The sequence below is a fragment of the Gopherus flavomarginatus genome, chromosome 11 (genome assembly GCF_025201925.1).
Source record: "Gopherus flavomarginatus isolate rGopFla2 chromosome 11, rGopFla2.mat.asm, whole genome shotgun sequence".
NCBI lineage: Eukaryota > Metazoa > Chordata > Testudines > Testudinidae > Gopherus > Gopherus flavomarginatus.
In genome coordinates this window covers 51,423,361-51,494,841 of record NC_066627.1, presented here as the reverse complement: position 1 = coordinate 51,494,841, position 71,481 = coordinate 51,423,361, and the positions used below count along the sequence as shown (strand labels likewise).

The 71,481-nt window shown below is 47.0% G+C and overlaps 2 protein-coding genes across 2 annotated transcripts; both read right to left on the bottom strand.

The window, feature by feature from the left end:
• Positions 1-35,352: 35,352 nt before the first annotated feature.
• BPIFB4 (BPI fold containing family B member 4) lies at positions 35,353-45,719 on the bottom strand. The gene is made up of 16 exons (XM_050917675.1): positions 45,590-45,719; positions 44,426-44,722; positions 44,257-44,335; positions 43,205-43,309; positions 42,432-42,575; positions 41,657-41,717; positions 40,612-40,672; positions 39,801-39,892; positions 39,177-39,362; positions 38,828-38,881; positions 38,105-38,275; positions 37,785-37,852; positions 37,578-37,620; positions 36,615-36,678; positions 36,045-36,121; positions 35,353-35,626 (listed from the first exon to the last, which is right to left on the bottom strand). Exons 1-16 carry the CDS (start codon positions 45,717-45,719, stop codon positions 35,603-35,605), a joined length of 1,656 nt encoding a protein of 551 aa, XP_050773632.1. The 3' UTR covers positions 35,353-35,602.
• Positions 45,720-52,047: 6,328 nt separating this feature from the next.
• On the bottom strand, positions 52,048-62,762 carry LOC127031027 (BPI fold-containing family B member 3-like). The gene is given in 16 exon segments (XM_050917733.1): positions 52,048-52,460; positions 53,309-53,385; positions 53,501-53,564; positions 54,658-54,700; positions 55,284-55,351; positions 55,456-55,622; positions 55,720-55,771; positions 56,639-56,821; positions 57,517-57,608; positions 58,386-58,446; positions 59,080-59,140; positions 59,574-59,714; positions 60,062-60,166; positions 60,988-61,102; positions 61,452-61,577; positions 62,686-62,762. Coding segments are annotated over 15 exon segments (1,371 nt in total). The 5' UTR covers positions 61,564-61,577; positions 62,686-62,762; the 3' UTR covers positions 52,048-52,430.
• Positions 62,763-71,481: the final 8,719 nt, after the last annotated feature.

Genomic DNA, 71,481 nt, shown 5'->3' with positions numbered 1-71,481 from the left:
GGTGCCTCTGAAAATCTGATTAGGTGCCTCCCTGCACCTGTCAGTGCCTAAATACTTTGAAAAGCCAGCATCTAGGAGCTGAATTCCCATGGAATATGAGTGAGTTTCAGGCTGCAGAGAGCTGACAACACTTTTGAAATATGGAAATGTTACTGCATTGCAAGCTGGTGCTCCATAAATTCACACTCTGGCTTGGCACACATTAACTCGCCATGTGGCCAAGCCCTTAGGTTCCTAATCAGAGCTGGGCAGAGAAAGGCCATTCAATTCAATGGAAGACTACAATGTTTTGCAGTCTGGTTTCATGCCAGTTCAGGGAGAAAAAAAAACAAAATTTTGAATCGAGCTGTGCACAGAAGTGGCCCCCTGGCCCGCGACGCCAATGCACTCTGCCAGGGTCACCTGGAAGCCCTGGCTCGCAAGGCACTGGGCATCTGGAAGCTTGGGAGCCAGGCCCCCAGCTCCCCATCAGGCAAGCTGGCAGGAAACCAGACAGTTTGAAACCCTCCCTCCATCAGAGCGTCGTCAGAATTGAACCATCTCAGCGATGCATTTTGATACTGGTGAATCTGCAAATTCTGATGAGAAAATTTTGGTTGGAATTTTTCTGAACAGCTCTGCTCCTAAGTCACCTTTGCAATGCTACCCCAGGTACCACCGCACACAGACCTTGTGTCTCTGTGGGTGTACACCACATATGCACCCATCTTGCTTCTGTGAGCACACTTGGGGAGGGCTGGAAGGCTTTGGGTCAGTGTAGATGAATGCACTGTGCTATGATGACTAACCAGCTGAGTTTTAACTTTGTTGAGCCCTTAAAGGAGGAAGAAAGAATGGAACACGGATTTCCAAGCCAGAAGGGCCCCAGCCCATCATGATCATATAGCTGATCTGCTGCATAATACGAGCTGCTGAATTTTACCCAATAATTCCTGCATCAAGCCTAGAACCTTGAATGGCTGCTGGAAAGAGACACTAAGTAGGAGACCTCTGATCGCTATGAACTCAGGAGACAGCTTACCTCCAGCCGGTCCCATGGATGGCATGTTACAGTACTAACGGAAAGGCTCGCTGAGCTAGCAGGTTTCATGTCAGGCGGGGTGGGGAACAAATGGGACATTTTCAACTCACCTTTCTTAGTAGTCTTCTCCCTGATTATCAGCTCCGGCCTGTAGCCCTGTGAGTCTCGAGGCAGGGTCAGCAGAGTGCAGAAGAGGAGAATGCTGCAGACCTTGAACATCTTCGCCCCAATGCCGGTCAGAGTGTTTCTAGTCAATGCCCCTGCATGGGACAGAGTGGGAAGAGGACAGGTACCACAGTCAGAACACAGAAAACCCAGCCGAACAGAAGATGATGTCCTGTATACATTTAAGAAAGGGAAGGAGTTAGGTGCATACTCTAGAGACAATGGGGCCTCCTATCCTCGCCCCCCACCCCAAGCACTACTTTGTGCTGCTCTAGGCTGGGGAGTCCCGACATAGTTGAATTCCCATCTCCAGACCACCCACATCCTGGCCCTGGCACAGGGGGTATGGCCTAGGTGACAGAAGCACAACTGGAGTGCTGCTGTGATCCAGCAATCTCCAGCTGTCAGCTATTGCAACCGAGGCAACTTAGAGCAACTCTGAGCTAGTTCTACAGATCATATCCAATTGCTCCTCCTTTAAAGCCTTCTGTGCAGCCCAAACTTTTATATGGCAGCTCTAATGTAGCACTCCTTAAGATTCGCAATGACATGGCGACAGTTCCCTCCCATTCCTGGAAATCCCAGCCACAAATAATGAAATGGAACAACATGACTAGGACATGAATGCTGCTGGCACAAATTTCAGTTTATATTTCTCTCCCTTTTTGAGAGGGATGCTGGCCTGGTGAAAAGGATCATTTAGGGTAAGGGAGAATGATTGGACTTGTCATATGCCAACACTACATGTCCAATTTAGGCAAATACCCAGCACACTGTGTCACGAGCTACCCTCTCCTTGGTTTAGATGCGGGGTGGGGACGTTTGCAGTGATTTATTACAGAGGATATGCTTCACCAAGAGAAGTCGGTTATTCATGGGCTATTGGAATCAGATCTATAATTCCTGAGGGCCAGAAAGGTTGCTGCACTGAAGCATCTTTAGAAGTGCGAGTTATTTTAAGCACCGTTGCACATTAACCTTTGGGTCTCGGAGGGAGAGTTAGGAGCCTCTCCTCAAACTGAGTGTTTGTCTGGGGCTGTGAGTTAGAACATGGGAGGGAAGAGGATGAAATAACAAATAGACTCTTTTCATTTAATAACCCAGGAGGTGGCCGACTAACTGGATCACCAAGAACTAAGTGAAGCATTTGAATTCTTGTTTGGAAAGATACGGCATTACGTGCCTGACTGAAACCCTCTGGGAGTCTGAGGAGAGCACTGACTTCAGTGGCTTCTGGATCAGACCCTAGTCTCCTAGTGAACCCTAAACATGTAAGTGAACAGATTGATCCTAAGTGGGACCAGGATCTCCCTCCTGTCCCCTGCTCCAGAGCCCACTCCCCCTTTCTTTGAAGAGGTTACTTTGCCTGCCTTTGCAGTAGAAGCTACATTGTCAGATCCTTCCTCTTTGATGCATTTCTCTTACCTTCTCCAGTGAGCCGTCTTTGGTAGCAATTCAGTGACTTCTTGTCCCTCTGTGGCTGCCAACATGGAGCTTGCAGCCCTTATATAACAAAACCCTGCTCAAGAATGAGGAAAATCAGAGGAGTCATAAAAGCCAAGGATTTAATGCATTTAATTGTCTCATTATGACATTTATTGTGTGCCAAAGTAAATCACTGCTAATTGTCACATCACTCGGGGACCCCGTTTTTTGCTTGCGTTAGTACAAAGTGGATCAGAAATGGGCCGAGCGTGTCGAATTAAAATGTAAAGTTCAAGTCCATGCTATTACTCAAGAATTTTGGATTTACGTAAATGAAAGTGCTGAAAACCTACAGTGGTCAAGTTGCAGAATTCCTGTTCAGACCAGTTGCTATCTGGCAGAAGGATGACTCCACTGATCTGCACTGCTGTAGTGCTTTCATGAAGACGCTCCAAGCAGAGGGGAGAGAGCGTCTCATGTTGCCTTAGTTAATCCATCATGCACGGTGGGAGAAGCCTTCCCGTCCACACAGCACTGTCTACGCTGGCACTTAGGTTGAGATAACGCCATTGCTCAAGGGTATTCACAGCGCTGAGGGACGTAGTTCTACCCAAGTAATTCTGCAGTGTAGACCAGGGCTCTGTGCTGGGTTCCTGTGTAGCCTCCACTCGGTGCTCGCTGCAAAGCATGGGCCAAGTTTTCTGAAAATATTCATAGAGCCGTAGAATTTAAGGTCAGAAGGAAACACTAGCTCATCTAGTCTGACTTCCTGCATATCTCAGCTGACAAAATTTCATCCACTTACCCCTGCAAGCCTGGCAGGGGTGGAAATTGGCATGCGCAAAACATCGTCATTTTTCACTTGTGAAGTGGGTGGTTGCAGACACAGACATGCCGTTAGACTCGTAATTACGCACATTTGCACACACAAACGCCAGCTTTTAGAGGTTTAAACAGATGCTGCTGTAAATATTTCAGAGAGCCTTTTAGAGCTCCTTTGAAAAGGGAGCCCTCTAGGTATACATGTTAATACTGGCTCCACATGTTATTGCAAAAAATCCCCACCTCTTTCAAAGAACCCCTGCTCAGTGCATTCTTCTCCGCCTACGAGGAGGGCAAAACCAGAGTTTTCCTGCCAAAGGAAATGAGCATTGAGAGCTTTCTCTTCCCACTGGCACAATGTATGGATCGAGATTCCATGTAGCTTTGGGCCCGCACTCCCCAGTCACGTCTGAGCGCTCTCTTCCACACAGCCAGGCCTCCGTGCCCCATTGTTCTCTCCCTTGCTGAAGAGGGCAGGGCCTGGCCATAGAGGCGAGCCTTTGATGAGGTGGGCCAGGCTGGGATGCTCACTGAGCTAGTCCGAGCCCAGGCAATCTACCCATTTAATGGCAAACCATCAGCCTGCTAATCTCTGAACAGTCAGCTGGGTGAGTGTGGGTATGTCTACACAGGGATAAAAAAGCTCTGGATCAGCTGAGTTGGGCTTCGGCTCTGAAAAAGCCTTGGGCTGGAGCCTGAGCTCTGGGGCCCTGCAAGGGTGGAGGCACAAAGAAGACTCAGCTGCAGCACATATGCTATCTCCCGCTAGGAGCAGGCATGATTTTTAAACAGACTAAGATGCACTGGCCTACGCAATTCCCCAAGAGCATGTGGAATCAGCAGCACCAAACATGCTGTAATGTGGCAGGGAAGCTCCACCTCCAGCATCTTTGCGGGCACTTCCAGGGGCTCTGCTGTTCTCTCTGGCAGCCCTTGACTGGGTGGAGAGTTCAGCTGAGCCCTGGTCTCCCCTTGACAGGATGCAGACAGGCACGAATGAGAAACTCAACTAAAAAGAAATTCACTCAGCAAGCGGCTGAGTTTGGAGAAGAAGCAACATTTGTGTGCGGCTCATGATACACCGAAGTGGATCAGCTGACCTAGGCCGCTCCGAAGCTCAGCTGTGTGCAGTGGGACTTGTGTGCACGCTCACTTCCAGTTAGCGTTCAGGCCATTTCACTTACAGACTGTTCAGGGAATTCCTTGATTTGGAGATGTAGCAACCACCAACGGAAAAAGGAATTGGGCTTGAAGTAAAATGACATGGAATGGAACAAAATAAGACAAAAGAAAACAGTTAATTGTACAATAATTTGTGTTCTCTGAAGAATCTGCACAGCAAGAAAAGTGTGGAGAGGGAGACGCCCTTTGGAAAGCTCACACATTTCTAGCTCACCTATGGCTACGTGCCGGAATGAGGTAGCCATCAGAACAGATTCACAGGCTATTAAAACTCAACTGCCATTGAACCTTATCTTCAGGTTGGACTGAGACAGAGAGAAAAACAAGACGTTTGAGTCGAGAGTTCATCTCCTATCCCCCAGCTCCCCTGTTTGGGATGATAACAGTCACTTCTAGGCAATGCTTTCGATGTTTTAAAGCCCATGGCTAGATGCTTAGACCTTTCCGTTTCTTTCTCCTTCTTGTGCCACACAATTCTTATCACTTCCACAGAGCATCACTCAGGAAGAAAAACAAACAAACTCCTTTAGTTCATATGAGCTCGCCATCTCCTTGGGCAAGGTGTCACCCTTTTGGTCTGGGTTTGTACAGCCCCTAGCACATTGGGGTTCTAGTGTTCAAGACCAGAGCTCCTAGGCACTATGGTAATGCAAATAGTAAATGATAATTAGAATAAAATGTAACTAAAACTTCTCTCAGTGTGACAGCGACACCCCAACGAGAACAGCCCTTCCCGAGATGACTATTTCTCTAGCATGAGGGACAACATGTGCTGCTATTCCACTCTTGAGTAGACTTCATGGTTTATGCGCTAGTTCAGTGGCCCCCAACCCTTTTTGTCCGGCAGGCGCCAGACGACGAGCCACAGAGGACTGTGGCGGCGGACAAGCATCCGCTGAAATGCCGCCAACAAGCGGCAACGTCAATAGGTGTCAACGCCAACAAGCAGCGTCATCCAGAGGCGTTGCAGCCGAAATGCTGCCAATTTTCGGTAGTATTTCTGCAGCAATGCCTCTGGATGATGATGCTTGTCGGCGGCAGTTCGGTGGATGCTTGTCCGCCGGCCAGTACATTGGCGCACTTAGATGCTCCGGCAGGAGCCATGGTGCCTGCGGGCACCGAGTTGGGGACCCCTGCACTAGTTAATGGCATCTTTTCTTCGAAAGGAAAGGGAACAGAAACAACGCAGATGGCACCAGACCTACAGAAAGGATTTGCTTTGGGGCATTCTCTCTCTTGGGATTACTGGGGAAATCTCAAAAAGAACAGGAGTATTTATGGCACCTTAGAGACTAACAAATGTATTTGAGCATAAGCTTTTGTGGGCTACAGCCCACTTCATCGGATGCATAGACTGGAACATACAGCAAGAAGATATTTATACATACAGAGAACATGAAAATGTGGAAGTAGCCATACCAACTGTAAAAGGCCAATCAATTGAGATGAGCTATCATCAGCAGGAGAGAGATAAACTTTTGAAGTGATAATCAAGATGACCCATAGAAGGTGTGAGGATACTTAACATGGGGAAATAGATTCAATTAGTGTAATGGCCCAACCATTCCCAGTTTCTGTTCAAACTTAAGTTAATTGTATCTAATTTGTATATTAATTCAAGTTCAGCAGTCTCTTTTCTGAGTCTGTTTTTGAAGTTTTTTTGTTGTAAAATTGCCACCTTCAAATCTGTCACTGAGTGGTTAGAGAGGCTGAAGTGTTCTCCCACTGGTTTTTGAATGTTATGATTCTTGATGTCAGATTTGTGTTCATTTATTCTTTTGCGTAGAGACTGTCCAGTTTGACCAATCTCTCTGAAATTATTCACAGGCTGCTAATTTGAATGAGAAGATAATTGGCAGTGTTTCTCTCATCCAGGTTACTCTGTTTTTATAGGACTTGGATACTGGACATCACTAGTGATGAGGCAGTGAGAATTAGACACCAAGCAGATTTAGGAAACAAAAAACACCTTGGCGTTTTTCACTCCGACTAATCTCCCCATCTTCTCCTTGTACCAGCCAAGTCATTAAGTTTTCTTTTTTCACCTGGATTTTGCTAAAGACTCACAAGCTGTTGACATAAAGTTCAATTTGCCAACGCCCAAGAATGTCACCATTCATTAAACGCAGAAGTCGCACTGTAGAACAAAGAACTCTTTCTGCAAGATGCCATTTCATAGTGATCTGGTTTACATCACTTTACCTCTGGTTCTAATAGTAGCAATTGTTTTGTTCTTGCTTTATGGAAGTGACTTGAGCAGAGCAGAGCATAATTATGGGAAATGTCACTTCAGTCAGTATAAATCCACAACTGAGGGCCCATCTTTCATAGCTGACTTCCAAAGGCAGTTATTTCCAGCCACACAACAGCAGCCTAGGCTACAGCTAATGACATTGACTCCAATGGGCTTTAGCAATGGCTAATCAGATGCTGTGTTAAAGCAAACATTAAACGTGATTAAGGCCATTGTACTCCTGTACTATGACATTCATTGACTGATTGTTACACCAGATAGAAAATAGCCGGTACTCACCCATTATGAGCTTTGAGGTCAAGGTGCCAGGTTTATTCTGGCCATTCTCAATGGTCAGTTTAATAGCACCAAATTTATCCTATCCTATCGGGACTCCAATGTCTATGTCCAAGTAGAGCTTCAGTCTGACAAATTCCCCAAAAGGCACTGAGTGCAGTAAGAAAATAATAATAAAGGAAATCTTGTTAAATCTCCTGTATACAGTTTCCATGATCCCTTCATCTACTCAAAACAAAGCTGTGCTTAAATCCTGGGGCCTGTTCACCCAACTGCAGAATATGAGTAAATGCTTTTGATTCAGGAGGAAAGGGCTTGTAGGCCAGTGGACAGTGACGTTCCTTGAACTGCGTTCTGTATAGCAACCATTAGAGTATGAATGGATGGTCCGTCTTCTACCATCACTAAGGAATGGAGCTGTGTGAGGAGAGCTGACCTAAAAAATAAATAGATCTGAAGTGACCAAATCCACCTATATGCTCCCCAGAAGTTAGTGCTGATGAGTGGTGCTGGCTGACAATTGTTTGCCTAAGCTTTTTATTTAAATAAACATTTTTTGTTTGTTGCTTTTAGCCAGAGAATTTGTCCTTATGCCTGCACATTTGTGGGCAGGTAAATCTGCATGTAGGAAATGCTGGACCTCCCACTGCTCACTGGGCATTCTCCGCTGGGACAAGCGAGCCCAGAGCAATTCTATAATTACAAATCAGCGTGACTGGCTGTTTTCTTTAGAAGTCACCTGTTGACTATGAAATAAAGAAAATTTTAAAAACTCCTTCACCGTGCCCTGAGACATGATGCCCAGCTCATGCTGTACAATCCCTCCTACCATGGGAAGGAACAAGGAGCAGCTGCTCACAGCAGTACTGAAAAGTACTGATAACCACAGGGCCCTGCTCACTAGCAGTAGGCATCCTTCAGACTCAAGCCCCCATGAGTACGTGCCCTGGAGAGGAAAAGAATTCACTGTGCTGGTTTTATGGCCATGGCTGAAGAGACCCACTTGAGAGAGACAATTTCTGCCACATCTGTCACATTTAAAGGTAATGTTTTGACCCTTTGGGCTCTGCCTTCAGCGAGCTCTTTCTCCTCTGCTAAGCTGGATGGCTACTTTGTAACTCCAAGGACTAAGGCACAATTTAACCTTGAGGAGCGCCTCGTTCACAAACTCTGCCAGTGGCCACAGCAACTAAGAAGAACAATCTGAATTCTCTAGGACCCCAACCCCCACTTCCTTGGTTCCTTAAAAAGCTGTTGAAAGTGAAGTACGAAGACATCTCTCTAGTGGCAGGAGTTCTGGGCATTTCAAAGAGCCTTCTTCCTTTATCCGCTGTCCCACCCAAAAGGCACACACCTACACGGAAGGGGCTCTCACAAGCTCCGCACAGAGATTCCAGGCTACCCTGGCCCACACTGAGATATTCACTTGCTCGTTTTTACCAGGCTGGGGCAGGGGGTTGGGGTGCAGGAAGGGCTCTGGGGTAGGGCCAGAAATGAGGGGTTCAGGGTGTGGGAGGGTACTCTGGGGAGGGACATGGGGTTGGCATGCAGGCTCTGGGGTGGGTTGGGGATGAGGGGTTTGCGGTGCAGGAAGGGGCTCCGGGCTGGGTTGGGTGTTGTGTTGCAGGGTAAAAGCTCCAGGAGGGCATTTGGGTGTGGGAGGGGGCTCCAGTCTGGGACAGGGGCTTGGGGCGCAGGACGGGGTGTGGGCTCCAGGCAGTGCTTATCTCGGGGGACTGCCCAGAAGCAGTGACATGTCCCTCAGCAACTAGGCATCAGGGCGGCCAGGCGCTCTGCGCAATGTGTGCTGCCCCCATGCACAGATGCCGTCCCCACAGCTCCCATTGGCTGCAGTTCCCTGCCAATGGGAGCTATGGAGCAGGCACTCAGGGTGGGGGCAGTGCGCAGAGCCCCCCCGGAGACCCCTGCACCTTAGAGCCAGAGGGACATGTCGCCGCTTCCGGGAGCCAAGCAGCTCCAGGTAGGAGCCTGCCAACCCAGCATCAACCAGAATTTTAATGGCCTGACTGGAGCTACTAGGGTCGCTTCTCAACTGGGTGTTCAATTTAGAAACCAGACACCTGGAAACTCTAGCTGCTGCCCATCTCCCCAAGGGGCCAGTCCTACAGCCAGGATAGCCAGAGTGCTGAGATGCCAGGGCCATGCCCATTATGCCGAAAACAGTGTGTGTAGGGAAGTCAACACAGAACAGCTGTACCAGCTGTACACCACCCAGGGATTCTCCCTACATGGAAAAGCCCCTGTGCAGCTGACCACGCCAGCTTTACAACCCCTTTGTGCCACCAAGAACCAGGCCCCTATTTGTTAACTTTGCTCAACAATATTACTGAACAGAACAGAATAGCTTCCTTTGGGCCTTCCCTACTCAGACTCTGCTGGGCCTGCCAACACAGAAGCCAGTTAGTGCTAGCTGTGAGGAAGACTCTGTCCATGAGGAACCAGACTCATAGACTCTAGGACTGGAAGGGACCTCGAGAGGTCATCGAGTCCAGTCCCCTGCCCTCATGGCAGGACCAAATACTGTCTAGACCATCCCTAATAGACATTTATCTAACCTACTCTTCAATATCTCCAGAGATGGAGATTCCACAACTTCCCTAGGCAATCTATTCCAGTGTTTAACTACCCTGACAGTTAGGAACTTTTTCCTAATGTCCAACCTAAATCTCCCTTGCTGCAGTTTAAGCCCATTGCTTCTTGTTCTATCATTGGAGGCTAAGGTGAACAAGTTTTCTCCCTCCTCCTGATGATACCCTTTTAGATACCTGAAAACTGCTATCATGTCCCCTCTCAGTCTTCTCTTTTCCAAACTAAACAAACCCAATTCCTTCAGCCTTCCTTCATAGGTCATGTTCTCAAGACCTTTAATCATTCTTGTTGCTCTTCTCTGGACCTTCTCCAATTTCTCCACATCTTTCTTGAAATGCGGTGCCCAGAACTGGACACAATACTCCAGTTGAGGCCTAACCAGCGCAGAGTAAAGCGGAAGAATGACTTCTCGTGTCTTGTTTACAACACACCTGTTAATGCATCCCAGAATCACGTTTGCTTTTTTTGCAACAGTATCACACTGTTGACTCATATTAAGCTTGTGGTCTACTATGACCCTTAGATCTCTTTCTGCCATACTCCTTCCTAGACAGTCTCTTCCCATTCTGTATGTGTGAATCTGATTGTTCCTTCCTAGGTGGAGCACTTTGCATTTATCTTTATTGAACTTCATCCGGTTTACCTCAGACCATTTCTCCAATTTGTCCAGATCATTTTGAATTTTGACCCTGTCCTCCAAAGCAGTTGCAATCCCTCCCAGTTTGGTATCGTCCGCAAACTTAATAAGCATACTTTCTATGCCAACATCTAAATCGTTGATGAAGATATTGAACAGAACCGGTCCCAAAACAGACCCCTGCGGAACCCCACTTGTTATACCTTTCCAGCAGGATTGGGAGCCATTAACAACTACTCTCTGAGTACGGTTATCCAGCCAGTTATGCACCCACCTTATAGTAGCCCCATCTAAATTGTACTTTCCTAGTTTATCTATAAGAATATCATGCGAGACCGTATCAAATGCCTTACTAAAGTCTAGGTATATCACATCCACTGCTTCTCCCTTATCCACAAGGCTCGTTATCCTATCAAAGAACGCTATCAGATTAGTTTGACACGATTTGTTCTTTACAAATCCATGCTGGCTATTCCCTATCACCTTACCACCTTCCAAGTGTTTGCAGATGATTTCTTTGATTACCTGCTCCATTATCTTCCCTGGCACAGAAGTTAAACTAACTGGTCTGTAGTTTCCTGGGTTGTTTTTTATTTCCCTTTTTATAGATGGGCACTATATTTGCCCCCTTCCAGTCTTCTGGAATCTCCCCCGTCTCCCATGATTTCCCAAAGATAATAGCTAGAGGCTCAGATACCTCTTCTATTAACTCCTTGAGTATTCTAGGATGCATTTCATCAGGCCCTGGTGACTTGCAGGCATCTAACTTTTCTAAGTGATTTTTTACTTGCTCTTTTCTTATTTTCTCTTCTAAACCTACCCTCTTCCCGTAAGCATTCACTATGTTAGACATTCCTTCAGACTTCTCAGTGAAGACTGAAACAAAGAAGTCATTAAGCATCTCTGCCATTTCCAAGTCTCCCGTTACTGTTTCCCCCTCCTCACTGAGCAGTGGGCCTACCCTGTCCTTAGTCTTCCTCTTGCTTCTAATGTATTGATAAAAAGTCTTCTTGTTTCCCTTTATTCCCATAGCTCGTTTGAGTTCATTTTGTGCCTTTGCTTTTCTAATCTTGCCTCTGCATTCCTGTGTTATTTGCCTATATTCATCCTTCGTGATCTGACCTAGTTTCCATTTTTTATATGACGCCTTTTTATTTTGTAGGTCACGCAAGATCTCAAGGGTAAGCCAAGGTGGTCTTTTGCCACATTTTCTATCTTTCCTAACCATCGGAATAACTTGCTTTTGGGCCCTTAATAGTGTCCCTTTGAAAAACTGCCAACTTTCCTCAGTTGTTTTTCCCCTCAGTCTTAATTCCCATGGGACCTTACCTATCAGCTCTCTGAGCTTACCAAAATCCGCCTTCCTGAAATCCATTGTCTCTATTCTGCTGTACTCCCTTCTACCCTTCCTTAGAATTGCAAATTCTATGATTTCATGATCACTTTCACCCAAGCTTCCTTCTACTTTCAAATTCTCAACAAGTTCCTCCCTATTTGTTAAAATCAAGTCTAGAACAGCTTCCCCCCTAGTAGCTTTTTCAACTTTCTGAAATAAAAGGTTGTCTGCAATGCAGTCCAGGAACTTATTGGATAGTCTGTGCCCCGCGGTGTTATTTTCCCAACATATATCTGGATAGTTGAAGTCCCCCATCACCACCAAATCTTGGGCTTTGGATGATTTTGTTAGTTGTTTGAAAAAAGCCTCTTCCACCTCTTCCACCTGATTAGGTGGCCTGTAGTAGACTCCCAGCACGACATCACCTGTGTTTTTTACCCCTTTTTGCCTAACCCAGAGACTCTCCACACTTCCGTCTCCTATGTCCATCTCCACCTCAGTCCAAGTATGTACATTTTTAATATATAAGGCAACACCTCCTCCCTTTTTCTCCTGTCTATCCTTCCTGAGCAAACTATACCCATCCACACCAACATTCCAGTCGTGTGTATTATCCCACCAAGTTTCAGTAATGCCAATAATGTCACAGTTGTATTTATTTATTAGCACTTCCAGTTCTTCCTGCTTATTACCCATACTTCTTGCATTTGTATATAGGCATCTAAGATACTGGTTTGATCTTGCCTCCCAGCTTTACCCTGACCCTCCTTCCTCTCTGCCATTATAGCCCGTGCTCCCTCCTGTTTCCAACCCATCTCCCAGGTCTTGTTCCCCACTTACCTGTGGGCTTTGCTCACCTGTCCCTGTCGAACCTAGTTTAAAGCCCTCCTTACTAGGTTAGCCAGTCTGTGCGCAAATAAGGCCTTTCCCCTCTTCGAAAGGTGAATGCCATCTGTTCCTAGCAGTCCTTCCTCAAATAGCATCCCGTGGTCAAGGAAGCCAAAGCCCTCCTGGCGACACCATCTTTGCAGCCAGGCATTCACCTCCACGATGCATCTGTCTCTGCCCGGACCCCTACCTTCAACAGGAAGAATCGAAGAGAATACCACCTGCGCTCCAAACTCCTTAACCCGTACTCCCAGAGCCCTGTAGTCACTCTTGATCTGCTCAGTGTCACACCTCGCAGTATCATTTGTGCCCACATGGATGAGTAGCATGGGGTAGTAGTCAGAAGGCCGGATAATCCTCGACAATGCCTCTGTAACATCTCGGATACGGGCCCCTGGCAGGCAGCTTACCTCCCGGGATGAACGGTCAGGGTGACAGATGGGTGTCTCCGTCCCCCTCAGCAGAGAGTTTCCAACCACCAGTACCCTACATTTCTTATCAGTGGTGGCAGCAGACCTCCCAGCCTTAGGGGTACGAGGCTTCACCTCCTTAACTGTTGGGGGTGATTCCTTCTCTCCTGTATCAAGAAGAGCATAACGGTTATCTTTTACCACAGCAGGAGGGTTCGCAGCAGCGGTGGAGCACTGCCTGCTGCTAGAAGTAACCAGCTGGCTGTGTCCACCCTGAGCCTCCTCCTCCACTGGTGTGTCAGTAGTCCTGTCAACTGGGACAGCACCGTCAGCTGTCTCCACATGGATACTGTCCAGGAATTGCTCATGGATATGGATGTTCCTCAGCCTAGCCACCTCCTCCTGTAGCTCTCCCACCTGCTGCCTGAGAGATTCCACCAGTAGGCACCTTTCACATTGGATGCCACCCCCAGCCTGGATATCAGGAAGTGGAAATTGCAAATTACAGTCTTTGCAAGCCCACACCAGAATCTGGGTAAAAGCATCCATGCTTTGGTGCTCTGTCTGGCTACAGGCGCTGGTGGAGGAGACAGAAGCAGTGCTGGCACAGGTGTTGCGGGTCCTCCTCTCCATTGTAAGCCTCCCTCTGTCAAACTCTCTCAAATTCCCGTCTACAGCTCCCTGTCCGCTCTGCTCTGCTGTAAACAGAAAGGTTTTGGATGTGGCTCAGTTTATAGGTTCAGGGGAGCAATGGGTCACAGATGAGACCGACAAGGGACCCCCACTCCCTTCCACACTCCCCTTCCACACTCCCTTGCAAAACTCCCTGTTAGCAGCTCCTGGTCGCTTGTGTGAAGCTTTATAAAGCCCTGGCCTGAGTGAATGCCCCGCCCACTGGTTAAGGCTCAGCCAATTACCAGAGGCTTCTAGCTTTCAAACCTTCCTAGTAGCTCCACCTCCAACTGCTAGCTACAGCACACGGTCCTTCAAACAAACAAACCAAACAGACTGACAAACACAAGCTCAGCACACAGCAAGTAACCCCCAAACACACACACAAACACTGCAGACAGTCACTTACAGACACCGCATGTTAACTCCACAGAGACCACTGAAGAGCCATGGGCTGGCAGAGGTATTAGTTCTTATCAGCCTGGGGCGGATGCAAAGTAGCGCCTGGGAGAAGAGAGATTCTCTACCCCAGCAGCCATCTCCTGAGCCGTCCAGATCCCTGACCCCCAGTATGGCTAATTTATTTGTAATGTCAGGATACTGATGGAATAATAATTTAGGAATCGTACAAATCCAAAGTGACAGAACCTACAATCAAGAGCAGTTAAATGTCGCTGGGGTCTGTTTGTGAGACAAAGTGGGGGAGGTAATTGCTCTAACTGGAGAAAGAGAAGCTTCCAAGCCACGCAGAGATGATCTTCTGCTCTGGGAAAGGCGCTCAGAGCCTGTTGTAATACTTGCGCCCAGACATTTACCCGAATTGTGAGCTCAGCTGTAAAAAGCAAGTAGAGGGTCATAAAATGCCACAATATCATAGAACAACAAATGTGAGGGGAAAAGTACGAAAGCGAGACAAAATCACTGACTTCATCCAAACAAAAAAGCCTCCTGATATAGCTCAAGAACTGTGCTAAAATCATGCCTGGCAATCAAGAGATATTACGAATCAAAAATGAATAAACCAGCAAAGGTATGACAAATATTTGGGCTGATTGTGAACAAAATAATGAGGCGATTGCTGTTCCACCCATCAGTCCCTTCAGAAAGGGATTGGGGGGTGGGGGGACTACCACAGCAAGCTTCACCATCATGGGGTAGCCATCTCCTGGGACCCTGGGCCTTCATCATCCTACACCTGAAAAATGTCCTGACCAGACCAGGCCAGAGAGAGAGGGAGACAAATGGGCAGAGCAGTGGCCATCTGGCAGAATGCTGGGTTAGGAAAAAATTGCATAAGCCAGCAAAGTCCTTGAAATATTAGTTCCAGGGGGGCCCTGTTCTGCAACTTTCAATCACTGGCTAGATGCCTCGTTCTGAGAGACCATGCAGCCACAGAATACGTGTGTAATCCTAATGACACTGGATGCTCGGAGAGGGGCAGCATGCTGGTTTATCTCCATTTCACAGAGCTCAGCTGCAGGGGCGCCAGCCAGGAGCAGAAGATTCTGGTTTGATTCAGGTTTGATGCCCCATGGTGGTCGGACGAAAGCAGTCGTAGTGCTGTAAAGAGTGAGTTGTGGCTGTGAAGATCCCACAAAACAGGGGTTACTCAAAGATAACCCCACCTACCCTCAGCTCCCAGCATGAGCAGCTCATGGCAAAGAGGGATAAAATGCAGCTGACAGGAGACAGCTGAGCAAGTATTGAAAACATTGGATGTATTATTTTTCTGTATACATTAAGTTAATACAATTAACTACATGGAATAGTTGAGACAATTCATTGGCTATTTTAGCAACTTTGCCATTTTGCTGGCTGTGATGCAGTAGGGACTGTCTGTGTGGGGAGTGGGAGAGCAGGGGAGGACTTTAGGAGATGGACGATGCCAGAGCCTGTAACCTGAGCTAGGTAAGGGAGGGGAAAGGTCAACACCTTTGCCCGGGAAGGGGACAAAGGAAGGGAGTGGCAGGAGGGAAGCAGTTGGAGTTTGGGGCTTGGGGCTGTGTGGGCGGAATTCAGGGTATCCTAGCTAGGATCCAAGCACCCTGAAAGCCCAGAAGGACTCGGTGGAGGGGTCCTGACTGTGCCTGCAAGCTCTGCTGTAACCTGTGTTCCTGTTGTCCAATAAACCTTCTGTTGTACTGGCTGGCCGAGAGTCACTGTGGATCCCAGGAAGAGGGGTGCAGGGCCGGACTCCCCCACACTCCGTGACAACTGGTGGCAGCGGCGGGAGATACTGCACCCTGTGGACGGCGCTTCCTGCAGTAAGTGACTGGGGAGCAGTAAAACGAAGGGGTGGTTAACCCCTGGGAGTGTGTGCCCAGTGAGAAGGACTTTGCAGTAACAGGGTCCCCCGGGGGATTGCAGCGAGCGGTCCCAGGGGCGGAGGAGTCTGCAGCTCGACCCTGGCAGAGAGGTGGTGACCTCAAGAAGGGCTGGTGCACTAGGGGTCCCCCTGGAAACCGTGGGGAGCGGCGAGCACCCCGGCCTGTGAGTGGTCAGCAGGAAGATGTATGCCAAGCGGCGCAAGTGTGACCTGGTGGAGCTGTGCAAGCAGAGGGGGCTGCACCCAGGGAGGCTCAGCAAGGACCAGCTGATTGCACAGCTGGAGCAGGGAGACCGCATGAATGAACGGAGCCCTGTCTCTGAGGGAAGCAGCCGAGCAGATGCAGCGCAGGCACCAGTGTCTGTCCCCGCTGGGAGTGGTCAGCCGGCGGACGAGGGCTTCCCGAGACCCCCCCTTCCTAGGCATAGAGGAAGGGCGGGGAGGAGCCCAGTGTATACCGAGGGCACCGTGACACCCCCGGCCAGCAGGGGATCTGCCCGGCGAAGCCCACCCCCCAGCAGGGGATCCTCCCGGCAACGCTCGGCATCCGTGGAGCGGATGCGGCTGGAATATGAAAGGGAGCTGAGACGGGAGGAGCTCGAGTTAAAGAGGCGAGAGCTGGAGGAGAAGGCGAAACAGCGTGAACATGAGGAGAACCAGCGTGAACATGAGGAGAACCAGCGTAAACATGAGGAGAACCAGCGTAAACATGAGGAGAACCAGCGCCAGCGTGAGTGGGAGGAGAAGGAGAAACAGCGTAAACATGAGCTGGACCTGGCCCGGCTGAGGAGCAGTGAGGCTCCAGCTGCGGTGAGTGAGGGGGGACCCAAGCCTACAAAGAGCTTTGATAAGCACTTGCTGCCCCGGCGTAAGGAGGGGGAGGACATAGATACCTTCCTGACGGCCTTTGAGAATGCCTGCGAGCTGCACAGGGTTGACCCTGCAGACAGGATTGCAGTTCTCACCCCCTTACTGGACTCCACAGCCGTGGAGGTGTACAGCCGACTGAAAGGGGCGGAGGCAGGGGACTATGAACTGTTCAAACAGGCCCTGCTCCGCGAGTTTGGGCTGACTCCTGAGATGTACCGGAAAAAGTTCCGGAGCCAGCGTAAAACCCGTGAGGTCACATACCTACAACTGGTCAACCGGGCGCAGGGGTATGCCCGCAAGTGGACAGCTGGGGCCCAAACTAAAGAGGACCTGCTTGACCTATTCATACTGGAGCACCTGTACGAGCAGTGCCCGTCCGACCTGAGGCTGTGGTTGATGGACCAGAAGCCGGAGAACCCGCAGCATGCAGGCCAGCTGTCCGACCAATTTGTGGACAGTCGGGCAGGGGATGGCAGGGAGGAGTCTCGAAGGAGCAGGCCTGCCTCAACGCAGAGAGAGAGTCAACATGGGACCTCCCAAAGGGGGCCTATGGAGAACCCCCCCAAAAGGGGAACATCCAGCGGCAGGTCCCTCCGACCCACTCAAGGGGACCCACGAGATATGGGCTGCTATCGCTGTGGCCAACGAGGTCACATACGGGCCCAGTGCCCCAAGCTCAGGGACAGACCAAGCAGACCCAACCCGCAGAGGGTGGACTGGGTAAAAACCCAATCGGAGGAGGGGCTACATTCCCAGGAAAGGGGGGTTGGCAACATACCACCTATGGATGCTCCCGGTTCCGGGTTTTTGGTTTACCGGGTGGGCGCGGGGCTGCCCCTCCGGAAAGAGTGCATTGTTTCCCTGGAAGTGGATGGGAGGAAGGTCACTGGGTACTGGGACACGGGCGCAGAGGTGACGCTGGCCCGGCCCGAGGTGGTGGCCTCAGATCGGATGGTACCCGACACCTACCTGACCCTGATGGGCGTGGGCGGGACCCCATTCAAGGTACCCGTGGCAAGGGTACACCTGAAATGGGGGGCCAAGGAGGGCCCCAAAGATGTGGGGGTACACCAATATTTGCCCACTGACGTGTTAATGGGAGGGGACCTTGAGGACTGGCCTAGTAACACCCAGAGTGCCCTGGTCGTGACTCGTAGTCAGAGTCGGCAAATGGCACTGCACCCCGAAAACGGGGAAGGTACTCGACCTGAGGTGCAGAACCCTAACTCAGGGAGCGGGGAACGCCCAGGGGCACGGTGCAGAGAGGCTGCGGCCTCAGACCCAGCCAGCAAGAGAGAGCCGGTCCCCATTCCTGTCCCAGCTGCTGAGTTCCAGGCCGAGTTGCAGAAAGATCCCTCCTTGCGGAAGCACAGGGACCGGGCTGACCTTAGTGCGGTACAGACCATGAGGAGAGGTTGCAAGGAGAGGTTCCTGTGGGAGAAGGGGTTCCTGTACCGAGAATGGGCTCCCCCAGGGGAAGTAGAGTCATGGGGGATCAGGAGGCAGCTGGTGGTTCCCCAGAAGTTCCATCACAAGCTGTTGTACCTGGCCCATGACATCCCTCTCGCAGGGCACCAGGGAATCCGGCGCACCAGGCAGAGGCTGCTACAGAACTTTTACTGGCCTGGGGTCTTTACCCATGTCCGACAGTACTGCCAATCCTGTGACCCCTGCCAGAGGGTGGGGAAGGCCCGGGACAAGGGGAAAGCGGCTTTGAGGCCTTTACCCATCATAGAAGAACCTTTCCAGAAGGTGGCCATGGACATAGTGGGACCTCTCAGCAAGATGACCTGGTCAGGGAAGAAATACATCCTGGTGGTGGTGGATTTTGCCACTCGCTACCCCGAGGCGGTGGCCTTGTCCTCTATCGAAGCAGACACAGTGGCAGATGCGCTGCTGACAATTTTCAGCCGGGTGGGGTTCCCCAAGGAGGTCTTAACGGACCAGGGGTCCAACTTCATGTCGGCCCTGCTCCGGTCCTTATGGCAGAAATGTGGGGTCCAGCACAACTGGGCCTCAGCGTATCACCCCCAGTCCAACGGGCTGGTAGAAAGGTTCAACGGGACGCTGAAGATGATGCTAAAAACATTTATGAACCAGCATCCGCAAGATTGGGACAAGTACTTACCTCACCTGCTGTTTGCGTACAGGGAGGTACCCCAGGAATCTACCGGGTTTTCACCTTTCGAACTGTTGTATGGAAGGCGGGTGAGGGGGCCCCTAGACCTGATATGGGACGAATGGGAGGGGAAGGCCTCTCCCGAGGGAGAGTCAGTGGTGGAGTATGTCCTGACCTTCCGGGAAAGACTGGCCGAGCTCATGGGCCTGGCCAGGGAGAATCTGGCCCGAGCCCAGAGGAGGCAGAAGGTCTGGTATGACCGCACAGCCCGAGCCCGTGCCTTCGCCACCGGGGATCAGATGATGGTTCTTATCCCCGTGAGGAGAAACAAACTCCAGGCCGCCTGGGAAGGGCCCTTCAAGGTTATCAAGCAACTGAATGAGGTAAACTATGTGGTGGAGCTGTCAAACCGGGCACATCACCGTCGGGTGTACCATGTGAACATGATGAAACCATACTATGACAGGGGGAATGTGGTGTTGGCCGTGTGTGGACATTGGGAGGGGCAGGGAGATGACCCCTTAGTGGATCTATTCCCTGGGACAAAAGCTGGTTCCCCCCTGGAGGCGATTCCCCTCTCTGAGCAACTGACCCCGGGCCAGCACGCTGAGATCAGAGGGGTGCTGCATCTGTACCGACAGCTGTTTTCCAACCAGCCTGGACGCACTAATTTGACTGTCCACCGGGTGGAGACGGGGTCACACCCCCCTATAAGATGCTCCCCTTTTCGGGTCACTGGTAAAACTGCCCAGGATCTTGAAAGAGAGGTCAGGGACATGCTGGCTTTGGGGGTGATCCAGCCGTCTTCCAGCCCTTGGGCCTCGCCAGTAGTGCTGGTTCCCAAGAAGGATGGGTCAATCCGGTTCTGTGTGGACTATCGAAAGCTCAATGCCATCACCGTATCTGATGCCTACCCTATGCCCAGGCCTGACGAGCTCCTAGACAAGCTGGGAGGTGCACGGTACCTCACCACTATGGATCTTACCAAAGGCTACTGGCAAGTGCCGCTGGACGCAGATGCCAGGCTGAAATCGGCCTTTATCACCCCTCTGGGGCTCTATGAGTTTTTGACCCTGCCCTTCGGCCTCAAGGGAGCGCCGGCCACCTTCCAGCGCCTGGTGGATCAGCTACTGAGGGGGATGGAGAGTTTTGCCGTGGCGTATATTGACGACATCTGCGTCTTCAGCCAGACCTGGGAGGACCACGTGTCCCAGGTTAAACAAGTCCTGGACCGACTCCGGAAGGCTGGGTTAACAGTAAAGGCTGAGAAGTGCAAGGTGGGGATGGCTGAAGTATCTTACCTGGGCCATCGGGTGGGGAGCGGCTGCCTGAAGCCGGAACCAGCCAAGGTGGAGGTGATCAGAGACTGGCCTGCTCCCCAAACCAAAAAGCAGGTCCAGGCCTTTATTGGGATGGCGGGGTACTATCGAAAGTTCGTGCCCCACTTCAGTGCCATAGCCGGCCCCATCACTGAACTGTGCAAAAAGGGGAAGCCAGACAAGGTGATCTGGACTGAGCAGTGCCAGGAGGCTTTCCGGGCGCTGAAGGAGGCTCTGGTTAGCGACCCAGTTCTGGCAAACCCAGATTTTGACAAACCCTTTATGGTGTTCACCGATGCCTCAGACACGGGACTGGGGGCGGTGTTAATGCAGGAGGATGAAAAGGGGGAGAGACACCCTATCGTGTACCTGAGTAAGAAGCTGCTACCCCGGGAACAAAGCTACGCGGCCATTGAGAAGGAATGCCTGGCCATGGTGTGGGCCCTTAAGAAGCTAGAGCCATATCTCTTTGGGCGACACTTCACCGTGTACACCGACCACTCTCCCCTGACCTGGCTGCACCAGATGAAAGGAGCCAACGCCAAGCTCCTGAGGTGGAGCCTGCTCCTGCAGGACTATGACATGGACGTGGTCCATGTGAAGGGAAGTGCCAACCTGACAGCGGATGCGTTGTCCCGGAGAGGGGACCCTGAACTTCCCCAGGTCACTGGGCAGAGTGACCCCGCTCAGTTCAGTCTCGAAGGGGGGAGAGATGTGATGCAGTAGGGACTGTCTGTGTGGGGAGTGGGAGAGCAGGGGAGGACTTTAGGAGATGGACGATGCCAGAGCCTGTAACCTGAGCTAGGTAAGGGAGGGGAAAGGTCAACACCTTTGCCCGGGAAGGGGACAAAGGAAGGGAGTGGCAGGAGGGAAGCAGTTGGAGTTTGGGGCTTGGGGCTGTGTGGGCGGAATTCAGGGTATCCTAGCTAGGATCCAAGCACCCTGAAAGCCCAGAAGGACTCGGTGGAGGGGTCCTGACTGTGCCTGCAAGCTCTGCTGTAACCTGTGTTCCTGTTGTCCAATAAACCTTCTGTTGTACTGGCTGGCCGAGAGTCACTGTGGGTCCCAGGAAGAGGGGTGCAGGGCCGGACTCCCCCACACTCCGTGACACTGGCACATTAATCTCAAGCCAGGTCTTGGGCCAAAGGGCTTCCACCCAGGCAGGGCTGTGTTTGCAAAGCACAAACAGTATGGCCTTAAAGCCTGTCCTTAACTTGCCCACTTGAATGCCTAGGTGCAATCCAGGGGAAATTTGCAGTCAGCACCTTACTTATATAACTGTCCTTAATACAAGGCTTATATAATTGTCTTTGGGATATTGTCAAAAACCTTCTCAGAATCTCAGAGTCTACCTGCTCCTTCTGTCCTGTCAGTCCCATCACCAGAACTTCCTCAAAGAACTTAATTAGCCTGGTATTTCTTATCCTCTCATCACAGCAGCAGGATAATATTTCTTTGCTAAACAATTCTTCTTTTGTCAATAAAAAGATAAATGGATTTGCTAAGCACCATAAAGTTTATAACACCGTCTGTCTGTCTGTCTTTGAGTAGCCCAGCTAATGCATAACCTTTTGTCATCACTGACTTAGTAAGATTAATCTCTGATACCAGAAACTTTTCTTAGTACTGGTGCAAATGTCACTAGTTTCCCAGTTCCTCCATGGATTAGTAGCGGTGGTGGAAGTGGGGGTAGCAAGTTGAGGATTGGGTTGGAGTTAGCATTTCCCCAGAATTGAAGTAATTTCTAGCTCCTCTTGCAAGACAGAAATAAAATATCCCTGCTCGGGTGAAAATTCAATTGACAAGGGATTGAAGTGCTTTCCCTTTGTGACAGTAATTAGGCTAACAGGTTGGAAGCCATTAAAATCTTGACATTCATCATCCACGTATAGAAGAATATTATCTGGGCTTGTCTACACAGTGTGTTTGAGCATACCAGGCTGGGCTGTAAATTCGAGCGTACACCAGTATGTGTCTGGCTGTGTGGACGCAGCTGGCATGCATTAAACGTTCTCCTGGGCACACTTACATACTATTGTTTGAGTGACTAGGGCAGTTCTGCAGCATCAGGGTGAGGGGAGTGAGGCACTGGGGACCCCGAGCAGCACCCCCTGCATGCCATGGAGCCCTGCAGCCCCCCACGATGGGAGCAGAGCTGGTGAATCTGTGACCCCTGAGTAAGAAAATGGGGGTTTCAAGTGACACAGAGGCTACTGCAGACTGTCATTATGGTCACAGAGCAGCCCTGCTACATACCACCCCCCCATCCCCCATCATGCACTGAGATTTGGCTACTGAGGCTTAACACAGGGGGAAGATTTGCCCAGAACGAAGAACAAGGACAGAATAAATCTGCATAAATGCAAATCAGGGAAATAGTTATTCCTCCTCATCTGCTACATTTTTCCAGCTACTTTAAATTGAGAAAAACCCTGATTCCTTCAGGGTGAGTTGGGACTTAGTCTCCAGTCTGTGTTCTCCCACCTCTCAGAGAGACTCATCTATTAAACAGTCTTGATGCAGCAGAATTATTTCAGGAGCGTCTAGGACAGATTAATAATGAAACTCTTGCAAATGCTAAAATCCTTTGGCCATTTGGAAAAGAAAGCGACACCACACACTGAATGCAGATAAAGATGAATCTTTTAGTGTAGTGAGGAAGAGAGGAAATGTGAAACAGCACTACCCACAATGCAATGTTCTTCCAAAGCCTGTTGAAATGAATAAACCAGAATAACATGTACTCTGATCATTTCAAAGCATAAATATTCGTGAACGAACTAGCTGTGTATTTGGATTGGTTTGTATGCTCTTTTTTTTTTTTAATCACCAAAAGCAGCACCATTTGCTTTGCAGATGGTCAACAAATCTAAACGCTGAAGGAAAGGGAAGACATTCAGGTTTCTTCAGTCTTGCTTCTCGCTCTCTTTCTTTAAGGGGTGGGGGGGAACTTGGCAGAGGTCTCGTCTAAGAGCGGGATTTTCTGCCACAGAAGGTCCTGTCCAAATGGAACACTTCAAAATGCTCAGCTCACCCTAGTTCCTTAGGCTGGATCCTGTAGCCCCAACTCAGCAGGAGTTTTGCATGAAGAACAGAGGACATAGGGCTGGAAAGGACCTCCTGAGCCATCGAGTCCAGCCCCCAGCTGCTGCTGGCAACGCCGCTGGATCATTCCATTCATAGACTTAGGCTGTTATCGATGAGGATGGGCTTCAGGATCAGATCCACATCCTCCCTCCAGGATGGCTGGTTTAAAAAACATCATAGCCAGGACATCACCCGGATGCAATGGGAACAAGAGAGAAATATCGTATGCACTTGATTCCTGAACTAGAGTTTAGATCAGTGGTCCCCGACCTTTTTCGTCTGGTGCCCGCCAGATGAAGGACCATGGCGGCTGTTGAGCATCCCCTGATATGCTGCCAAAATTCGGCGCCACCGCCTCTGGATGACGTCGCTTGTTGGCGGCAAGCGGCGTCATCCAGAGGTGTCGCTGCCGAAATGCTGCCTAATTTCAGCGGCATTTCAGTGGATGCTTGACCACCGGCCAGGACGCAGACACATGTAGATGCCCCGGTGGGCTCCATGGCGCCCGCGGGCCCCGCGCTGGGGACCCCTGGTTTAGATTCTTTGCTCCTGTGTGGCACTGTGAGCACTATCAACATCGACGTTTACGAGGGTAGCTGAGGGGGACACCTGATTTTTGCAGTGCTGAAATTTAAAATAAAAGAGTTATTACTTCATCTTTTCCTAGCTGATTCGGCCCTTTTCCCTTCTATTTTTATAATCTCTCCCCCCGCACACCCCACACACACACACCTCCTCGAGGGCAGTGGGAACCGCCTGTTCCATTTCCATGTAGACATTAATATTTCTACCAGTTCTAGGCCACTGCACTGGAATTTCCCTCTCGTGTTTGCAACATGCCCATTCCTGCAGTTCTGAGCATGCCCTGTGTTCACTGCTAAATGGAGCATTGTGTAGGTAGCCGGGTTGGTCCCAGGACAGGAGAGGGGCAAGTTAATACTGGACCAGCTTCTGTCGGTGAGCTGAGAAACTGCTCAGCTGCGTGAGGTGCCTGCCATCCAGACCTCCTCAGCCCCCAGAAGCCTCCAGCTAGCCTCCCTCGGCTGAGGAACTGGAAGAAGGCAGGAAAATGGATATTCTTGGGGATTTTTATGGCCCAGCCTGAGATCTGGGCAAACCAGTGAATTCCTCAGCTATTTTAATGGCTGCATAAGTGTATTGTCTATGCAGTCTGATAGTAACCCTTACTTGCTTGCTTTTGTCAAGGGCTGGAGAACGCTGGCATTGCTTAAGAGCAAAGTTTTGCTGTATGAACACCATTTGGATAAATGCCCATGACACGTGTAAACCCTACACAACAAAAGCTGTGGGCTTTGTGCCTTGTGTCTGCACAGACTTAGCAGGAACAGCCTACACATCTGATTAAATTCTTCTTTTTTTAATCCCCTGGACCATCTGTGAATATCAGCAAAAGTCTCCTGACTTTTTTATTGCACTGACAGATGAACAGCTTGTCAGCCACAGGATACGAAAACCAACAACAAATAAACTATGCCACAGGGTATTTTAAACATTGGATGTCTCTCTAAAACTATGTTCTAGCTCATTTGCAAGATGTGGGCTTAATGCAGGAATCAGAGGGTGAGATGTGGCCATTGTTACGCAGCAGGTTAGATCACGGGGGTCCCTTCTGGCCTTAAAAGTCTGTGCACCTATGGAAATGGTTTTATCAATGAGGCACATGCCAGTATCCACGGCACGCTAATGCTGAATGAATACCCCCATTGCAGGACTCATGTATGTCCATCAAGATTAACCAGAGAGAGAGAAGGGAGCTCTGAATGTTGGGCTTCAAAACTGAGCAGAGAATTAGCAAAATGCTCCAATCACCCTGACTGCTAACTGGTTGCTGGAATGTGCTGGGAAGAATGTGACTGACCAGGCCTGTCATAAACAGATAGCTAAGGGTTAATGTCTCTTACACCTGGAAAGAAGTAATCTGAAACACCTGACCAGAGGACCAATCAGGAAACAAGACTTTTTCAAATCTGGGTGGAGGGTTTTTTGTGTGTGAGTTTTTTGTTCTTGGGTCTTCTGCCTGAACTCTCTCGGCTATGAGAAGTGATTTCTGTTTCCTGCTTTCTAATCTTCTGTTTCCAAGTTGTAAGTACAATATAGTAAGGCAGTAAGGTTTCTGTTGTTTTTCTTTTTGTATTTACATGTCTATAGTTGCTGGAGTGCTTTGAATTGTATTCTTTTTGAATAAGGCTGTTTATTCAATATTCTTTTAAGCAAATGACCCTGTATTTGTCACCTTGATACAGAGAGACCATTTTTATGTATTTTTCTTTCTTTTTATATAAAGCTTTCTTTTAAGACCCGTTGGAGTTTTTTCTTTAGTGGGGAACTCCAGGGAATTGAGTCTGCAGCTCACCAGGGAATTGGTGGGAGGAAGAAGTCAGGGGAAAATCTGTGTGTGTTAGATTTACTAGCCTGACTTTGCATTCCCTCTGGGTGAAGAGGGAAGTGCTTGTGTTTCCAGGACTGGAAATAAAGAGGGTGGACTCCCTCTGTTTAGATTCACGGAGTTTGCTTCTGTGTCTCTCTCCAGGAACACCTGGAGGGGGGAAGGGAAAAGGTTTATTTCCCTTTGTGGTGAGACTCAAGGGATTTGGGTCTTGGGGTCCCCAGGGAAGGTTTTTGGGGGGACCAGAGTGCCCCAAAACACTCTAATTTTTTGGGTGGTGGCAGCTTTACCAGGTCCAAGCTGGTAACTAAGCTTGGAGGTTTTCATGCTAACCCCCATATTTTGGACGCTAAGGTCCAAATCTGGGACTAGATTATAATAAGGCCTTCCATGGCTGACACCTGCAGCTGGGAGAGAAGTGATCACGTCAGTGGGTTCTTGTGACTGAGCTGGAAAACGTCCACTCCTGCCTTCTGCTATCACCAGTTCTTCCTCAGTCCTCCTCCTCCACTACCGCAGGGCTCTCTCACGGGCTAAGGTGGCGGATTCTGTTACCTTTTGCTGGGGCTTTGCTTTATGCCATTTCATGGGCTAACTGGGATGCGATTCCTTGACCCTACATGCAGATAGAACTCGGTGCCTTCCAGTGCACTGCACTGTGCCTCCAACGGGCCTGGGGAAGCCGAGACTTCCAAATGCATCATACTCTGCATTCCTATGGGGCTGAATTCAAAGGACCCCAATCAGCGTTACAAGTATTAATGAGGCCACAGCACCCTGGGAAGCTGGTAAGTTTTATTAACACTTTTTATCCAGGTAAGTAATGAGAGTCACAGAAAGGGGAAGTGACTTTCCCAAGGTCGCATACAGAATCAGCGAAAGAGCCTGGAATAGACCCAGGAGTCCAAACTCACAAGCTGCTGTCCTACCCACGGGACCACACATCTGTCAGGTGCAGCAACCGCCGAGATAGTTGAGAAGCAGCTTTTATTTAACCAGGTTAAAGAAGGCAGGATTCAAACCTCCTTCTTTTCAAGGCTCACGTAGCATCACAGGAGTGAGTGAGGATCAGTGGGTCAAAGCCAGTGCAGTCTGGGGGGATGCTGAGGCCTGTGCTGGAAGGAAGAGAGGCAAGCTTCATAATGGACCACTGGGGCCATGTTTGTCAGGCAATTCTCATGGAGGTTTTGTCCCCTCCTGTAGGTTTTTCTTGATCTGGGAGAAGCTCGTCTAACAAATGATCATGAAACCAAGGACAGGTCACACACAAGATGTCACAGACCCAGAGATTTTATCTGGCGTTGATACCAGCATGCCCAGTACCTGTAAATCCAGTTCCACAAACTGACCTGTTGACACTGGAAAGATGGAGAGAGCAAGTTGGATTTTCCCAAACAGCCAGAAGTAGATCATGCCTACACATACAGAGAAAGCTCATTAGAACTAGAGATGGTTTATTTCATGAATCAAAGATTCACAAAGGGACAGAACTGCAAAGACAGCGAGTAGGACAGCGCAGGTGAGGCAGCTGCAGTCACATGGACAACACTGCGCTAACATCATCAGTCATCTTAGTTCAGACTTTGAATCAAGATGGAGCAATCAGCTCCCTGGACACAGTTTTCTCCATGGCAAAAAGAAATACAAATTATTCTGCCTTCTTCTCAAAATAATATAGACTCTATTTAACAGAGTAAAAGATTTTCTAACAAGTGGCATGTTTCTAAGTGGTACTGTCACTTCTGTTTACCATACTTCCTCGGTACAAAAAGGTATTTCGGAAAGCAATTGATCACAAATTAGCTGGTAACATTGCATGATGGAATTTGAATTACTTAAAAAAAAATAAATCGAGCTGCAAAAAAGCTCAAGAAAATATGTGCAATTCAATTATGGTATATAAAATACAGCATAATTAAACTGTGCATATATATCATATATTGTGCATAGATATCTACTAGACAACTTTGGAAGTTACAGTCACTTTGATTAAATTACCTCTTCAGTCCTGAGCTATGCTGAGAGAACAGAGTCAGGAGCAACTGCTTTGACATCCTTGCAGTCACCCTGGTGCGAGTGAGAGGAGCAGCAGAACCCTAATGTTGGGAGACTCAGAAGGAAAGTGGCATTTTAAACAGTGCGGGAAGGCGGGGAAAGAGCCAGAAAGACAGATCACATTGCACTGCTCGAAATGTCCTGAAATAAGAATACTGTAGTTAAAGGGGCCCCAGCCAGACAAAACATTACACCTGTTAAAATAACGCCCGTATCTACATTACAAACAACCTCAAACTGGCTTTTCACTCTTCAGGCTGCTTGTTTATTATTTGCATTTCACTCAGCTCGGACAACGAGAACAGGCCAGTTGGTCTTTTCTGTTCCTAGTCAAAAGGAGTCCCCTGTCATGTCCTCATGCTATGGCCCCATGATGCAATTTTGGGTAGCACGCACTCTCAGGGACTGTCTATTCATGTGAATAAATCTGTTTGCCTAGGAACTAAAAACGCAAGCCTGGAAACATTTCGATGTGTCTTAAGTTTTATAGAATCATTTGTTTACAAACCTAAAAGACACAGGCCAGATTGGACTGAACATTGTCTCATTAAAGAAAGACACTGTCCAATATGCATATTGCAGAGCATCAGCACTGAGAAATAACATTATTTAGGTCACACTGAACAACTTCAGCAGTTCAAGATACTTTTAAAAATCCCCTTATGACAGTCCCTGGCACAGTGAAATTACATTTTAATTCCCTAGAATACCTTATCCATTTCCCCTTTGATCAGCAGGTACTGAAGCTCAGCTCCTGTAGTGGTGATTATTGCACAGAAGAGAAAGATGGAGGCGCACGCAGTTTTGACTGAAAATTGTGTCAAGTAAAATGAGTGGGAGTCTCACTGGAAGATGTGCACAGCATTGACATGGGCTGCAGGGATAGTTTGCGGATCTTTTAAACTAGTTCTTGGAACAAATGCACAATGAAACTCTTAACTGTAGAAAGTTTCAGCAAATTTTTAGTCACTTTAAAAAACGAGGCCAGATCCTTATTTGTTGTAAATCAGTGTAGTTCCATAGACCGCAATGGAGCGACCCTGCTTTATAGCCGGTATCTTCACACAGTGGGCCAGGCCCTCAGTCGCGTAGCGCTACAGCCCTCAGTGGAGGTTCGCGGATTTACTGCTGCTGAGGATCAGGTCTGATTTACAAAGTGGTTCTGAATTTTGTATTCTCAGCACAAAGCCCCTCAAAAATCATCCTGGTTATTTCTCCTCAGCGAGTCATCAGCAGAAACGTAACAAGGAAAGTCAATGTTGTGAGTTTGACAAGCGAGACCGTTGCTACCAGCTTTAATACTTAATTGTCATAGCTGATTAAACACTGGCACAGCCGTGAAAGGAAAACATTGTTTGACACTCGGTTTTCTAATGCTGGGTTACACTTTGCCGCAGTTGTCGTGGAAGCAAGAGTCCTATGGAGACAGTGACTTTACGGCTCTTACCTAAATCCTTTGATGTTCTCGAGTGGCTGCCTAGAGCTTTCTTCTCTGACACTGATACGAAGCAGCCACCTTTCTATCCCCAGGCTAACTGCAGGAAAAACATGGTGTGAGGAGAGCAGGACTAATTCTTTCCCAAAGTCCGGGAGGTGAAATGACAGCCCCTGCACCAGCCTGGCCTCGAGCTCCCTGGCAGATAGACGCTAAGCAGAGGCAGAGAGTTATATGGGCCCATGGTGTCTGGGATCCACCAGTATTCAGGAAGGTGGACCCGGCTCCATCAATGTTTGGGCTGATGTTTTCAGAGCCGTCCCGTCCATAGGATGAACCAAGGCAACCGCCCCGGGCCTCGCACTTCAGGGGGACATGGGGTCCAGGGCAGCCTGGGGGATTAGCTGGGGGCTTGGCGCTGTCAGCAGCAAGTGACCAGGCCCCAGCCCGCCCTCCGCTCTGCCTCATCCCACCCCTGCTCCACCCCAGCCCCCAAGGCTCTGCCTCTTCCCACCCTGCCTCCCCCCACATCAGCTGGCAGAGCTGTCCCCTGAAGGGTCTTCGAGCATCCTCTGCCATTTCAAGGGCTGGCACATTGGTTCCTGCAGCTTGCGTGTGGGGCAATAGCACCATAGCTGCCCAGCATTGGTTTGCAACATCTTAAGACAAATTATGTAATGCTCCAATTTGAATATTCATATTGACCATAAACTTCTGCTTATGATCCACAAACCCAGCCCCAAGCAGGGTGGGAGCAGGCTCTGGGCTGCACGACCCCGGGCAGCTCTGACCAAGGAGGAGAGGTGAGTGCGGGAGAGAAGGGTGGGCTCTGGGGTGTCTGATGCAGATGAGTGGGGGAGGCTGAGGAGATGGTGGGTGCTGGGGGGGGTGGAACAGCCTGGAGGGGGCAGGGGACTCCTCAGGGGTGGGTGAGCTCTGGGAAGCAGGGGGTAACTGGCCCACCTGGGGGTAGGAGATACAGCAGGAGCTGGGAGCTGCTGTTGCAGGAGGTACTGGGCATTTATGAGAGGCGATAGCCTACTGCTGCTGTCTGGGTGGGGGTGAGGGAGCCCAGGGACAGCACAGGGCCTGTCACCTGGTAGCACTCCTCCATCCAGCCACTGCTGCTGTGCCTCCTGCTGGCTGCAGCTTCCTGCCTGGGATCCAGGAGGGAGCCAGCTCCTGCTCCACGCATTCCACTGCAGCCCCACAGAGCCAGCAGGAACAGCAGCAAACGCCTGCTGCCGTTCTGCGCCGTGAGAGGCTCCTGTGGTTATGGGGGAATGCGGGACAGGGCAGGTACCCGAAATGACACATGGTGGCCCTGTGCCACCAGCAGCTCACGCTGACCCAGTATGTGACTCCAGACTCCCCATCACCACACCGCAGACCGTGGCTTTGTGCCAACACTGAGCCCTGGTGCAATATGTTCCACATAGGTCTTGCTCTGTACAGTTGGCGGTGGCAAACCAAAAGGCCTGCCTTTGAAGAAGGGGGTGAAATAACAAACGGTGGAATGAAACACACTCAGCCAGACGTGTTAATACATGACAGGGGATTGCATACGTCAGTATGTGTTAGACAAGGTGGTCCAGTGGCTAGCACATCAGATGGGGCTTGGGCAACCTGGCTGTATTCCAGCCCTGCTCAGTGACCTTGGGCAAGTCATTTCCAATATCTGTGTCTTAGTTTCCCCACCTGTGAAGTGGGGCTAGTGATCCTCTCCTCCATTGTAAACAGAGTGGGTGGGAAAACAGTTTTCTGTCAGAGAAAGCGTGTTTGTCAAAAGCAAAATGTTTTACAGAATTGTTCCAGTTTTAACAAAATTGTCAACAGAAGCACGTCTAACTGATTTGACATGGAAATGGTGTATTTCATTTCAACTTTTTCATTTCATTGCATTTTTCATTTCATATGATCTATTTTTATTTATATTCTGACATGATCAAAATGTTTTGGTTCAATAAGCTCATTTTGATGGTTCTGAATCAAAATATTTTGGAATATTTTGCTCAGTGAGATATTTTGAGATTTCAGCTTTTTGTCCTGATTTGGCACAGAAAGACAATTCATAACATGGGAATTTCTTGCATAACAGAAATTCTGTTTTCCAACCTACTCCACCTGTAAAGTGCTTCAACATCTGTGGAAGAAAAGCTGTATATGGGATCCAGGTGTCACGCACATATTTGGGGAGGATGTGAAATGCTGTTCTCGCTTTTTTCATATATTCAGTTAAGTGGTATTTGGATAATCAGCTAATGAAGCATTGGGCAGAACAGCCTCTTCTCAGACAGAGCTATCGACCAATGGCGACCTTAGACTACAACTTTCCATAGTAGCCAGAGGGCTCCCCAGGCTAGTATTTACTCCTTAGCATGCCCAGATGTTCTTGTTTTAAACCCTGCAGACTGAAGCTGCTCTGAAGATCATTAGGCTCAACTCCCCTCTGATCAACCGTCTATTGGTGTACATCAGGAGCAAGGCCATTGTGTTAACAGAGCTACACCCAACAAAAATTGGCTTCAATGCATAGCTAACGAGTTTTCTACAGCTCTGTATGGGAAACTCGATGCAAAATATCTCATTAGGGATGCTGTGTATTTGATACTAGGCAGACACAGCAGTTTCCATCTCAATGAAATAGCAAATAGTGAGCCCAGATTATTAAATACAGAAACCGTGCAATGCCCCCAGCGGGCAGGTTCGCACAGCTGGCTGAGAAACAATTTGTTTTTTTCCATAGACATTTCTGATGAAAACAAAAAATAAATTCTGACAAAACATTGAGAGGTTTGGATCCTCCATGATGGCCTGAAGGTTCTCCCCAAAAATACAGTGTAAAAATAAATTGGTTTTGACAACAAAGAAACGAACAGCGCCTTTCTTTGACCAAAATATCAACCAGCACTACAAAGGGGAGCTCTAATCCCTGGTGATGAACCAGAAGGTACAGAACTTGGGCAAGTGTGCCGTGGGTGCTAGGGCCCCAGAACGCTAATCGTGCCTGGGTACAGGTAACCAGTAACTACTCTAACAAGCAAGTCCAGACTGTGCCGATGAAAGTAGCCTGCACACCTGCTTGTAGAAACAAAACACCCGCAGCACCCAAAGAAGCTAAGCCTTTGAGTCTCAGATATCGAACTTCTCTTCTTCTTTGCATTAATCCCATCACATAGCCTCCCGTTCAATGAATCCTGTTCCGCTACCGGGCTCTTTTCAATGCCACATCCTCTTTCAACCACGGGCTAACAGGTCTTCTTTTATGACATCCCACCAGTCTTCTTGGGTGGGCATCTCTGTCTTCTTCCTTCAGTCTAGATCTGCTAGTCTCACCCACAGGCAGGGCTGCTAGACCCATTTGTAGGGCGGGAGGCTGAGAGCCATTGAACCAAACTATATATCCTACATGTGATGGAAACCACTTGAAGCCAGGGGGTGCGGCCGGACCCCCAGCACCCCTACTTCCAGCACCTGTGGTACATGACCAAAACAGATGAGTCTGCACTCCCTTCTTTTTTCCTTTACTTTGAGCACGTCTCTAACATGCCCATTCCTCACATGGTGTTTCTTGTTACCTACAAAGAATCCCAGCTGTATAAATAAAGCACAGTGCACTTGTCAATACATAAGCTTCTTTGCACAAATAGACCCAACTACACAGCAGCTCTCGGGAATCAAATAGCTTTTAGCTCCACTCACAATGCTGCTAGATGGCTACCAGGTGTCACTGTTGTTTTACACATGCATCGAATGGATGATGTGCCATTAGCAGAAATCAGCACTCAGGGAGGCCGTGACAGCTCACTAGAGTCAGGCTGGAAATGACTAGCACACCTGGAACTGCTCAGATGTCCTATTGTTCCTGAGGGACCGAAGATTTTTGTTATTGCTTGTCATTAGTAGCATTGTTTGTGTATTAATTACTTGGAACACTGGCTGGGTCAGGTGCTGCATGGACAGGGGCTAAACTCTTCACCCCGCAGGCTCTCCAGTGCTTGGCAGCAGTGCAAACTGAGCATGCTGCCCATGCTGCTTTGGGCTGTGGAGATCTGTCCACTAGAAACTGCACTGAGACTCCTTCCATATACAATAAACTGCCCAACACCAACTTCAGTTAGCAACGGATCCGGGACAAATCCTTTGACTTTGTCAAAGTCAGAGGCTTCTTATCCCATTCTCAGCTCCGCTGAGCCACCCAGGCTTTATTGGGATTTACACTGTATAAGCAAATGGAACACTTTCCTCTTAGGGTTTAGAGCCATTAACGGCTGCACATTTAGCTTTGGCTTCCTTTGGCTGAGGCTTAGGAGGAAGTGCTCTAGACTCCAGCCACAGACACACACCAGCAGCTGGTTTTTGGTACTAGCATTTAGCAAGTAAAATGGCTGAATCCTACAGGGGACTCTCTATTTTGCCTCTAGCAATATTGGATGCTACCTGCTTTTGTCACATAAAGATGATGGACTGAACACATCCCCCTCTTTGGTGGTCCTGTGCAGATGCAGTCATGCAAAGAGGTTGGCTGCTCTGGACTGGCACATTGCCTAGAGTGTAGCTACCAGACACCCTGCACTCTAACATTCAGGGCCACTGTCTGCTCCTCCCAGAGAAACAGCTCCTGCTGCGCCCCATGGGCCGGGGCTTGTAACCTTCCTTGGAAATGTTTTCAGACAGACACAGTTCTAGCCTGGCCCCGTTATATCCTATCTAGCGCAGGTATAAGCTGGGTTAGTGGGACCCGGTCAAACTAGAGCCATGCAGGAAAAGGGAATTCCACTTGCTGGAGGATTTTGATATTTCAAAATTTGGGTTTTGTTCCAATGTGGAGTGAAAGGGAATGGAGCCCTTGGCAGTCCTGGGCTTCCTGTCTCAGGGGCAGTTTTCCCAGCAGGCTGCCGTGTCTCCACACATCTTGGAAGCTGAGAGTCTGGGAGCCAGCACTCCCAGCTGCACCTCATACCATCAGAGAGTCAGGAAACCCTGGGGATGCTGCCCTACAGCACCCTGCCACGGAAGCGCAGGAGCTTAGGAACGAGGGCTCCCAGGCGCTCCTCTCTGAGTCAGCAGGCCAGGTGGGATGACGGGGAGGCAGGAGGGTGAGCTGGCAGGAAACGGAGCAGGGCACCATTGAGATCCAGCCTGGCTCCAGTGCAGCTTCATGGACATGTGGATGAGGAGAAAGATGCGAGAACCTGCGGAGGCGGGGGAGGGGGCATCACCGAGGTCAGGAACTCCATTCAGGGATCCCTCTCCAATTTACTGGCAGACAGGAATTAGGCAGCCTATCTGAAGGAAGATTTATTGCATAAATAATGCACACAATAACAAGCATCAAATCACTGACTTGGCACATCCTTCCAGAAACAAGTCAGCTGCAACCTTGCCTCTCTGTGCCAGCCACGTGACTGAAACCTGGCAGAACTCTGGGTACCTCACAAAGTTTTGAAGAGTGGATTTTACATGAAGTGAACAATAATGATTTTGATGAGTTTCTGTTGTTCCGTGTTTGACTAGGAGGGGGCATTGATTGTGTGTTCTCTCTTGTTCCAAAGTAAGTCACCAAAGATGATCACACTAATACAGGCCCTTTGCAGGAGTAATTCCTCCTGCTGTAGATTTTGGATGAGTTAAAATGCCTTGGGGCCCGAAACTTTGAACAAGGCCCTTGAAAAGGGAGGGTACAATGGACTGCAGCACTCAGCAGATAATTCCACCATTTTGCCTTGTTCTGGTTTTTTGATAGACATGCCCAGTGTTTGGCAAAGCACTGGATTTCTCAGAACATATTGTTCTAAAGTGCTGTTATGTAGCATTTTGATCACTTTGCTAATCGCTCTCAGAGTATATGTCATCAAATCCTTTGCGGTGCAGAGGTTATAAAAGAGAACACTTTAACGGCTCCAGGGACGCAAAAAGCACTGCTCTGACTGCAGAGAAATCTGAATCTTTAATTAAAACGGTCACACAACAATTACAAAATATACAAGCATTTCCCAATCTCACCTAAAACTATCAAGCCACAGTAAAGAATATTAATTATATTAATATCAAAGTTAATTATAATCTGAAGCAAACCAGGTACATGTTGATTCCACTAAGTCTAGGCTTTAATTAAAGTAGCAACTGGTCGTCTCGGGTTTTTGGAAAGGCCCAAGGTCTTGTTTCAATATTCCAGGTATGAAGAGAAACATTGTTCAGGCCTCTGCAGTCAAGCCAGAGCCTGTCTGTTTTTCAGGTGAGAGAGGTATAATGCAAGGGACTCTTCCAATCTGGCTTCACTGACTCATGCTGATAACACAAGAAGATCCTAACAAAACAAGTAATCAAAAGTGTTTAGCTCAATTCCTTGTACAAACAAATGACAACATTTGTTGTTGGTTTTTTTCATACACGGATCTATTCCTTTGCCTGATATTCCTGTCAGTGAAATCCACTGTAGTGAACTTTCAGGGCATTGCAGCAAGACCTGACAACATGAATCCCATTAAGGGCAGTTATGTGGGTCCCTGTAAGAACCAGGAGTCCTGCTCACATTGAGCAGAGAATCCAGCCAGTAAGGCGAGAGGTTACCTTTGAAAAATTGCATTGTCACTGCTCCAAAGTTGGGCCATATTGAAACATTTTCTTTTCAAATAACAAATACAGTCTTTCTTGTAGCAAACTAATCTGAGAAAGCAGGACTAATGAGCTGTTACAGGAAAACACTGCCTCGTCAAAACACTTACTTCAATGACATTAATATCAGCATTACTGAAGTCGATGTTCATCAGTCTAGGGAGAGGAATGCCTCCTCCTAACACACCTGCAGATAAGAACAGAAATCAGACTTAGCTCTCCAGGCTGATGGAAATTGGAGACAATGTTTAATTTCACTCTTTGTTCTCAGCTCACTCAGTTGCAATTAGCCTCACTATGTGTTTTTAAAACTCTCCAATCTTTCAGATCACTGCAAGCAAAGTAGAGTTCTGTTGTGGGTCCCGTCCAAGACTTCATTGCTTTTGCCAAATATACTATGCTACATTTTTTAGCACACTATGAAATAGCAGTCATCCAAATAGATGCACAAAGTCAATTCTGCAATGCAGTATGTCTGTTTTGTTTTATTATTGTGTTTATTCCTTCACTGACAAAATTCAATCATCTGCCATGGGTCTCACCATCTTTAGTACAAATTAGCTCCAGTAGGTTCTACTGTGTGCAGCTAATGCAAATTGAAAACATATAAACCATTATATTGTGTACAGGCTGAATCTGGTGCAAATGAGCACCTGAATGAAAAATAAAGCCGTCCTTACTGTTCACTGCTGGCAGGAAGGCAACATCAAAAATCTTGCCAACCAGCGACTCCCAAAGCGAGACCTGCATCAGGGACAGAAGTGATTTAATGGAGATGCTTATTCACTAAATGATGGATTTCAGTTACATGGGGTCAATGCTTCTCTTCTGGATTTAATTACAACAGAGTCTTGCCCAATGTCTACTCCAGAGTCAATGTACTGTAGCTCAGCCCCTTATTTGTGCTGCAGAATCAGGGTGCAGCACCTTTTCATGGATTATGCAGTCATTTTTTGGTCCAAAATTAATGCCATTCCTTAGATCAATTGGCATTTAGCTCTAAGTGATTCTCTGCAATTAACCTTCTCTGGAAGTCAAACAAACTTTGTCTTCAGTTAAGTTAAGAAATGACAATCCTGTGATTGCTCCTGAATTTTCCTTCTGTTCTCTCTGTTACAGTGTGATGTGTCTTCCCCATCGCTGGGGAAGCTAGTGAGATGTTTTTAGCACAACTTATGGAGACCAAAACACCCCTCTTCTCTAAAGAGGGAAAGAGATGGAAAACTAGGTGAAGAACTTAACCCTACAAAGCAAACACTGTTAATACAGAACACTTTTCATTGTGGAATTAATGTAAGCATTAACTTAAGCAATTTTAGTAACCAAAAGTCTTCAGGAATAGCAGAGAGTGAATTAAATAAAGGTAATTACTGCCCCACTCACCACTGTCCCAATATATCCCAATGTTAATAACACATTTATCATACCCATGTCTTACAAACGGTAATTTACAGTATTTGCATGAAGATTGCCCATGGATTATCCCATGAAATATGTCCGTCTAGAGGCAATAGAATATATTGTATAAAAGTGACACCAGTTTTACATTCTATTTAACCCTTGTATTGTTAGAGCCAATATTGGTTAGCACTTGGCTTCCTTCAGTGGATTGCACACAGCGCTGAAGCAACCTATGTTCTTACATCAAATTTGCCAATGGAGGAGGAAGCCAAGGAGAGATGAGTCCTGCAGAGAAAGAAAGAATCAAGTGATGTTAATTTTACCAGCAACTTCCAAATGTGCCCATGTTTAAGAAGGCTTTGTGTGAATTAACACACAGGATCCTCTTTCCTCCCCCTCCCACCCTGAACACTGAACTAAGGCTAAGACATGATGAAAAGACGTCATACTTGTCAAGACTGACACTGATCTTCAGTTTGTTATTTTCAACAGAAAAGTGGGCCAACAAAGCAGCATCCTGCAATTAGGAAACAAAAATCAGTTGGTCAGTCAGTCTTGGATGCTGGCTTTTTCCTGCCTTCACGCAGGATGGCTGAACGCAGCCGTGCATCTCAAGTGTGGAACAGAGATGTGCGTGCCCTCAATTGGTGCATCCCATTGCAGAGGAATGAGAGCACCAGATTTGACCAAACAACAGTCCATTGACAGAACTTGTGTGACTGCTGAGGAAGTTTCAGTATTTGTGCTCTGGCTAGTTTTCAATACGTACAATATTTAGAACACACAGGGACTGGTGGGCATCATTGGGCTGGGAAACCAACACTTCCGTGGTAGCAGTGAGTTGTATCCAGCCTTGATCTTTTTTCAAGGTCACCCTGGGAGTTTCAGGCACTGCAACTTTCAGCACCAGTGGCTGGGGCTTAGGGAACTTCTGGTAAACCTGTGGAAATTCAAGTACATAGGTGTGAAGTTACAGGAAGCAGGATTGTAACACCTGTGAATAAGGTGGCCAGATTCGTTATTGCTTTACTCCAGGTGCAACTCCATTGATTTAAATGAATTAAACCTGGAGTAATGCTGAGATGAACCAGGCATAGTGAATGCATCAACCATTGAAATCCATGGCTGAATTTAGAGCATTACCTGTGGATCCGGGCCTGTAACTATCGTGTTAAGACAGATGGGGCAGCTCCATTGCGCCACCAGAACAGTGTAGAGAGGCCACCTCATGAGTCCAGCTCCAGTCCACTGCATTTTGCACTTTAGAGTCTGATTTGTAGTCCACTGAAGTCAATGGGATTCCTGCCATTAGCTCCAGTGGACTTTGGATCAGGCTCTTAATAAACAAGGAAAAGGAAGTGGATCTCTCTATCCTCTCCCCCACCCCCACAAGGAAAAGGATGTGGATCGCTCTATTCTCCCCTCCCCAGTACATTTATGGCCCTCATCACCAGAGTATTTGTTGTAAAATATAACACTAGAACTCACTAACCGTGGGAACCAGGGCTCCAAGGGTTGATGTTGTTAGTGGAGGAAGCTCAGGAAACTGACAAATAAAAAAGAAACAATTTAGTGAACCGTATCCATCATGTGACCAGTGTCTACCCCTTTCTTTGCAGCATTAACAACACACTTGGCGTGTTAACCAGACAATCCTGCATTTTTCATTTCTCTGCCTGAATAAGTAGCATTCCTGGCGATTGATAATTTGCTGCTAAAACCATACAACTTGTGTGCGATTTTATATACCCACTGCCAGCCCACATTAGCCGATCATCTCGTCTTAATTCAAAAGCTAAAAAGGGTCAGTGCACTCCCCACATGGCTGGGGTGCTACTCACCATTCCATCAGTGATGTCTATATCAAGCGCCCCTTGCTTCTGCAGGAGAGAGATTACAGAGCCAAGGAAGTTTACCGAGAGTCCAAGCTGGGAGGAGGCGGTGTCTGGCATTGGTGGCATGGGGACAGCTTCCGGTTTGCCCAGGGGGTAGTCAACGAGGCCTCCTGCTACCCGCCCAACTACAGTCTGCAAGCCCAGAAGAAAGAGTTATAAATGTTCAGAAATGTTGCACGTGATATTTTTGTTTGATGCTCACTTTGGGTTCGTTTGGTTAGGAATTGACATGAAATAATTTTACATTTAACTAACTCTGGATCAGAATCTATTAGGCAGCTGTTCTGACCTCTCTCCAGAATTTTATTAATTTAAAACAGGAGAATGTTAACAGCTGGTGTGATATAGGGTCTGATCCTGAGCCATTAAAGTCAATGGGAATTTTCTCCAATGGCTTCAATAGGAAGACGATCAGAGCACAGAGAGTATGAACATCAGCTTCCAGTGAATTCACTGCTCAAGGGACGGTGGGGTCCCCTAGGACCCTCCCCCATAAACTGCAGGAGGATTAGTCATTGCAATGACGAGAAACATCAGCCCTTAGGTACACATGACAAGAACAAGACTTACATTTAAATCAACTTCCAGAAACTGGCCAGTTACTAGCGGAAGGCTGGAAACAGTGTACTGGATGCTTCCCAGTACGCCCAGGGGCACCAGGGCTGCATTGAAATAGAAAGAAAGCTAGTGAGCATCATCTGGGTTTGGATGCAACTCTACATCCTAGCTCCACCGTCTCCCACAAACATCCCGGAGCTCAGGTGTTCTGAGCAGCCAACTCAAACATCCTGCTGAGAGTCCCAGAATAGCCCTTGGCACCAGGCAGTACTGTGGATGGAGCTGAGCTCCTGGCAACCAGTGTTTTCCATTGCTGGAAGAGGAGGAGGACTCCAGCCAGAACAGCCTTGAACATACTCCCAGCACTGGGGAAGTCTGGAGCCAAGACCCAGAGAAACCCACATCTCAAAATTGAACAAAAACCAGGACCTTCTGGACAGGAGATATCCAGATCTAATTCCAGATATTATCTTAGGGTAAATTGTGCCCCCACTTTGGTGAGTGCAAAGGTTCTCTGGCTAGTGGAGAAAGGCTCAGGAAAGGGAGGGATTTGGGGGGGCAGAAGGGGTTGTATGCATAGGAGGCACTACCCCATGTGAGGTGGCATTCTGCTCCGTGCTTGGCCCCTATATGTAGGGTGCAGGGTCAGAGCAAGGAAGCTCCTTGAAGATCTCATGTCGAGGGGCAGAGCAGGGTATGGATTCAATAAGCACCTTTTGCCCTGAGGATTCATTGTCTCCTCGGGTCTATGTATTGCATGAATAGTCCTGAGGGAACATGAGGAATGGACTTGGCACTTGGGGAAAGAGAAGCAGAGACTTACAGTTCACGAGGCCCAGTTCATCATTGACAAGGCCAAGGACAACATCGACCACTGGGCACAGCTGTAAGAGTCAACGCTTTGATGAGACATTCCCAGGAACCAGGCTCTTGCTCAAAGTCAGACTGGTGAACGCAACTAACAATGTAGCAACGTGTCACGGACAAATCAAAACCCTTTAGTGTAGTGCCTGCGGCCAGACTCTTACCTGGTGTAAATCAGCATGAATCAGCTTGCCTGATTTGCATCAGCTGAGGATCTGGCCCCTGGAGCTTGCTACACTCCCTTCCCCGTACGAGGAAAGCCACCATTCATGTTAATTACAGATGGGCCAAAGCTGGAACCTCGAATCCCAAGCCCTGGAGTTCTCAGAGGAAGGGGACAGGGACTCTGTAGGCACCGGGCATGGTGGGCTTGATCCTGCTCCACTGAAGTCAATGGAAAAATTGTCACTGACATGAATGGGGCAGGACTGAGGCTGTGGTGCGCATTTTCACAGGCTCACTCATTGCTCCCTCAATAAATTTGCCCCATTATGTATCAGGCTCACTCCAAGCTCAGAGTTTTCCAAAGAAGGGATGTTTTCAACAGAGCTGGTACATTCTCTGATGCATCATTAGTGCTGGACCCAAACCAAAACTCTGGCCCCAAAGACCCTGAACTTTGAAGGAATGGTGGTTTTTGAATACAAGCTTAGATCAGAATTGAAACGTTACTAATGGCTTCTGCCTTTATAATGGGTTGAACCAAAACCCTGGATCTCATCTCTAGGATGTATGAAATCTGCATACTATAGCCTGAACCCCTCTCTACTGGGGATTTGTTCTCTTCTCCCTTCTTTGTGAATATTAGGGAGTCAGAAGACGAATCAAGGAACAAATCAAGCTGTTTGGGAAAGGGCTACTCTTTACATTTCTTGAAGATCGTCTAACAGAGGCTAATTTTTTGAGAAAGATTAAAATATTTGCTTGTTAAAAACATTCAAAAGGCATTTTGTAGCATGGCTGTAGTTATGCGATGTGCTAACATACTCTCTTTCTGGACTCACCAATTCGGGAAGCAGTCTGTTAAGGACCCGTGCCAATAAATTATCCACAATTGGGAGCAGGCTGAGAAAAATAAAACAAGAGGATGAAAAATGTTGCTGAGGAATAAAAGTATCTTGTTGAACAACAGAACTGTGGATTAATAGTACCTGATGGGTACTGGTGTGGACCTCTGGAAGTAACTGCCCTGTCAATAAGACAACAGTATAAAGCAGTTAAGTGCTTTGTGGAAGTTTTGATTTTGAATGCTGTGATGAACCAAATTCTCATCCCATGGAAGCAAATGAGAGGTTTGCCACTGAGCTGTATGTTCTATGGTTGAACCCTTTTAAAATATTCATGTCTTTAAAAGAAACTACCTTGTCCCAGGAGGGGACTCTGCAGTGTATGTGAAATGTTGTCTATCTCAGAACACACACAGTGGTAAAGGAATTCAAGAGCAGAATTGGTAATATTGATGTATTTCCTTATGGAATAACTGGAGCATCTCACACACCACTCTGCCGTAACTCTAGTAAGTGCCAACTTTTCCGTAGCAACCACTGTACCGTAAATGCATATTGAGTAACCCCCAAATAATATTGGTTTTGTTAATTGCATATGTATGTGACCAGCTAGATCCTTAACTTACCACAATGGCCACTATCACACATGCAAATTAGGCACAAAAACATAAACACATTGTAATACATGCAGCTGATATGGCCCTGAAGGTTATCAGTGCATGTTCATAATACCACCACCATATGGTCAGTTTAAAATCCCTTTTGCACCTACCCTCTAAGGAGTCTGATTTTAATACCATTGAGAAGAGTATCGCAGCTCTCAATCACCAGCCTTGGGTAGCCAGTGCCATCCATGGTCAATCTGACTTTTGACGTGATGTTCACTTCCACTGCAATGTCAAGCAAACCTAGGAGGCTGCACAAGACGACAAGAGCAAGGTCAAGACAAAGGATCTCCTCCAAGTGGAGACTGATGGATTCTTTCCCCAACCAGCAGCTGCCTCCTGATACGCAGAAGCCTCCATCCTTTCACCCTTGCACAGGGATGGACGCAGTCCCACTGCAGAGCACAGGCACTGAAACCTGTTAACGCTTGGATATGATGGGAAAGAAAGGAGCTTGCTACCTAAAATGGGGAGTGAAGGTAGCACCATGGCCCCACTTCCTCCCCAGTATAGCTGGCCAGGTAGAGGGGAGCACATTCCCACAGTCCTTAACATTGTGATGGAGCTGCCATGGCAGAGTGTGCTGCTCCCAGTGGCCCTGAGGCCAAACGCTGGCTGAGTCTGAGGGGTCTTCCTAGGCCTGCCTGCTGCATCAACACCCATCCCACATCCCTCTGCTTCTACTTCACTTCACAGGAGTTAGAGTCTGAGCCCCTTGTGTCACTTAGTGACTTGTGTTTGACTGCCCCCAAAGCTGACGCTTCCATCCGGAATGATTCCCCCACCCCCAGGGCAGGAGCTAGAGAATGCCCAGTGCAGGTGATGATTTTACCAGCTGTCCGAAGTGAATGAGACACTTCTCAAAGAGTACCCTACTCACCTCTTACCATTGATTGCTACTCTAGTATACAAGTCCAGGCGGACTCCAATCCCTGGTAGGAGTCTCACAGATACTTTGGGGAGTGTTAGTTCCACAATTCTCAACCTGCAGGATGCAAGGACTTATCGTGAGCAAGTGACTGACTGGGAGGGCCAAGTCTCAAGAAACTACTTAGAAATGTAGCATACAAATGGTATCTTCTCACATCCTTCAAAGATCTTTTAAACTAATGCATAACTGTTTCAAAACGGTTTAAAGATACGTTGCTCTAGGGTTACATTAGCACTCTCTCTAAAACAAGGATCTCAAATGGTTAAATAAGGTTTTACATGATGCCCTCTGTGCATTGCAAAATCATGTAATCAAAATAATTTTAAAATGCCTCCACTGAAGTAATGTAAGTGCCAGTGGAGACAGAACCCTATGGAACCAAATTCTCTCAAAACCTAGTTCCCAACGTACACGTCTCTCAAGTGGTCATGGGAACCTTGCAAACAAGGTGATAAATAAATAAATTATTGGAGCTGTACCTATCTCCTAGAACTGGAAGAGACTCCAAAGGGTCATGGTGTCCGGCCCCCTGCCTTCACTAGTAGGACCAAGTGCTGCTTTTGCCCCAGATCCCTAGGTGGCCCCCTCAAGGATTGAACACACAACCCTGGCTTTAGCAGGCTAATGCTCAAACCACTGAGCCAGCCCTCCTCAATAACTGGAGAGAAAAAATACACCCAGTAGTTCAATGTAGCTCTTGCATTTGTGCATATCTATTTGCTTCCTGCTTTCAGCTGGTAGGGGTCACAGAGGTACTGAAATGCTCTTCAGTATACTATACTGGATACGGGATGTTACTGCTGTATTTTTTACCCTTCCAGAAGCAGGAAGCATTGGAAATCTTGTGGGATTTCCAGCCTGATTTCTAAGCCCGAGAGGTTTCAATTCTGAACCTGCTAGAGTTTACCTACTGCTCCTGAGCCGTATGACATTATTGCCCTGAGACCATGCAGTGGGCTCATTGCCACATCTGTGCAGAGACCTTTGCAGTATGTTCTTACCCTGTGAGCCCCTGGACGGTGCTGAGCAAACCTCCTTCCCCGAGGATACCAAGTAGACCTCCATCACCCAGCAGACCTCCTAGCAATCCGCCAGCTCCACTACTGGGGAGACTCCCTCCAGGAACATAACCACCAGCCCCAGGTAGGCCTCCGCCATAAGCATTGCCACCACCGCCAAGGAGACCTCCGCCACCACCACCACCTCCACCAAGCAGGCCACCACCTCCACCAAGCAGGCCACCATCACCACCACCCCCTCCACCAAGCAAGCCACCAGTAATCCCACTAAGTAGCCCTTCTCCACCGCCACCTCCACCAAGTAAGCCCCCAAGCAGGCCACCACCGCCGCCACCACCAAGGAGACCTCCTAGCAGGCTTCCATCTGCATCTGGACCTCCACTGTCGAGTGGCATGTCCCTGATTGCACCTTGGAGGGCATTGCCTTGTATCAGCGAGCCTGTGACAGCTGGAAACAATGCACAGGGTAAGTATTCAACAAATGGGAATCTGGCTTCTTTTGTACCATCTGCCTACTTTATTTTAACAAGGGAGATGTCAGGCCACCTTTGTCCACCTGAGCTCAAACCCTGGATGAAGCCAACTAATGAATTTTAGTTCTGACTTCTGAATATTCTCCGTAAGCATGGTTACAACCGTTGCTTTGGCAACACATTAGAATTCCCCATCGTCATGTCAGCAAAGGGAATTCTGGACCTATTTGACACTACGGGGATGGGCAGCAGCAGAAAGACCTCTCTGTGAAAGACAGAGTGGGTGAATTTGCCTACTGCCTGGATAAGCAGAATAAAATTTCTTGCACAATCACAATAATCATGCACCCGGTATGCGTCCTAACTGCATGGCCTCACTGTGCAGGTCAGTAACTGTAGCATCTGTGTGTGCCTACACCTGGTGGGGACCAGCCTCACAGCCGGTACAGGACCAGACTTAGCAGGTAGCTGTTGCTGTCACTGGATAACCCTCAGGGAGAGGCAAGTGACTGAGGCAGTTGGGCCACCACTTGACTTTCTCATGGGCAGCCCTTGACTGCACTGATGTCAGCATACCCATCCATGGCTGGAGTGGGTTAGCTGGGTACTGTCCTCCCCATACGAGCACCAGGCTTTTTGACATATCTGCCTACTTCACTCGGGTCCAGTTTTCCCACATATTCCCTGCCGTACAAGCCTGGTGGTTTCTCTCTTGCCAGGCATTTCCCCTGCTCTAACAGGCCTCACTGCGTTTTGTCTGCACAATAGTTTCAGTACCTCTGATGACAGCTATTTATTCCTTTTTCCATCTGTACCCCAAAGGCGACATTCCATTGACTTACCGTTGCCTATCACACCTTTACCAACCCTGAGGACAGCGTCTGGCACAGGCTGGCTTAGGGCTGGTGTAGGCTGGCTCAGGGCTGGTGTCAGCAGACCACAGAAGATGGCAATGCCCCAGCCTTTTAGCATCTTGGTGTCTGCGCCCTGGTGAGAACATTTCTGGTTAGCAATATGCCATGCCAGAAAAGGGGAAGAAACGAAGCTGCACCATGAAGAGAACAAAGAGTCCCAGGGAAATTCAGGACAGGAAAGTGGAGAAATAGATCATGCACATGAACTGGAAAAGAGAGAGAAAGGAGTAAGAGGACAAATTCTGCTCCCATTGGGCCTGATCCAAATCCCACTAAAGTCAATGGGAAGATTGTATTAACCATAATTATCTGCCATATTTTGGTAAAAAACAAACACCGTACTTACACCAGGATTACAAAAGAAATTTAAAAATAAAGAGCAAAAGTTCTTCCCAGCAGTATTGTAGGGACCATGAGCACAATGACTAAAAGCACCTTGTACCAGCCTCATTCCTTTCTTTACCTGACTTTATCCCAAGCTTTAAAGGTGGTGTTATTCTTGCTTTGCTTAGCTCTTGATCAGGCAGAGATTTGGTAGCTGTCCATAGCAGCCTTGTTCTCGCTGTGGTCTGCGTCTGAAAATATAGAAAAGGCAGGTCTTATATAGCAAAAATCTGCAGAGGCGAAGAGGAAAGCAGCCTAAATGGTAAAAGGTGGGATAATGGCTTGCGTGTAAAAAGGATGTTTGTGGTTTTGACGGATTCCAATATAAATAACTGTTGGTAAATCTGGAAAAGCTATTAAGCAACAGGTATCAGATACAGTCCAGGTTAATCAGCCAGTGCTGTTACTCAGCATTCCAAGGGCTAATGCACATGTCTCCAAGCGCACACTGGTCATTTGCCAACACGACGGGTTTCAGGTGCCCACAAGGCCAATTCTGCAAACTCATGCTCATGTGATTAGCACATAAAAGGGCGACAGACAGGGATGGACCAAACAGCCGTTCCGAATTGAAACAGTGTGATCTTTGCAGCATGGGACTCATCTACCTCAGCTGAGATCTCACTGGAGACCAGAGCTTTCAGCTGTGACTGCGGAGAGCAAGGCACCTGTGTAGAACTGATGAGAATGAAATTGTTTTTAGTTATTCACTGTATCATTGTAACTTCTGTTCACCATTTCCTTACACTTGCCATATTACTTACAATGTAACTTCTGTTCAACACTTGCCATTTTGCCTACATTGTGACTTCTGTGCACTATTGTAATTCAAAACCCATTTTAAAATGCTTACTCCATTTTGTGGAAGGCTTGTGCTGCAGCCTTCATTTTTGCAAGCCATGCTGTAATTTTATTAGTTTAGTTGAGATGTGTAAATGAGGTATGTATGGGTGATAGAAATAACCTCCAGCGCCAGCCTGTCCTGATGAGATAAAGCTCAAATACCAACGGCTGAAGACCTAGACAACAGCCCTAAACAGAGTAAGAAGCATCCACCTTAAAAAGAAAAGGACAACAGAACAACAGAAGGAAGATCAAAGCCAGGTTCAAGGCTGAAAGTCATGCCTGCAATTGACGGGTGATCAGTCACCAAACCCAGAGGCAGCGTGACACAGCAAGACCTATAGACCTTGAAACCAAACTAAAAACCTATAAAAAAGAAGGGTGAGATGAGAGACTTTGAGTAACGTTCTGCTATCAACATCGAGGGGCATCGGTGAGCGCCCGACAGAGACCCGGCTCCTCCTCATGCTCAGCTTTCCTGGCCAGTTAGCTGCCACGAGCTACGATCCCCAGCTGCGAACTCAAGCCACGAACTCAAGCTACAATCGGGACTGGTAACTATCCAGCAGCTGCAGAACATTTGGGGTGTGTGTGTGTGTGTGTGTGTGTGAGTGTGAGTGTATGTGTACAAGTATTAAGGTATTTACTAGTAGTTATAGATCATAATAAATGTGGCATCTTTGTCTTGACCCCTAAAACGATCCTGTGTAGTTTTGTCTGTACAACACCTGCACCCATGTCTGTGTACATAGGTATGTGGCCTGGTCCTCACAGATGCTGAGCATTGGCAGCTCCCATTGACCTGGGACAATCAGACACTGCTGAAAACCAGGCCACCGATTTAGGTGCCAAAATGCAGATTTTGGTGCCCAGCTTTAGCACCCACTTTTGTGACTGTACCACACAAAATTGCCAGCTAGCCATCTCTATGTATGTGCATGTGTGCATAGCCCAGAGTCTGGGGCACAACTGTGGCCATTATTTATTTGTTCAGATTTCTAAGCATCTCAGACAATCAGTGCCCAGCCTGTTCGCTGGATGCTCTTCCATTGTTTTAAATGTACAATCCCATCATCCACTGAACATCCCACTCTAATAACCACCCCTGAATTGCACATGCAAATTAGAGATGCAGTTGCACATTCAATTCTGCAAATTCAGATCTCAATGGCTCAGAGATAATGTCAGTGCCAGGATTAGACTAATGAGCTCTAAGTATGTGTCTACACTGCAATTAAAACCTGCAGCTGGCTTGTGCCAGCTGACTTGGGCTAAGGAGCTGTTTAAGGGTGCTATAGACATTTGGGCTTGGGTTGGAGGGTCCCAGAACTTCTACACTGCAATTAAACAACTCCTTAGCCCAAGCCGCACCAGCCTGAGGCAGCGGGCATGGGCCAGCCACAGATGGCAAACTGCAGTGTAGACAGACCCTGAGTGTCCCAAGCAGGGTCAGCCTGCCAGGGCAAAGCTTCCTTTCATGCAAATGTCACTGGCTGCTTTTAGTCTATTTGTTGTCTGTTATGCACAGTTCATTTAGGAAAAACAACTGAAATCACTCACAAACAAGACACTAAGGCCTCTGATAACCTGCCTGTGATGAGCCCAGCAGAACACCACATGGTGCTGAATGCCAGCTCTGAATTGCAGAACAGTGGCATCTGGAGCCTGCACGGGGAACAGTCTCCAGGAAAGTTCAGAGGGAGGTTTATGTCCTTAAAGTTTCAACCTGAGAAGTGTTTCCTGAAGTTTATCAGCACGGTTTCTACAGCCTCCATCATGTTATTGATAGAACTGACGCCTTCAACAGACATCGACAAGTCCCGACCCAGTGAGAAATTGAGATTTAGTGTCAGCTGCTAGCTTAAATTGCCATCAGCTCATAACGATGCTTTTGTCCTAGTCACCTGAACGGTTAATACCTTTGAGATAAAATCTTTTGTTAGATCCCAGCTAGAGCCGTCAAGTATATCACACAATAAGGGAAAATATGTTTTCAAACCAAGTAATCAAGTCATCAACTGAGCTTATCCATATCAGACTCTTTGGATATAATTACCACCTTCATGGACTCTCATTAAGTGCAGCTCTGGGAAATGCCAGTGGATGTTGCTACAAGAGCAAACATTTTAAATGGGCCATCTTCCCACAGAAAAAGGAACTTCTCTTCACTGATACTCTCAGCTCTGCTGATAGGCCACCTCGGTGAATCATTGGCAGATTTTCCAAGTTTAAGTGCACCCGGTGCTCTGAACTTTTGTTAACAACTGCCACCTTTGCGTGTGCAAAGTAGGTAATTGTGCATGCAAATTGCCAACCAGTACTCGGCAAGCAGTGAGACAATTACCTGGAAAATCTGAATTATAATTCAATTCCAAGTCGATCGTGCTTTTTTGCTGGTGCTGCTTCCCCATAAACATTAGCATGGCTGTGGTTTGACCCTCCCTGTCCGTGAAGCCCTGTCATGGTGGTGCGGGAGGGAAGGGACGAGCCATACAGGGGGGTGCTACACCCCATTGGCCTGCTGGAGTTCAGTGCCGCAGCAGACCCAAACTGATGCCTGTGGAAGGGAAGTTCCATTTGGGCTGACCAAGGAGGAGGCCACGTTTGTGCAGATGCCCTGACTCCCTATGCAGGGGATACAAGATAGCAGTGGCCGCTACTCCAACATGTGGGCCAGAGACCCAACCGTGCAGGGAGGATGCTGAAGCCCTGCTGCTTTCACAGACACTTTAAATGCCCCTTGAGGGACAGAAGAGTGTCTTGCACAAAGACCAGTCACTTGGGTTTGGGCTGGGAGAGCGAATTGCTCTACAAACGATGCCATAAGCAGAGTGGAGGCCCCTGGGAGCTGGAATGGGCATACTGGATTATTGAGCTCCCAGAGGCTGGGGAATAGACAGCAGTGTCATTCAGATGCTCAGTTCTGGAATAGTTAAGTGCCAGTAGAACAGTGCAGTTGCCTCCGTTCCTTCTCAGGACAGATGGTCTCTCAGCTCTCTGGCTCACAGCACAGAGATCTTCCTTTTGGAAATAGATTTCTGGTGAAAGCCAAGGAGTCTTCCCAGCCACAGAGGGAGGAATTTCCAGCTAGATGATTTAGCAAATGGGCTGCTTTCCTATGCAGGGTTTTCTCCAAAATAGCAGCCTGACTACCTTTCCATTTCCTCCACCCCACAACTTTATAGGTCTCTGCGGCAACATGGACATTAACAATTCAGGGCCAGATCCTCTGCTGCTGTAAATTGGCATAAGCTTGAGACATATCGATGGCACTATATGCAGTGTACGCCAGCGCAGGCACTGACCCATGGGCACTACTTCTGTACATCTCCAAAGATCCCCAGTTGTTGAGCCAGAGCCTTACCTGGTGTAAATCTGAGTAGCTCCATTGATTTCCGTGGCTCTGTGCTGACATTACTGGTCTGTTCTCTCCCCAGCCGCTCCCCATAATAGCTGGGAGACAAACTAGAAGTTGCCTGTGTTCAATTTGCACAGCACACGTAATCACCTGTGATGTCCAGCTTGTGAAAGGGTATTTTGAATAGTACCTGGCTCAATGTACCAGGGGAAGGATGTCATCTAGGGCCATAGCAACTCCACAAACCCAACTGTGACCACTAGGTCTGAACGTGGCCCCTGTATATGTGGCTATATACATATCACACACATACCAGATAAACGCAGCCAACAGAAGTTCAAGGAACAAAGCCTCTACTTCTATGGAGAGTGATTAGAGGAATAATTAATAAATGGCTTATGGCCTAATTTTCAGAGGTGCTGAGTGTGTGCAATTCCCACTAACATCCATAGGACTTTTGAAAATCAGGCCATTAGTGGTTAACCTCCTAAGATATTTCCAGAAGATCCGCCTAGATCTGCGGCTGAGGAGCATGCAGCATGAGTGTCCTGCTCAGCTGTTGGGTGTAGTGACCTCATCTGTGCGGGGAACACATCTCCTGGCCTCGCAGATAAGGAGCTTCCTTCAAACAGTCTCTTTGAAATGCCAGGAACTTCCCCTTCCCTGGCTCAGCTGTTCCAAAGCTAGGAAGGATGGTTGGTAGTGGCACGAGATTGGAACTCAAGAGACTTGTGTTCGATTCCTGACTCCCCCGCAGGCTCCCTGTGTGTCTTTGAGCAACTCACTTGGTCTCCCCTGTGCCTCCTCCCCACCCATAAAGTGGGGATAATACGGACTGTACTAGGACTGTGAGATGCTTAGATACTACACTGAAGAGGGCCATGTGAACAGAAAGGCTGTACTCCAGGGCACAGGAATTGCTCCCACTAGGGGAGCATAGCAGCTGAAAGGGGGCAGAGAGGCTAGTGCAAACACAGAGGTAACATTACCTACAGCTCTCCATGGGAACTGAGACCTTCCTAAGGACACTGTCGCATGTAACTGATTGGTGAACAGACATGCGGGGCGTTGCCTGATTGGTGGGGAAGGATATTGTGACAGTGCTGCATATGGCACTCTGATCATTATTTGTACTAATTAGGTCCAGCCTCCCTGAGAAGGCCTAATTGTACAGAGGTGTACCTGATTACCAGGCCAGATTGTAGGGTTAACAACCCTCCGGGATCATCCTGGAGTCTCCAGGAATTAAAGATTAATCTTTTAATTAACAACTATGTCATGTGATAAAACCTCCAGGAATATGTCCAACCAAACTTGGCAACCCTACCAGATTGGGGCTAATTAGCCCATTAGCAGGGAAGCTGTATAAAAGGGCACAGGAAAGCTTGCTAAGGGGGGAAGAGAAGACAAGAAGCAGAAGGCTAGGAGAGCCTGGCGAAGGAAGTCCTCTGAGTAGACCCCGTTCCCCACTCTGCTTTTGGAGAAGGAATTAGAAAGTTGAGATGAAGTGTGGAGACATTGCTCTGTTTTGGGGGGAGGGACCGGTGGTGTTTACAGAATGAAGGCTCAGAGCAGTCTGTGTTTGTGGAAGGGAGGAGTGGCCCGTCGCAGACATGCATTTGGGGTGGCTCAGGCATTGTGCTGAACTTCAGAAATGTGACCCTTAAAGGAGCAGCCTAGCAAACGATGAATGACAGCTCCCTTTTCAGTGTCTTGTCAGATGCAAATTTCTGTATTAGTTGTGTGGCAGTGGGCATGAGGGGGGCAGGGGAGCATTCTGACAACCCGAGTCTTACAGCAAAGGGGAACAAAACCACTTCAGGAATGCTGAGGCAATGAAAGCTTTTATTGAAAGGGTAACAAGAAATGGAAAGCACCCCCATGCACAAGGCAGGGCTCTCGGCTCCAAACTCTCCTGAAGCTTAAGCTGACTGCAGAAGTTTGCTTAGAAAATCCCAATTATTTTCAACCAAGTAAGCAAAAATTTCATTCCTGCTAAGTCTTTTCTACAGCTTGATTCAACGATCAGAAGCAGAACAACATTTTGTTTCTATCATCATAGCCTTGACTCAAAGTGTCATGGGGAACAAAAGTAAGGAAGTGCAGGGTTCTTCAGTTGTGAATTCTCTCCTCCATCCCGGTGCCAGTGGCGGGCTGTCCCCACACTTGCCCCTCATAGAAGGGTTAGGCCAGCACATTAACCAATAAAGCATTCTGTGGGAAAGAGAAGGCACTTGGTCAGGAGAATTCAATTTTCTCCATGGGACTTTCACCAACTTTTCTCACCTGTGCTAGATGGACCCTTGAAAGAATTAGCAATGGTTAATGGATGCTACAGTACCAGTACGTAGTACATTAGGGTTCATGGCCCTAGTTTTGATCACAAGTGGAAATCAGATGGAGGTTCAAATCCAATTTATAGCAAACATGTAATGTATCCACCTCACAAAGCTACTGTATGGATTAGTATAACTCATTGTCTCATCTCAGGAGACGATTTGACTAGAACAGGATGGGGAGTAACAAATCGTCACCTAGAGTACAGTTAGAAGATTTGACAAGACATGCATGTATGAAATTGTGACAGTATGCGGCTCCTGGTTGCACTGTGAAGACTGTGCATTATGTCCCATTCAGTCTGTGGTGAGAAGACATGTGTTTCTCAAATAAAGCAGCAGGGTTTGTAAGGTTTTACCATGCCGACAAGGTGGGACATTTCAATTGAAGTCCTTACTTTCAGAGGTGGCCTCTAATTTTCTACCGTATTTTGCACCAGCACTAATTGTATGTATAATTTTGTGGACACAAAGTATATCACTTAATTGTCGGAATACTTGATTGCAGCAGCTCAGTCAACAAAGTACTATAAAATAAACAGACGAAAAATATAGACAGCAATTCAGAGGCAAAGTTGAGGCTCTTCTTGAAAATTCAGGACCATGACTGGCAGGGTCTAACTGTACAGTATGTTACTGCGAGGTCTGAGCAAGTGAGACTCCAGAAAAAGAAACCATCGTGAAACTCTACAGGAAACCATCATGAAGAAATGAGCAAACCCTTACATTAATGACTTTGACAAGGCCATTCTCCCAGTTCAGGTTGAGAAGATTGGGCAGAGGAATTTCCACCCCCAGGGCATCTGAAATAAACAAGCAGAAACTATCAGCCCTGTGCTAAATGATATGGTTGTAGCCAATGAGGAAAGACAAGAGAAGGACTCTATGAGACAGAAGACTCAAATATAAAGACCGTACCATTGATGAGTGGCACGTATGCAGCATTGAGTATGTCACTGATTAATGGTTCAAGATGTGCAACCTGCAATGGAGAAAGAAGCATCTTAGTGACCACATATTTTATGACTGAAAAGGAGAACATCTGTCCTTTCATTGTGGAGACACTGAATTTGATCCATTCCATCTGCGGAGCAGAATGTCCCTCCACCTGCCGGCTGATATCATGGGACAGTTTTTAGTAAGCAAGACAATCATTTCTCGGGTTGAGACATTCCCATTTCACAGATCACAGGAGGAGGACAGCACGTGTCTCAGTTCCCTGCTGGGTCCCAGACTGTCAAGTCACTTCGTTTCTCTGTGACTCTTTGCCTATAAGTGGGGACAATAGCACGTCCCTGCCTTGCTGAGGGCTGTGAGGGTAAATACCTTAAAGATGATCAGGTGCTCAGATACTACAGTAATAGAGGCCATCTAACTCATATAGACAGAAAGTGCTGAACAAGAGGTGCCTTCAGTAAGCTCCGTGTCAGGACCCCAGTTAGTCCAATCTGTGATGCCCCTTTTTTATTTTAAGTGAGCATCAAGAGTCCAGAGATTGCTTCAGAATCTCCCACTTGCTTTACACCTAAGGCCCCGAACTGCTGTTCTCTCCCCACTAGAGATGCCAGAGGCTGGGTGTTCGCTTGTGGAGGTCAAAGCTTCCTCTGCTCTAGGATGATGCTTATAAGGGTATAAAACTGAGTGGTGTCAAATTTATTAAGCAAATTCTATCAGTGCAGGACACTTGGAGCTCTTAAAACGCAAATCTTAGGCAAGAGTTTCCCAACTTTTTCAGGACTGAAAGAGGGTGTGTTAATCACAGAAACGACTGACAGGTAATTATGCTCCATTCCTTCCCACCCTCTCCTGCAACCTTCACAAACTCACAAGATGCTCCCAACATGTGCAATTAATTCATGTATTCAAACGCAATTCTTAGAAATCAGAATGGCTTCGTATGAGTGATGATTGAGGAGTCAATTAAAATAATCCTCTCCAGGAACGTGAGAATACCAACATTTTCTCCCACAAGAAAAGCTTGGAAACCAACACTTATTAAAACTTCTGTTCCTTATTCCCTGGATTCAGTCTCCATCATTATTGTACTTTGATCAGTGTGTGTGTCATGAACTTACATTGAAATGTCTAATTAGCGAAGAAGCCAGTCTGAGGCAGACTCTACAAAAAATGGAAAAAGTCAAGATAGAGTCAGAGACTATCCTATGCAATATCAACCTTTCCAGTATCTGCATAGCCAGTGGAAAGACATTAGTAGATCAGAGAAAACTAATATTTCGCTGGGATGGCAACACAGTTACACACACATAAACAGTTTATCATTAAATCAACGGAACATGGAAAATCTAGGATTTGACCTACCAGTGCCTGATTTCCATAGACTACAACGATGAAGTCCGACTCTAATCAAGTCTTCGAGTGTTAATGAGATGCCCATTTGGCCCCTGCTTTTGTCTTACACATGTACAGAAACAATTTTTGTGAAAACCAAGCTGAAAATAGAGGGACATTTTTCAGTAACCAAAGCTCCCTAATTATTTTTTATTCTTTTCAGAGTCCACATTTCAAATATCTGTCGTTACCGAAGTGAGCCCAGGGAATTTACTGTAAAGAATTATCAACTCTTTGTATTTAATTTAAATTGTGCATTTCCATTTAATCTTGTCTGGTTCACTGCCTATTGTTCTCCTGAGGAATATTCCTTCCGATATGAATGAGGCACAAGGGACATAGCCCCATTTACCTTTCCAGAGATACAGAGACATGGAGTTTGTTGTCTGAAATGGTAGGTTGGACTCTCAGAACAATATCCTGCAATTAGAACAAGAAAATAAAGCAAATTGATTCCTTCCTCTCCCATTTCCAAGATTGAAAACAAAACCCCAAGTCATGTAAACTTTTATCTTTATACTTACAGCATTCAGAACAAAGAGAGACTGCTCGGGGAAATCTAAGGGGGAAACCTCAATGGAAGCAGGGAGCCACACAGTGACACTGCCATTTTTCACCGACACTGTAGGCGTTTCCAGAGGTCTGATCTTCAGCAACGGTTGCTGTGACTCCAGCAGCAGTTTGGAGACCTGTGCAAAGTCACCAGATTCAATTATAGCAAGAAGCAGAAGATTTTGAAGGTAAGAGGGATATGGCAAAAAATCTGAAAAAAATAAAATCACTGAGCTCAGGAATGGGAGCACGAAGCACAGAGGCTGTCAGTGGGATGTCACTGGGAAGCTGAGGGAGCAATACAAAGTGAGTCAGAGAGCTGAATTGCTTCCAAGAAATGGATCCTGCATAAACCATTATCCCTGTTAATGTTTCTTTGCTCAACCAATTCTCAGGGTTGTTCTACTGGCAGCAGATCTTGCAAGTAGCAGTTTGCTGAGATTATGCAGATACAGTGGATGATGCAAGGAGAATTGTGTGGCCCAGATTCATTTCTGCTGCCACTTCTCTGGCTGCTCTGGGGCTGAACCTGACCCCAGACTGACAGCCATTAATTACTAGCAAGCTGACATCCAGCGTGTCATAGCCTGGATTCTGCAAGTCCTTGCACAGGGAGTTGCAGGAAGCCTGTGGTTGCTATGCTCCAAACAAGGCTGAGCTATGCTACATGTGGGCACAGGTAAGGTGATTTGTCAGTCATTGGCACTGAGCAGAAGTCTCAAACCTCTTGTGCCCTTACTCTTAAGAGCACAGAGTAAAAAACTTGCAGGGTATGCGCAGAAAATGGGCTTGTCTCAAGAGACAAGGCTTAATTGCCAACAAGGGGTGCAGCTGGACTCTCCCCTCTATGACCTTACTGCTACTACTAGATGGAGAGAAGTCAGTGGCCATGCAGAAGCCCTCTTAATAAGGCAGGATCAGGTTCCCCTGCTCATCAATGTTTTTACCTTGTGTTCACATGTGCAGCATCCCACCGCATGCTGTGCAAACTCAAGCCCCATGTGTTATCAAAATGCATAAGGCGGGAATCTTATCCTAAGGAGTCAAACTATTCCTAGGTCATCTGAGAGCAAAAATAGAGGAGGGGGCCTAAAGGTGGCATGCCTGGGCAGAAGGCTCAAAGGAAATGGATCCCTTCCGGTTTGCCGCGCTCACCTTTTGAGCTGCGATGTCTGTGCTGAGATTCCCAGGTGCCAGCAGCAGCTTGAGCACGGAGCTGAGGAGGCACACAGAGAGGCCAACCTGGGAAGAGCTGGCCACCATGGACGGCAGAGATACAATTGCTGCTGAGCACGCAGGATCGTCGACTTTATAGTCAAACAAATCCTCAACTACAGCCTGAAAGAAAGTTTAGAAGGGGCGGGGGGGAAGGGGGAACATCCATAAAGCTCCCTACAATGAAATACACTCGTCATTAAGCCAATATCACTGTGGCCAATCTGTATAGTAAGATTCCATTCATAAATAGTTTATAAATGGTCTGTGCACAATTAATAGACGTTTTAATAAATAGTTAATCAATTGTGAAAACTTCCAACAGATCAATAGGTTGCTTATAGCCACGGCTTACAAACATCTCTGATATCATCTACTGATGTCCTCATAACCATCAACAACACATACTACTGATGTAACGTTTATTAGCCATCTATCAACTCTTTAGAAATGGAAACTTAATATGACGCATGACCATTGTTGCTTTAGGCAATGCTAGCATTAGGTGCTTCTGATTGAAGATCAACTTAACATTGTTGTATTAAACTAGCAAATATCTAAGCTGCTGTTCACCTCTCATACCCGATCATCAAGCTTAAGTGCATGATGAAGTCTACAGAGAGTGAGGAAGTGACAGTAATAAAATGACCAGTCACTTGGCTGCAGCCCACAGCCTCTTTGAACGAGTCCTCTGTTGCAGACAACTGGAAAACAGGGGGCTCCTTTGAGAAATCGTCACCACACCAAAGGGGACCACAAGAACCATCCAGCATTGCGGACTCAGGGATGCGCACGCTAAGGAAAGAGACAGCACTTACATTTAAATCCAGTTTGATCGCCGCATCACTGACCACGGAGAGGCTCGCTAAAGTGTACTGGAGATTTCCTACCACGCCCAGTGGGACCACGGCTGCAAGGAGACAAGGAGTCTCTTACAATGGGATGAAGAGGAAAAGTCCCTGCTCTCTGTTCCTGTTGTTATTTGTTATTTTTTGTATTCTCATCTCACCTAGGAGCCCAGCCAGGCACCAGGACCCCGCTATGGTGAGCGCCGTGCAGACACAGAACAGACTGTCCCTGTCTGGCATCGCTTACGCACAAAGTATTTCCGGGTATCCCCAATCACCTACTCCCAGCAGAACAGCTGAGAGCAGCAGTCCTTGAAAGGACCCGCACTGGAAAGAGAACCTGCAGAGAAACACCCAGCTGCGGCGCCGGGTCACTCTGAGCAAAGCCATACGAATTGGCTCAGAACTGAGCTGTGAAGCTCTCTCAGGACCAAGTGGCTCTTAGAACGGAGAAGGTTGTAGGCTTCCTGTGGGAAGTCCCAAAGCAGCCATTGAACTTTCCCAGCATCTTCTCTATCAGAAACTTTACAGAGTTTTCCTCCCACATTGGGAAGGTTTGTTCCCATTCCCTGTTCTTTGGATCACTCGGCTCTGAAATAATCTCACCTCCAGCACCAGAGCACTGATTGCTTCTACCGCCTACGGTCTATGGCTGCCCCTTCTGCTGCAGGTCAGCTTAACAACGGCTTAAAGATTTAGAAAACCCGGTAGATCCTTTAGGTGAAATACTCTTGTAAAATCAGATCATTTTTCATATTGTGCAGCTACAAAGTGCTGAACTGGACCAGGAAGGGACTATTTTGGAACAGGAAGGAAGGAGGAAGTGACCAGAGACTTACAGTTCACGGTGCTCAGCAGAGAGTTCGTGGCGTTGAGCACGGAATCAATTAAAGGACACAGCTGTAACACACAGGGAAAAGATCCTACTGCACGAGACTCTCCCAGTAACTGGATTCTGTCACAGGCTATATAATACTGGTACAGTCATAGGAATATTGCCAGTTCATGAACTTGGCAAGAAGCTGCCACAATGCAGCCCAGGAAGTTCATTGCCTGCATGAGGAAGCCTCTTAGAAAGCCTCCTTCACACCCTCTCTGCTGACAAATGAAGGACCAATGCTGGTCTCTCAAAAGGGGTACAATTGTGGTGTACCAAGGGGTGCAGAAGCTCACCTCTCTGCACAGTGTGTGGACCTTCTGAATCCAGGTGAACTTCAGCCCAGGACAAGATTTTCACAGCTTATGTGCACAAAATGCACAGTTAATTCATGTACACATTGACTGGGAATGCGGACTGGAGTAAGTGAGCATGCAGATAGCTAGGCACATGACAATCACAAGGGCCCAGTTTTCAAAATGGTGGGTCAGCCCCTCCCTGGAGGGGTGAGCCTTTACTCTCAGGAATGGTCCTTTCTCGTGAGAGGTGCCCCAATGACTTAGTGCAATAGGGTCCATGCAGCTGACTACTTGTTTGCACATTTGGGCTTCTCAGGAATCACTTTGATCCTTGCCACCATTGCTTTGCACACTTACCACTCCATCAAAGAGGTTCCCAGGGGCCTTGTTTAGGACATCTGGACCTAGTTGGAGCACACTAAACAACAGAAGAATATATAATCAGAGATGATGCCGGCTAGTAACTGGAAAATGAATGTAATCAGCACAAGAGAAATCGAACTGCTCTCTCGTAGCTTCATGCTGTCCTCCACACAGCACAGTGCTGGGATTTTGTTCTGAAATTAATAGCTAAGAAAGAAATTCAGGATCTGGCCCAATATTAGGATTAATATGCATCCATGTATAGTGCAGCACAATGCAGAAACTCTCTCTTTTGGCCATTTGAGCCAAACCTTTGACAGAAACATTTGTTCTAGTCACAACAAATGAATACGGCACTGAGGTATCCTAAGTATCAAACACAAGAATTAGCGAATTTATTCTCTTTGAAGATAATAGTAAAAATGGCTGATGCCAGCCCATCTATAGCACACGGTCATTGTGGCACAGCAGATATCTGTGGTACCCACTTGTGGAGGATCCGAACGTTAACAAGCTGCGTTGTGCAGTGTTCAAGGGTTAACTTGGGGGCATCCTTGCCAAGTTGAGCCAGTCAGGCTCTTGCAGTAATGTTCACGTCCACCTGGAGATCGAGCACCTTACCTAGAAGGCTGAAAGCAGACAGAGGAATTAATTGCATCCATCTTAACAATCTCCCCTGCTGATCGACTCTGCAAAAGAGGGCAGGCTAATGGTCTCTTTACAGGATGCGTCTACATGCTAAACTGGGGGCTCTCCGATTAACTCACCACTGTTTCACACTATCCTCTCTCTGTTATTTCTGAGCCATGTGAACTTTTAAAAGTGGAAATATGGTTAATAAATGACAGCTGTTGATATACACAAGTCTGTGAAAGAAATGACTGTCCACAGAAAGCCGGGAGGACTGTGTCCTGGCCTGAGTTTTCTCGTGTTGCACTCTTTTGCTTTATGGCCCCCTCCAGGGAAGACTACTCACTTTTTCCCTTTAATTAACACTTCGGTGTAGACGTTCAGCTGGACCCCCACTTCTGGCAGGAGCTTCAGCGATACTTTTGGGAGAGTAAGTTTTTTTATTTCCAGACTGGAGACCGAAAGAGAACAAGAAGTAGGCAATAGAACAGTAGTGCTGAGGACACGGACTCTCCATAGCCCAGTGTTTGTCCCCTCAGCCTGCCAGTCCCCCTGGAAGTGGCTTCATGTGCTAGAGGGTTTCAGTGTGGGAGTTTAAGCTACGTTTTCACAGTGCTTTAATTCCACTGTGTGCTGGGAACTCTCCCTCCTGCACAAGTAGAACTGGGTACAGGGTTTTTTCCTTCAAAGGCTTATACTAGCTGTTAATACTTTAAAACCCCAAAACAGAGGGGAAAACCCACCAACTGCAATTTCAGTTGTCACCATGGGGTGGTTGTGAAGCACACGTAGGTTCATCACTTATTGAGTTGCTCATATTGATGGTAACGGGTCATATTCTGGACAGGCGAGTACATAGTCACACGCTCAGAAACATGGTCTCAGCACTACGTGGGACAAATGCTTGCTCCAATCTTAGATCCCCAAAAGATCACAGAGAAGTTGCACCACTGCTCCTCACTGACTCGGACCAGCAGAGGGATGTTATTGGGGGTGGCCAGTGGGTCGGGGTGCACAAGTGGATGATCAGAACCGACAGCGATGAATGCAGACCGCACTTCCTACTAGATTATTCTCTCTCATTAGAAACGTACTGGAGTAGGGAGGGGAGGGGACTGCTCATATCCAGAATGGGGCCGGACATCAGCGCTGCCTTTTGCAACATCTTTGTGCTCCTCGTTGGAAGTTGGTTCTGCCAGTTTCCCCCTTCCCCCATTGGTCAGAAATCAGCCCGTGGTTTGTTCACTGACACCTGGGCTGCCCCCGACTTACCCTGTGATGCCAGTGCCCAGCAGATTTCCCAGGTTGAGGGGCCCCCCATTGCCAGCTAACACGAGTCCTAGCACACTTCTGAGAATGTCATCTCTGTGGAACAAGTCATCTATAACTGAAGAGATGACCAGTGGTTAGAGGATGTAAGGCAGGTTTCACCCCCAACCGTGTAGCCTAGGGCACGTCTCCTCCCCCGCCCATGCTGCGGTTTCCTCATTTGTGAAGTGGGTTTGGCGATAGTTTCCCACCTGGATAAAGCCCTTTGAAATCTTTGGGTACAAAGTACTTTATAAATGCAAGAATGACTCTGATTATCATTGTGATTGATACTCAGTGACTTTGGTACCACCCACAGCTTTTCTGTGTAGGAGCAAATGAAAGGAAGGACAAAATGGTTCAGAAAATCGTAATAAATCTGACCCCTTCCACAAGACTGAATTGAATAGTATTCTAATAAAACTTACTTTTTCCTAATACGTTTGGATTCACCCTGGCACAAACTTGAGCAGCGCCATCTAGCCCTTGAGAGGGGGTCAGCAGGCTGCCGAAGAGGAGAATGGCCCAAATCCTTAGCATCTTGGCTGTGGTATCTGTGAAAAGCATTCCCAGCCCATTAAACATTAGAGGATGATGATCAGGAACCAGAGACAGGACACGGTGCCAGGGGGGATTAGAATAGACAGTGAAAGAAGCCAGTTGCACAGAATGAAGGGGAAGCAGAGAGAAAGGAGGAAGGCATCGCAGAGGGGATCCATTTAGGCAACAAGCGGATGAGTGGCAATAAGTGCTTGTGGCCAACTCCTTATCCCGCTGAAGTTAATGAAGTAAAATTACCATGGATTTAGAAGAGACAAAACTTGAACCTTCCATGGATGACTTCCATAATGGAGCCATGTGAAAGGAGCAAGCAGTTATCCCACTTTCCTTACTCCCTCGCCTTAGGATAGTTGCATCATTTTCCTCATTCCATCGGGAATGGTTTCCGGAATTTTTGCATTGGAGTTTGACTGAGAATTTTCTCGCACAAACCAGAACCCGTATCCCACATGTAGGGGAGGCAGAACCTTGTTTGCAACACGACACGTCATGAACGTTAATGGGATGGCAGAGATATAGGTTTCACTGAAGAGTCAGCTAAGAAGGAGTGCAAACCCTTATTACACACAAGTCTCTGATAAAAACATGAAGTGTTTAAACACGTTAGAGTCGTTTTTCAAGGACCATGTTAAAGAAAAGGACAGCAGGAACACGTCACTTTTATTTTTTGGTTTTAGAGATATTACCAGCTCCGGCCATACATTCCCTATACTTAAATGTGGGACACAAGTAGAATTAGTATCATCTCGAGAACCAGAATGAACTTCGTCATTGCTCCCATTGCATCAACACATGTACATGGAAATACAATAACAGAGGAAAAAACATCAGGATAAAAATTAAGGGTCAAATTCACCTTGGGTCTAAGCATACCTGGTTTATGGAGCTACTCAAGGGATGATTTTAATTATTATTATTATTTATAAAAACCTTGAAATAATATTTCAAGAATTCTCAACAACATGCAGCGAGCATACATCTGTGCTTCAAAGTCCGCGAAGAGTAGAAATCTCTCTGCTCCCTTTTGTCTGTGATGGTGGATTTGCTTTCGTCCAGGCTTGATCTAAGAGAATGCTCTTCAGAGAGTAGTTTTGGTCTTACCTTCACAAGCTCTTGGTCACTAAGAAAGGTCTCAAGAGTTGTCATCCTTCTCTGCAGCTGACCTGCAACTGGCAGCCCTTATATACAAAAAAATCTGTGACTGGAATGAAGAAAATGACATGACTGAGAAAAAGTCAGGGTAATTGTTTGCGTTTAACAACAAGGTGTGGTCTCTGATGTCTTCCAGTGCAAATATTTCCTTATAGATGTGAAAAGTTAGGTAAATTATTGAGCAACACGAGTCAAATGCACAGCCTTATTTCTGGCCAGCATTTAGTTCAGCATTCCAGGTGCAAATCCATAAGGGTTGATTTAAAAGATCCTTGCCTCTTTGCTAGTCTAGTGCAGTGAGTTTTTTGCCTTGCTGCTCAGCTGAGTAGTAAAACTGGGATTGGCTGTAGGGTTGGTTTAATATCTTCCATAGAAACAGTTTTTGATGGATATGTGGGTCTTTTATTAGACGAGGTGGGGGTAGGGAAGAGAGGAAAAAAAGTGTCTGCTTTCCTCGGAAAATTTCAACTTATAAGAAAACCTGACCACCTGAAAACAAAAACCTTTTCAGTTTTCAGCCAAATACCAAAAAAAATCAGCTAAACTCAAAACACTGCAATTCAGAAATGCCACCACAGGGGGCTCATGCAATTTGTAGTTCGGGTATCTCATGCCTCCATCCACCTCTACAGGTTGGGTTCTCCAGCTAGACTACATCTCCTATGTTGCACCACAACCAGGGGCTCCCAGCATGCACTGTGATGGCTTAGCAAGGGAGAGACTATGGTGTACCATTGGAAATGAAGCCCAGCATACACAGAAGGAAGGTAGGTGTGGGGCACTTGAACTATAACTCCCGAGAGGCACTGCAGCATCATTTCCAATTTGAAATTTTTGGTTTTCAGCCAGAAGTTTTTGGCTTTCCATTTTTCACCAAAAAGTCAAAATGTTCTGTGGAAAATGTTAACAAAAACAATTCTCCAGCCAGATCAATCAGTGTGGCCTAAACCCTGTTCAGTTTGGTTGAAGTTGGTGAAGTACAGGTAGGAGCTAGCAAGGAACAGTCAAGAGTCCGTTTAAATATAGCACATGAAGGCAGGCAAGCTGAATATTGACAAAATGTACAAGTGCTTATATACAAATGCTAGAAATCTAAACACTAAGGATTGTGAACTAGAATACCTGGCATTAAATGAGGATATGATATAATGGGCATCATGGAAATGGAATGAGGATAATCAGTGGGCCAGGGTAAAACCCAGGTACAAAATATATGGGAATGAGAGAACAGGTCGCCTTGGTTGGGGCAGCGGCACTAGATGTTGAAGAAAGCGTAAAGTAACAATCGCAAATGCATCCAACTGTACCGCAGAGTCTCTATGGCTAGTAATTCCGTGTTTGAACGATAGGAGCATAGCAGTAGGAACGTACCACTGACAACCTGACCAGGATGGGGGTGGGGATTATAAAATGCTCAGGGAGAGCAGAGAGGCTTAAAAGGCAGGAAATAACAATAATGGGGAATTTCAACTGTCTTCCTATTGAATGGGTTCATGTCACCTCAGGAAGGGAGACAAAGATAACATTTCTGCTGACTGACTCCTGGAGCAACTAGTCCTGGAACCCACAAGAGGAGAGGCAATTCCTGAGTTAGTCCTAAATGGAGCACAGGCTCTGGCCCAAGAGGCGAATATAGCCGAACCATTCAGTAATAGCAACCGCAATGTCATTAAATTTAAGATCTTTGGTGGGGGAGGGGAAATACCAAAGAAACCCACCACTGTGACATTTAACTCAGGGGTAGGCAACCTATGACAAGTGTGCCAAAGGCGGCACGTGAGCTGATTTTCAGTGGCACTCACACAGCCCAGGTCCTGGCCACCGGTCTGGGGGGCTCTGCATTTTAATTTAATTTTAAATGAAGCTTCCTAAACATTTAAAAAACCTTATTTACTTTACATACAACAATAGTTTAGTTATATACTATAGACTTACAGAAAGAGACCTTCTAAAAACGTTACAATGTATGCCTGGCAAGTGAAACCTTAAATCAGAATGAATGAATCAGACTTGGCACAGCACTTCTGAATGGTTGCTGACCCCTGATTTAACTTCAAGAAGGGGAACTACACAAAAACAAGGCAGCTAGTTAAATAGAAATTAAAAGGAACAGTCACAATAGTAAAATGTCTGCCGGCTGCAAGGAGACTATTAAAAATACCATAGTTGAGGCTCAGACTAAAAGTATGCCCCAAGTTGAAAGCAAACAGTAAGAGGATCAAAATGTGCCACCGTGGCTAAACAGGAGAGTAAAAGAAGCAGTTAGAAGCAAGAAAGCATTTGACCCTTGGGCGTGAAATCCAGCTGAGGAAAGCAGAAAGGAGCATAAACTCTGGCAAGTCAAGTACAAAAGTATAATAAGGCAGGCCAAGAAAGTGAGTTGCTCTTTAACTTCTAGAGACACAAAAACTAACAGCAAAACTTTTTTTTAAATACATCAGAAGCAGGAAGCCTGCAAACAGGCAGTGGGGCCACTGGACAATTGAGATGCTAAAGGAACATTCGAGCACAATAAGGCCGCTGCGGAGAAACTAAATTAATTCTTTGCATCAGTCTTCACGACTGAGGATGTGCAGAAGAACCCCACACCTGAGCCATTTTTTTTTAGATGACAAATCTGAGGAATTGTTCCAGGTACAGGTGTCATTAGAGGAGGTTTTGGAACAAATTGATAAATGAAACAGTAATAAGTCACCAGGACCAGATGGTTTTCACCCTAAAGAGTTCTGAAGGAACTCAAATGTGAAATTGCAGAACTACTAACTGTGGTATGTAACCTATCATTTAAACCAGTCTCTGCACCATATGACTGGAGGATAGCTAATGTAACTCTGATTTTTAAAAAAGGCTCCAGAGGTGATCCCAGCAATTACAGGCCTGTAAGCCTGACTTCAGTACGAGGCAAACTGGTTGAAATGATAGTAAAGAACAGAGTTATCAAACACAATAATGTTGGAGAAGAGTCAACACGGCTTTTGTAAAGGAAAATCATGCCTCACCAATCTATTAGAATTCTTTGAAGGTGTCAACAAGCATCTGGACAAGGGTGATACAGTGGATATAGTGTACTTAGGCTTTCAGAAAGCCTTTAACAAAGTCCCCCACCAGAGGCTCTAAAGCAAAGTAAGCTGTCATGGGGTAAGAGGAAGGCGTCTCGTGGATCAGTAATTAGTTAAAAGACAGGAAATAAAGGATAAGAATAAATGGTCAGTTTTCACAGTAGAGAGAGGTATAGAATGGGTCCCTCAAGGATCTGTACTGGGACCAGTGCTGTTCAGCATGTTCAAAAATAATCTGGAAAATGGAGGGAACAGTGTGGTGGCAAAAATCTACAGACCATATAAAATTACTCAATACAGTTAAATTGAAAGCTGACGGAGGAATTACAAAGGGATCTCACAAAACTGGGTGACTGGGCAACAAAATGGCAGATGGAATCCAATACTGATAAGTGCAAAGTAATGCACATGGGAAAACATAATCCCAACTACACAAATGATGGTGTCTAAATTAGCTGATACCACTCAAGAAAAATCTGTATGATGGAACACAGCACTGACCAGCCAAGGGAAAGAGGAAGCCATGTGAGTTAATACAGGGCTCAAGGTCCAGAAGTCAGGAGGAATCTAGGCTGTAGGCACTGATTTTTTTGGCCTGGTGCTGGCACCACAATAAATTATAACCCACTCACTGCACGGTGTGCATGTTTCCTGCCCTAGTTGGCACATTAAGCAGTACCCATGAGGTCTTGTCTCTGTTGAGTCACTGAGTGACCACACACAATGCACTGAGGGCCAGCTTGTGGCATAAAGTCACTGGGTCACATGGAGGTGCCCTTTCCATTTGGTAAAACCAGTTCTATGAGCCATCCACCTGGGAGAGAGGGTCCCAGGGATGCACCGATAGACCAGTCCCTGCAGACAAAGGGGGATCGCTGGGGTACGTGATTAGTTGTGAATGAACCACTCATTACTATTAGAGAGACTCCCAAATGGGATTCTCTGCACTTGTGAGGCACAATGCAGGACCCACTAGAAAAGCACCTGCTCAGATTTAACACTTCGTTTAAACTTCTGACAGAAAGACATGGCCACAGAGGATTAGCTGAGATGGCTTTTGTCTCACGCTACTTCCAGCTTTAAAGATCTCATCTTACAGCCAAAGTCAGCATAGGAGAGGTGCCAAGGTACTTATAATGCTGCCATTGTCCCAGCAACTTAATCACTCACTAACCTCAAAAGAACAACGGGTTTCATTGCTGGCTAGAACACGACATGTAATGAAATATAAGTGTGTGTTGATAAAGGAGCTCATCTAAGTCACATCGAACTTTGAGTGGATGAAAATAATGAGCCTGAAATCAGCATAAGCAGAGCTCTGGTAAATGTCACTGGGATTAATCAAGAAGACCGAAGTGTGTAGTAATGGGATACCTTCCCATGGCAAAGAGCCGCTGCTCATTAGTGACCTTTCAGTCATGCTCGTAAGTTGGTTTCCTGTCAGCTGTACTCAGCTAGCGGTGTCAATGGAAGTCATGTGCCTGTTTCAAGGGCACCATAAGGGCATTACATATGTTGTGCAAATCGAAGGGGATTTTCTTAAAAAGATTCACATTGAGACCAGTTCTAAGGTACGTTCATAAAAGTAACTTGCAAGACACAACGATTAAGAAATTAAATTATTGTAGGAAGAAAGCAATAGAGATGAAATTGGAGGAGATGAGACTCTAGTTCAAAAGGAGAATGGGATGAATATACGATTTTGGTGCTAGTAATCACTGTGCAATCTTAATTGGAAAGCAGATGACATACCTAAGCAGAGACTATGGCTTGTCTACACTTGAAATGGTACTGTGGCAGAGCCGCACCACTTCCGAGTAGACGGTACCTATGCCAACAGGACAGGTTCTCCCATCGGTGCAGGAAATCCACCCTCCAAGAGGCAGCAGCTAGGTTGATGGAAGAATTCTTCCAGTGACTTAATGCTGTCTACACAGAGACTTGGGCATCTTTCCTACGCTGCTCAGAGGGGTGGATTTTTCACACCCCTGAGTGACAGTTACGCTGACTTAGTTTTCCAGTGTAGACCAGGCCATAGAGAGAGCTGGGGACTAGGGAGACGGAAACCAGTATTGCAAATGTGTGTGAGAGATGAACAATTGAAATCAGGTGATTGGAGAATAAAGATGTTACGGAGTCCAGCTATCTGTTTCCTTCAGCCTAAAGGGCCCATGATCGTGACTCCATTAACATGCACAGTGATGGGAAAAGGCCAGATTCCAAATGCAGCGATTGTGGTAACCCCACTGGCGTCAGCTGAGCAATGTGGTTTACATGAATGGGACTTAAGCAGAATCTGGCCTGCAGGATTTTTGGATAGTCCTGTATCACTGAGCTCAGCACAGTGCGGAAAAAAACTTTTACCCTGACTTAAAAGACTCAGACGCCTCGGCTGTTCTATGCTGCACCACAAGTGGTAGCCTCTCTGCCCATATATACTCCATCCCTGCTGCCAGAGGGAAGGAGATGTGGGCTGGGATGCCCCTGTACTGTGCTAATCTCCAGCTGTGCTTTCAGCCCCTAGGGGCCAGTAGCAGCCAACGTAAGTTAGAGCTGCCCAGAGGCTTCTCTAACTTGTGTCTGGAAACAGAGATCTATTCATGGTCTACATGCAGTGCAGGTGGGTGATGCAGGACTAGGGCCATGCATACTCCCCCAAATCAGCTTCCAATAGCCCTTACACCACACACCTTGTGGCATTATCATCATTGCCAAAACTAAGGTTTGGGACTTGCAAAGAGTGTTTGGTGGGAAATCAAATAGACACCATCTGGGATTTGCCATTTGATTTGGGTTTTCCCTGAGAGATCATGGAAAGATATTTTGATTTTTTTTCCTTCCATCAGACTTCAAGCTTGGTTCTCATCAGCTGCCAAAGGAGCAACAATGAAGATCTTCATTTTTTCTTGGAATTGAAAAGAATGTTTCCTAAGCAATGGAGAAAAAAGGTACAAAAAATCTCTCTTACAAGGAAACATCTCTGCGGCTTATGGCTGCTCTTTTCTTTGATTAGAATTTTTTGCTGAGGACAATTTTCTTGTCAGCATTTCAAAGTGAATGCTTTCTGTGTTTGGTATTATAGGCATGGAAAGATCATTGGTTTTCATGGCTGGCTTTTCTAGGGACACCATCTTTAAAACAAGTGCAAAGACCTTTTCAAAGTTAGCCTTAAATCTACACTAGCCACCTGATGAATGACATCTACCAAAGTGTTTGCAATCTTTGAACTGTGAAAGCATCAAACAAAAAGTAATTTTTGCTTATCAAATTTCACCCTGGATATTTTGGTGGACAATTGCTTGTAAACATGCGCAGAGACCTTTTCAGAATTAATCTTGTAATTCTACAGCAGATCCTGGATGAATAATGTCTGCAAAATGCGAAAGGGTCTGCAATTTTTGAATGCCTTTTTACTGTAAAAGCAGAAGCCCAGAGGTTATGTTTGCTAAATGCAAAGCTATTTGCACTCTTGGAATGCCCTCTTGTCATAGAATTCTGAAACAAAAGCCTAATAAAATAATGTTTGATACTCTATGCACTGCTAAAAAGCCCCATAAAGGGAGCCATGCTGTTTTCTGTACCTCTATATGCCAAGGTGTGGAATGCATTAAAGAGATTGGACCATAGCATTGTGCACCCAAAATCCAAATGAATGACTACAAATGAGTGATGAAGGGAGCCGTGAGCAGCAGTATGGTCCTGTCCACATTTGTTAAATGGCTTTTTTATTGCTGTTTTTGCAAACACAGACAATACAAGGACCAACTTTTCCAAAATGGCTGGGTTAAAAAAAAAACAACAACTCTCTGCCAGTGTAACAAGTGAAGAGTTTTATGGGATACTGGGTAATGTACTGAACATGTGAGAAAATAACAAACAAATATGACCTTGAGAAGTAGCAAGTTTGTGCAGACCCTGGAAGCAGAGCTCATAGACGCTCAGTGCAAAAGGTGAAGGTATCAGGCAAGCTGAAAATTCAGCTGGGGGATGAGTTGGGAAGAACCCTTCTATTGCGAGAGTCCAAGCTGTGTTTGGCAACTTCTGGAACTTTAAACTGTATTCTACTGTTCAGCCACTAGGTGCAGTGTATGTACCTCATCTTATTTACAGGAATCTCAGCTGTACCGGGCAGAGCATTAGGGGACTGGATGGTGTGTATAAGCAAGCTCTGGGACCGGATCAGATCTGGTACCAACATACATAGCAAACCAGATGCCCCCCAAGCTGGGACTGACCAAAAAGTGCTCAGTGATTCCCACACTGATTGAGTCTGAGCCAGTCACATCTAACCAGGCCTCCCAGCAGTGACTGGCAGTTTCTATCACATTTCATCAATGGCTGTTAGCCAGGCTGGGCACCGCCGTGCAGGAGAAAACAACACCACCACCTGAAGTTCAGACGTACCTTGGTATCCCATGGAGAAAAGGCAACATGCCTTAGTGGGGCAAGGCAGTTACGGGGTGAGAGTGGTCTGTACAGTGCAGCCAACAGAGGCTAGGGACACCATCCCTGCCCAGCCTGGCTAATAGCCATTGATGGACCTATCCTAGTTCTTTTTTGAACTCTGTTATAGTCTTGGCCTTCACAACTTCCTCTGGCAAGGAGTTCCACAGGTTGACTGTGTGTTGTATGAAGAAATACTTCTTTTTGTTTGTTTTAAACCTGCTGTCTATTAATTTCATTTGGTGACCCCTAGTTCTTGTGTTATAAGAAGGTAAATAACACTTCCTTATTTACTTTCTCCACACCAATCATGATTTTATAGACCTTTATCACATCACCCCTTAGTCGTCTCTTTTCTAAGCTGAAAAGTCCCAGGCTGATTAATCTCTCCTCAGACAGCAGCCATTCCATACCCCTAATCATTTTTGTTGCCCTTTTCTGAACCTTTTCCAATTCCGATATATCTTTTTTGAGATGGGGCAACCACATGTGCACGCAGTGCAGCTGCTGGTCATTTGTTCCCAGGCACCTACCTAACTAAAATGAAGAGAATGAGTGTCCCATTTGCTCTCTTGAAATATCCCTGCATAGACAGTAGTTGCCATGGACAGCGTGTGCGCGCTGACCAGCTGCAGAGTGCTGCATACTCAGAGGTTAATAACAACCCAGTGAACGTGCAAAACTGTTTTTACAGATTTTAAGAAAAATACGTGTTTCCTTTCCTTTGCTAGATTTTCCATTGATAGACCTGGGCCATGTTAGAGGGGTCCAGGCTGTGGAGTTCAAAACTGTAAATCAGACACAAATCCAAACTTCCCTAACATTTGGGGGTGCTCAGATGCAGTTTTCTGCTTCAGCACATTTTAGAGATCGGCCCAGGTCAGATCCAGATCTGGATTGGCTCTAGCAATGCCAGATTCAGTGGTGGCTGGGTTTGGGATATATCGGAACCAGTTCGTTTGTAACTCCAGAGCATATTTCAGCACAATGTTGCATGACTGGGAATCTGCTCAAGGCAAGCTCAGGACCGGAAGGGGTTGGAGAGCACTGGCAAAGTTGTGTGGCAGCATCTGCTCAGTGTCCTCCTGCCTAGCACTCTTTAGTTCCTCACAGTCCTGAACTCTGCAGCCAGACACACCGGTAAGACCTTCTGAAAAGAGGAAACACCAAGAATGCAGAGAAAGAAACTAGAATCTTTTATCGCAATGGCATATGAAATGTTAAACTCCACTGCCCACAGTGC

Excerpts from the sequence above, each read along its gene's own strand:
- BPIFB4 (XM_050917675.1), bottom strand. The coding sequence starts at position 45,719 with ATGCTAAAAGGCTGGGGCATTGCCATCTTCTGTGGTCTGCTGACACCA. Across the intron at positions 40,673-41,656 it reads ACAGACTGCTTCCCGAATTG|CTGTGCCCAGTGGTCGATGT; the intron begins GTGAGTCCAGAA and ends TGACTCTTACAG. Across the intron at positions 38,276-38,827 it reads TTGGAGCCCTGGTTCCCACG|GTTTACCAGAAGTTCCCTAA; the intron begins GTTAGTGAGTTC and ends GAATTTCCACAG.